Source organism: Chelmon rostratus, chromosome 4 (genome assembly GCF_017976325.1).
Source record: "Chelmon rostratus isolate fCheRos1 chromosome 4, fCheRos1.pri, whole genome shotgun sequence".
NCBI classification, from domain to species: domain Eukaryota; kingdom Metazoa; phylum Chordata; class Actinopteri; order Chaetodontiformes; family Chaetodontidae; genus Chelmon; species Chelmon rostratus.
In genome coordinates this window covers 19,238,923-19,306,588 of record NC_055661.1, presented here as the reverse complement: position 1 = coordinate 19,306,588, position 67,666 = coordinate 19,238,923, and the positions used below count along the sequence as shown (strand labels likewise).

Genomic DNA, 67,666 nt, shown 5'->3' with positions numbered 1-67,666 from the left:
CAGTCATGAGAGATATTAAAACCATTCTGCCATCAGACGTTAATGTTTGCGCATAATTACATCTCTTTGTGTCACGTTTCTGACAGCAATGGCAAATAAATCAACAATACAACACCAACGCAAACTCATATGCCCACACACAAACCAAATACTGCTGATATCAGGTGAAAATCTTGTAATGTAATGAGCCAAAACAGATAATAACCTAAAGATAGAAGCTTGTGCAGTTCTCTTGATATACAGCAGTTTCCCATAATGGCCTAATTTGTGGATGCCTGTTTTGTTTACAGTGGCTTTAAATTGCAGATCATTTTCCCATGTGGAAGAAATGCATGGGGTCTACTTCCCACACTCCTCTCCACTTAATATGACTCAGACATGTTTTTCATCTCTGTGCAGCAGGTCACCGGCTTTGCCATAAAGATACAGTCATGATCAGAGCTAATGTGTGCCGTCAGTCATAAATGCTGAGATAGTGAAATGTTATGAAAATGCGAGTTATAACTGGCTACGGTGCAAGTGGCTGCACTCTGAATGCATAATTCATTTACAAAGAGAGGCAAATGCACAGGGAGACTTTCCTCCTTCCAAGTTCTGTCTCTGATTAAAAGTGTGTGAGTTTTGTTCTGTTTAACTTTTCATAAAGTCTTTCCACACTCACATGCTTCCACCCTGCTTTTTCCTGCTCTCTCTGTAGCTTTAAATGTGACTATATCTTAGCTCAATTCCCTAGTGAGAAGAGTTTTGGGGAGTTTTTTACCTTAAAAGGCCATGTGGAGTGGAGCGCTGGTTTCCTGTGGGAGGGCTTTCCTCTCTCTGACTCTGGAGCTGGAGGCCGGGCCCATCCTCATCCTCTCTCGCCCAGACTGCTGCAGTCCCTCCCACTTACACACACACACACACACACTCATGAAGTGGTGAAATCCAGCTACAGCCAGATGTGTATGGGTGTGTGTTTACGTGTGTTTGTGTGCGATCCACACTGACCTCCTTACTCAACAGGAGGTGAACACACGGTCACACAGGAAAAGAAGGTAATGAGAGGAAGAAAAAGCAAGGACAGGGAAAGGGTGTCAGGAATAAAAGCATTGGAGTAGCCAGGAAGAGAAGAGGCATTACGAATGGGGAAGAAATGTGGTGCGGTGATAATGAACGCAACTTTATGAGACTGCAGATCACTTGAGGTTGAAGCTACTGAACGCCTCAGCTCCCCCCATCCTCCTGCTCAGCTCCGGGCTTGTCTGTCAGTTAGCTTGTCAGTCAGTCAGATAATAAATGAGTAAGAGGGACATTGTCCTTATAAGGTCAATGCTGAAGACCAAGCTGCACTGGTGAACTGTAGGCCACAGCAGCTGGTGTGTCACCACCATGTCAGCATGATGTCATAACTATCCCATAATCGACCTAGTCTGACTTTCTCTATCTCTTTCCTTTTCTTTGTGACTATAAACTCAGCTTCCTTAAGTGTTCAGAGGTGTTGATAGTGTGCTGTCGTTATGTTTTTATTTCTGTCAGTCAGTCTCAGTTCATTTTAGGGCCGTACCACCGCGGACACTAAGGTCCTGTGCTCAGTAATATTTCTGGGAATTTTAAAATTCAGATGACATGAAGACAAGTTTGCATCATATGATTACGCATGTATTAAACACGTTGGGCTGTTTTAATGCTGAAATTATAGAGAAGTCTTTGAAAGAACATTTACAGAACAGACTGTAGGGAGGTGGAATTTAAAGAAAATGTCACTGAACTGAAATTAAAGTTGGTGTGTGGTCAACAATTCTGGCTATGCCCCTGATTAAGCTTACCAAACAGTATCAACTCAAAGTCCGCTTCCTAGCCAATTCTGGAGCTTTTGACCAAATCACATGGTCTTTGATAGACTGTGTGATATGGTCGAAAGCTCCCGAGTATGAGCTTAACAGTTATGGGAAACAGTAATTGACAGAACAAACTTTCAACCATAAGGCACCGTGTTTATCAGCACATTGAATTCAGCTCCACAAGAAGCGAGTAAGTGGACTTTGAGCTGAGTTTTTTTGTTCACTGCTGTTTCTAAGATCAAGAATAAATTGTCAGGAAATACATTAACCTACAGGCTTTGAAAATGAATCTAAAATCTTGGTACCAGAATACTGGATTGATCCGACTGTGCAGATTTTTACTATACATTTTGATTGTTTTATTGTTTATAACAGTATACGTAGAAACCCTGGTGGGCTTCCTGGAGAGCAGCTTTGACACCCAGAGGATTATGCTGGTGAAATAATGGGAGAATACAAACAATGACACATATGCTATTTTTCCGGTGGAAAATAATTTGATGATTAATGTATGTGAGCAATAAATTTGGAATTTAATTACAAACTAACTACTCGTCTCTGTGTCCTCTCTGTCTGTCTCTGTCTCTGCTTGTTCTGAGCAGATATTTAATGTGTCATTCTTGAATGCTCCTGGAATGTTGACACCTGTTTGAGATAAAGAAAGTCGTTACGTAATCAGGCATTCACAGATAGTGGGGTCATAGTCTGTTGTGTAAAAACACTGTCATTCATCAAAATGATTGGGAAACTGTTACAAGACTAGACTAGATCATATATTTCACAAAACCCAATGTCCTGAACTGAAGCTTCAGGCTTCTTGAAAAAATAATTTGAAAATGTTCCGACTTGATCTAGATAATAGTGCATTTGTCAGCGAATACATGACACTCCCTGATCTCATCACTTCACATGTGAGCAGTCAGACTCCTGTTCATGCAGCTAATTTAATTCCACCATCTAAACCTGAGCTGCAGGTTTTTGTTTCCAGGTGGCCGTCATCAACACACTGACTTACCTGTGCGGCGATTATCAACTTATTGAGCTGTAAAGGTATTTTGTGGAGGTGGTGGAAATAATCGGCACCATTGTTCATTACATTCCAGTTGTGCACTAAAATACGTTCATCGGGTGGTTTGGTTCACATGCACATTTTCTGTTGGCATGAGTCAAATCACATTATGCAACTGTATGTGCATGTTTGTAATTTCACCTTCATCAGTTTAGCAGCATCTCTCAGCAATGACGTGCTGTACTTCGCCCCAAAGCAAAGTGAAGTTCAGACATGCATATCCACTTCTGATTGGTTCACTATGATCCAAACAACTGGGAAATGCCTGCAGAGGAGGAGTGTGTGTGTAAGTAGGTGAGTAACCAGGTGGTCATGACGTCATTGCAGACAGCACAGAAGCTCATACAGGAAACATGTGCTACTGCCTGTACAGACAGAATGTTACAGAGAAGATACACCTCATTGTCTGTGTGTAAGTGTGTGTGTGTGTGTGTCACCAGAGTCCAGGTGGTGTCCTATCTAGGTGAGTCATGAGACATGTTTCCACCCCAAGGCCAGAGGAGATCACACATACATGCACACAAGAGAGGCCCCTCTGTTTAGCTTTGCATTCTATGAAACAAGGCCAGTCCTCTCCAATATGCCCTGTTCTCCATCATAAATCTAAAACATACACTCTCATTGGCTACTCAGCTTGCATTTGCAAAATATCTTCATGTTTAGTCTGGGCCTGTCTGCAGCATTTCTGTGGCTGAGCAGCAGTAAGACAGAGCATACTTGGGACATCGGGAGAGAAAATTGAAAACACTAAATTACACTCTTGAATTACTCACTGAGGCTGGGTGGAGCATGGCAACATTAACACAGCCTCACAAATACGAGCAGAAGACTGCTGCTAGTGCTGTGTAGAGGAGACAGAGGGAATCATTTTAGTGCCAACAGATTCAAAGGATTTAATAGATTTCTAGTGGAAAACACAATAGAATCAGGATCCCTTTGTATTACAAAGAATCCCACGATTTAACATCCATGCTGTGAAATATGACATCAGGTCACTTTACTTGTGCTCATGTTATACAGCCATTTATAATCAATTTAGTTTGAGGTTTTAGCCACTCAGCTTGCATGGCTTTCAGGATGACAATGTAGGTCCTCTTGTTCACCACTTTGGTCCAGACTAAAGTCTCTCTGCAACTATTGAATGGACTGCAATTTTGTACAGACATTCATGGTCCCCAGAGGAGATGGTCTAAAGATTTTGCTGATCCCCTGACTTTTCCCCTAGTCCAACCATGAGGTGTACATCCTTGGTTCAGAATAAAAAATCACGACAAATGTAGGGTGGATTGCCATGATTTTTTTTCTACAGATATGAAAAGTCCCTAAAGGATAAATTCTAAATGACTTTGGTGATTCCTAGACTTTTGATGTAGCGGCATCATTGGGTAGATTTTTAATTTGTCCACCTCTTTGGTGAATGACAAATTATATTCCCATGAGCGTCAGCTGTCCTTGTGTTTAGTGCTTTAGCAAATATTAGTATGCTGACATGCGAAGACGGTGAAGCTGGTGAGTGTTACCTTGTCACTGTAAGCTTGTTAGCATGCTGATACTAGCATTTAGTAGCTTCACTGCAGTGCTTAAGCACAGTCTCACAAAGCCTCTAGCATTGCTGTAGATTGATAGTCTTCCATCCTAAAAACCACATCACAAAAGACATTAAACAGGCAGCAAAGAAGCTGCTTCAGCTGGCTGATCAAAATCCATATATCTGATTTTTTATGTGTCCTGCTAACCCAATGTCAAGAAGAGCAAAACAATGCAGTTTAACTAATTAATACTGTATTACCAGATGTGAAATAAGTATTCAGGTCCTTTACTTGAGTAAAAGTACTAATACAGCACTGTGACAATACTCCACTACAAATAAAAGTCTGTCCTGCATTCAAATCTTACTTAGTACTATGTATAGTACTAGTATAACATAAGGGTGGGTAAGGATGGAAAAAGTGTAATTTTCATAAGTAATTAAGTAAATGTAGGGGAGTGGAAGTATAAAGTAGCATAAAATGGAAATACTCCATGTATAAGTAATACAGGAATTACCTTGGGATTTGTACTTAAAGAACAGTACTTGAGTAGATGTATTTAATCCACCACTGTGTATTACCCAAGCTTGACAACATGAAGCTCAACCACAAGACATTCTGATTAATCCTCACAAAATTTAGCAGAACTCTTTTTTATGATTGTGGATCATTTCACCTTGAAGCCGTTGATCCTGTTTGCATAGTTAAACACAATGAAGCCACCACAGCCTCCAACAGTCAACCAACAACAACACAAAGCCCTTCCTTCTCACTTAACATTGTTGTTCAAGCTGCAGTCACCTTGAAATGCTGCCAGACACCAAGCAACAGCTGATTATAAACCAACAGATCATGTCCTTACAGATCATGTCTCTTACCAGAAAAGCGTAGCTGGATGGACGGTTTTTGTGATGTTTTTCTCTTTACCCGTTGTTTCCCCCCCTTGGCCGTCACTCCTGCTCCACAGAAGGATGGACAGTTTGGTTGTGGATCAGTTTCGCAGTTTGTCCACATCAACACCACAGACAGCTGTTGCTCACACCAGAGGCTGAAAACAGCAGAAGTGCAGAGTTTCAGCAGGGTTCTTTGCACTGTCAACACATTTTCTCCCAATAAAACCTGATTGAGCGATTTCTTCAGGATATTGCCTGTTAACTTCATTCTGGGTTTTGTTTCTGAGTGCTTTGAAGGCAAAGAGAGCAGATGCTTTGAATCAAAGTTTTATGATGGATCAAACCAGGGAGGTGGTGTGGTCAAAAGGTCTGCATTCCACCACTCATAACTGATCTGTGTAAATAATGCTATGTTATGTGAAATGGTCTTTAGATCTGTAGCACTAGCCTGTAATCTTCTTTGTTATAGAAGGCAATATGGATTTATTGGAGGTGTTTGATAATATAATACACTGTCGTTTGGATACCCCATAGCGCATTCCAGTAAGCTCCAGTGTTTATGTAACAGCTGCAGCTAAATTTGGACAGAAATATCATGACCTGCATTAATAATTATAAAAGCAAAAGCGAAAGGAATGAAGAGATAATGGAATAGCTGGCTTCCATTAGTGAGCAGAGCAACAAATAGAAGACTCAGGTGTAATTAGAGCTGATGTTAGAAAGTGTCCCATGACTGAAAATACCTGTTGCATACACCAGCAGTATTAGTATTACTTAGCCAAAGCTGCTATGTAGCATTACATTTCTGTAAAATTCAACACATTGACTTTTGGTTTTCTGTTTTCTATAATATACAGATAAATATAAAAATTGAGCTGCCACCTCCGATACTAAATGCTGACGCACAGTGGCTAAAAATGGTATGTCTTGGAGCACCTCCTGTTTGTAAGTCCAAATTTAGCCTTTTACATTGTACAATGGTAGTCTTAACAACATAGAAATTTATTCATGACAAAATTTAAAAGGGTTGTACCACATAAACTACTTATTAAACTGAGATTAGTTGTTACTAGCTAAATGCTAACGGCCATTAACCACCAGGTGTAACTGTTACTTAGCATAAATGAACCAACTGACAAAGCTAACTCAGCTAACATTAGCTTGCTAACAAATGACCTGTTTACTGAAGAGTAAAAGAAGCAATGAGAATATAGTTAACATAAACGCCTTAGATACATTATCAGAATGTTTAATAATGATTTAAACTCTGATTTAAATACATTTCTCAAAAATACACAATTCAATTCAAATAAAAACCATGTTATGATCAGAAAGCTTTCCTAGCTAACGTTGAATGACCAAATATAGCATTGGTTATGTTAGCAATCAGATATTTCCCACTCATTCTAAATGAATATCACTAACACTAACTAAGACATGTTTTCCCCATGCTTGTATATATTAATAAAAGAGTCAAATACCAACACTTACAAAAGATTTGTAAGTTATGCTACAGCTTGTGATGCTACCATGTACTTTATCTGTACATAGTTGATTGCAAATGATTTACGCATTGCTAAAGGCCACACTCATTTATTTAAAAAATACCTAGTTTGAAACTATTAGCAGTTCGGTTTGTATGGACTTTGCATACAAATTGAGTGATGAGTTTACAAGATGGCTCCATGCTGGAAATATGAGTCTGTGGGCGTATCTGTGTGTGTTGGCCCTTGTGTGCACACATTCATAACCATGGATCCCCTCCTTTAAGGGCCTTCCATCTTTCTACATCTCTCTCTCTCTCTCTATGAGCTGTGGACACTGGTCTCCATTGTTCACATAAACTCAGATTCTCAGTCTGGTTTCATCCCTCACTCGCCAAACTCAAATATCAGCTGCACAGAACTCAAAGCTCAAATTTCAGAAGTCTTTCATAACTTCTCACAACTTATGACACATTTTTTATGCACCCTCTGATAATGGCATGTGAAATAACCATACAGGAGCTGTCAGAATTACATCACATAGTCATAAAACCAAAGCAGCTCAGTGATGCCATGATAGAGGCACAAATTTGCAGGATACGAAGGCTGCACCTTAACACTACCCTGCAGAGTATTACAACTGTGTGATACAAAGTAATCCCTGAAAAAATATTGCGATGTTCATTTAATCGGTAATTATCTCTGCATCTGTTGTCCTTGTCAGTTTTGTGTTTATCTTTGAGACCACATCACAACCTCTGTTTGGCTATAAGTGTCCTTGATATAACAGTGGACTTGGGCAGGGTAACACCTTCTGTTTTAATGCCCGAATATTATAACAATGTGATTACAACATGTGAACTTTCTCTCTCTTTCTCTATACTTCTTTATCTCTGGAACGCTCCCTCCCTTTTACTTTGCAATTTACTCTCATCCTCTAATATACATACTCTTAATAGCTCTAAGTGTGAGATGTTGTGTGCCAGCCGAACTCGTTGTCCACTGACAGGAGGTTAAATGTGGAAACAGGACCTGCGCTTCTCTCTCTCCCGTCTGATCTCTCTGAAAACACAACAACCCAAATAAGGAGATCAGCCACGTTTGAAGAGTGAGTGAACAGAGTGGAGAAGCCAGACCTTGGATAGGTGGTTTGATAGGGTGGAGTATGTGTCTGAGAGAGCGATAGTCTGGGAGTCAGGATGAAGTGGACGCAGAGTGGTGAGTGAAGGAGCAATGGATGGAGAGGATGGAGTGACAGGATGAAAAGAAGGAGGGAGGGGTGAGAACATGGGAGGACGAGGAGGGGGTGATCAGAGACTGGAGGCAGGTTCTGTTGCTGTTTAAATAACTACCCATATAGGGCTCAAGTCTCCATCTCTGTTCACAACTCTGTCTGTCTCCTTCCTCCTTTCTCTCCCTTTCTGTCTCTCTCTTTCTCCATTTCTCTGCAGCTTTGTTGGACTCCAGCTCTCTTCAGTAACGCCAGACCGAATCTCCAACATCTCACCACAACGGGAAACTTTTGAAGCAGCATTTTCACATCTCAGAGAGAGGAAATCCAACCAAACAGCCACCATGGAGGCCATCAAGAAGAAGATGCAGATGCTGAAACTGGACAAGGAGAACGCCATTGACCGGGCAGAGCAGGCAGAGACGGACAAGAAGGCAGCGGAGGACAAATGCAAGCAGGTGGGAATGAGAGAGAGAGACAGAGGTGATGATGATGATGGTGATGATGAAGACAGTGTCAGAGTGTGTCCAGAATCAGAAAGAATACAGAAATGCTGTTTTTGATCAGATAAGAAACAGGGAAATAAAAAAGTATCATTGAATTCATGGATTAAGACAACTGGCAAACAAACAGGACAAAAACAGCCAAGGAACAATTTGAAACCTGGAGAAAATTCATTATTTGTTCATTTATTATTTACTATTTACAATTATTTGCTATTAACGTGCTGGAGGACAAAACCTTTTTTTTTTTTTTTCAAATTAATGCTGCAGGAAGAAATCCAGACCCAGCACAAGGCATACTTAAGATTTTCCTTTAAGGCTTTTCTCTTTATCCAGCTCTTAAGCTAATCAGAACATTGATACATACCAGACATACCTTTAAGGAATCAGTCTGTAAACACTTTCCACATTTATTTATACAACATCCCTCACAGATAATTTACTGCCTCACTGTGCCGTATCACAGCTAGAACAAGTTTTGAGGGATTTTTTATTTTTTTTATAGCCATCGCTCAGAGACTTAAATTCAACAAATGTTTGTGACGGTATGTGAAGCACAAACACCAGCCACTCCTTAAAAGGCCAGGCAACACTCTCGGGATAAGTCCTTGAAACTATATAGTCTCAGCTTTGTGTTAAGTAATCGTGTAGTTACTTTCAGTTCAAGCTAAAACTCACCATCTAAAAAGAAGGATGAATCCAGGCCTCTCAAAATGTAAACGTCAACTTTTGATCATCGCAGTTGGTTGCATCCCGTGTTAACACCACCTATAAACACCACAGAGGACACATACTTCAGGAAAAGTGGGAGCTGAATGAAGCAACAATGGGTCAGTGCTAATGCTACAGTGAGGCTCAAAGAAGGAGAACTCATCAAACCCTCTCAAGGTGGTTTTAGTCACTTCAGGTGAGGAGACCACACAGGATCAGGATTTGGTCTTTGGGGAGGAAAAAGTGGTTATGTCCCTCCCTCCAGAACCAGTTTGAAAAGGGTTAATGGTTAATGGGTATCTATCTATCTATCTGTCATAAGCCTAACCGACAGGTGTATCCAACACCAGGGCCAACGCACACACACACACACACACACACACACACACACACATAATAAGCATGCAAATAGACACATATAGATACACAAATGGGAGATTAAACAAACACACGAACACACACACACACACACACATTAGGCCCATGGTCCCTGGCGTCTGTGTGTTGTCACTGATAACAGCTGTATTTTTAAACGCCAGGAGAGAATGACCGTGTGGAATTCAGAGGGATTATCAGGAGTACTTCATGGGCTCAGAAGGGAACGCTGATTAGGGGGAACATTTAACCTTGTGTATGTGCGTGTGCATGTGTGTGCGCGCGTGTGTGCGTGCACGTGTGTGTGTGCTTGAGAGAGAGAGGATTAGGCTCTGAATACCAGGGTTCATATCATGAGAGACCCCAAACATCATAAACACAATTAGACTCCCAAATCAGCCACTGCTGCTTTGCCATTCATCTGAATTCAAACACATTGGTTTAACAATGTCCCATCAGACTGAATCGTTGTTGAAGTGCAATACATACACACTTAAAATAACAGATGTCATCTATCACCTTACTCATACCTGCAGGGATAACTTGTTGAAAGTTTTGAGGGTAAAAGTAATCAGAACAGAACAGAAGAAAACAGAACATGATAGAAAAAAATGGGCTTCTACTCCCTTAGTGGAGCTAGCAGTAAGAAGGGCAGCACTGAAAAGAACCTTTTCATAAAAACAGTGGGCAAAGGGCCGGGTAAAAAGACAGAATTTGGAAAAGAGGACACTGACCAGAGACAATATAGTAAACTGAACTAACAGTCTTTCCTGTTGTAGCTGGAGGAGGAGCTGGTGGACCTCCAGAAGAAGATGAAACAGACGGAGGATGAACTGGACAAATTCTCTGAGGGCCTGAAAGATGCTCAGGAGAAACTGGAACTGTCTGAGAAGAAAGCTGCAGATGTGAGTGAAGGGTCACACACTCTGTACATACTGTACATATGCACACACACGGGGGTCTGGGTCAACTGAGGTTCACTTCACTATCTTATACAGGAATAATAGTGCAGCACTGTGTCCTTAGCAAGATTAGCAAGAATATTGACAAGAGGCTTCTGCTCTTGCCGTTAATTACTTGCCTTTTCTTCCGCCTCTGACACACACTCATGTTACCATGGCACTACTGAAAACTTGAGCCCATTATTCCACAGCTGGACTGTTTCTAAGCCAGCACCAGCTGTGGGTTTACTTTGATCCACAGTGAATGGTTTGGAGCACTTCAGAGACTGTTACATTCCTGTGCAGCCACTCCTGAAAGATGAACACACGGATAAACTGTAACCCCCTAACCCACACACACACACACACACACACACACACACTCACACGCACACTTTCCATCTCAAATACTCTATTTGTACAATGTTGAGGTACTTTACTTTACTTGAGTGTTTTCATAGTTGTTCTCCACTGCATTTCAGAGAGAGATATTATACTTTCTACTCCACTACAATTATCTGAAAGTTACTAGCTACTTCAAAGTATTTTTTTTTTCATATAAAACGTGACAAGCTTGTGAAATATGATGCATTGTTATAGATTAATGGTACATAATGAAGTTAAATCAGCTCCAACTCCATCAGAAACAACAGGAAATGCTACTTAAGCATTAATCCACCAATAACATAATACATAATAACAGTCACATGAGCCATTATAATGCTTAACTAGCACATTTACTTTTGATACTTAAAGTATATTTAGCTTTTAAAACTTGTTTACTTTAAGTTAAAAGAGTACTCTACTGACTTAGCATTACACTGCTTTAACATTAAATTACTCAGGACGAACAATTATCTAAAAAGGATTAAAACTGATGAACCAGAAACAAAGGTATTATCTTTTTTATTTCATGCATTCTTCTTCCTTGTCAAAACCTGGCACCTACATTACCCAAAATGCAATTCGACCTTAGTCATAGATTCAGTTGTGTTATGCTAGTGCTAATGTAGCCTTGAGCTTTAGCCTCAAGCAGAGATTTCAGACATCTAGTAAGTTCCCTTCTTTCTATTTCCACAGCCACACTTTTTTTTCAAGCTTGTAGTTTTCTGCCTCAAGTGACATAACTTGAGGCAATTTATCAGATTTTGTGCTACTCCCTCTGACGGCACAAAATGCTTGAAACAGTACAGTGGAGTTCCCCTTTAAGTAAACTGTTTTATAACTTTTTAATGCAGGACTTGTATTTGTAATAGAGTATTTTTACACCTTAGTATTGCTAATCTTACTTTAATGAAAGATCTGAATACTGAGGAATTCTACATGAATCTTATACAACATAACCCTCTTATAACAGGATGACTGTGTCCCCTATCAGACCCAAATTAACTTGAGTTTGTGAGAGTATTTTTGTATACAAAAATAATGATTTAAGTAAATGTAGCGGAACATTGGAAAAGGCTGTTGTTCTGTAGCTAATCAGCTGCAATCTGGGAAAAAAGATCATATTCAAGGTTGTTGGCAACACCGCAAACCACAGCGCTGCATATCTGTCAGCGGTGGTTTCTCCAGCATTTTAGTGCATGTGTGCACAGCCTTGTGTGTTTACTTGTGTGTGTGTGAAAGAGAGAGAGAGAGAGAGTGAGAGAGAGAGAGAGAAAGAGGAACGCAAATCTAAGCAAAGTCCATATTAGGGAATCAATTATGTTCACGATAACGCTAAAATACTGATCATACCAATTTAATTAATACAGCTAAAAAGCCAATCATTCCAATACCATTACTGAGCAAACTGTGCAACAAGAAGCGTCATGAAAACAGAAGCCCTTCCAGCTTACCAAGATGTGGTATTGTTTGAGCCTTGTGGAGGATATCCCAAGGAAATGCAGTGTTGTACTACACACAAAGAGAAGGGAAGTGTCTGACAAACAGACAGAGAGACCGAGGCAGAGACACACTGGATTATCCTCACGCAGTGATTAAATAAACTCTGAACAGTTCTGAGAAGCCTCACGTGTAAAGTGGGTCAAGTGGGCCCCTGGAAAAAGTAGTGGCTGAAGTTGTGGTTTGAGCCTGGGGCTTCTACTCCTGGTTGTACGTGGAAGGAGAATTCGAGCAATGCAAGTTTACTTTGAAGTAAATGTGCACTGTAATATATTTACAGTTTAATCCTATAAACTGACACCAACATTTCCAGCTAGCGAAGCTCCATAAATTCCCCTCTGCCACTTATTAGAGGCAGCAGTCAAGTCATTATACCTATGAATTCGCATAGAGAGCCTGACCTGACTTGGGAACCTTGAGGGGGCTGGGAAAAGCTGAACAGTAAGCCCAAGACCCCCAACAGGCAAGCAGTTTTGATTCATAAAAAATAGTCCCTGCATCAGTGACTAGAATTGCTGATATTTAGGTCATCACAGTTCAGCATCAGCTCAAGCAACCAGTGGGGGAGTCAAAGAGGGGTGGGGCAGCATGGGGTCTTACTGCAGGTATTGATAACACTGTTCACAACAACAACAGTTACTGTTTTAGGGGGAAGCTTGAATGTGGGGGCGGCTGGGCAGAGAAAGCAGAGAGCAGGCAGGGGGGCTGTGGTATGTCAGGAATGCAGCTAAGGCAAACAGAAAGCCCCACACTCCTGTGTCTAATGAAATCAATGCTTTCAGCTTTTCCGGTGCAAGGGGCAAATCAGACAGAGAGGCCCAATCAACAGACGAGACTGATTGCGAGAGATCTTTCTCCTCCACGGCGAGTTCGAGCTGAACTTGAACCGAGCCGAGATCTGCTGGTCGGCTCGCTTGTCCAGCCGCCGCGTTTGCTCGCAGGCTGAGTGTATGAATGGGAGGCTGAGAGGGTAAACACAGGCAGGGCTGGCAGGCAGAGGAACATGAAAGATGCAGCAGAAATCTGACTCACAGCCACACAATGAACATCATATGAGCAGGCAGGTGGTGGATGATGTTTGTTTGCTTACTCCTTCAAGACAAATGCTCACACAGTTTCACAAGAATACAAAGATTTATGACGCATATTTGATGCTCTTGTTTGAAGTTCACTAAACAGATTTCCTGTGAGCTAAGAGGTCCATAAATAGCAGGGCAATGAAAGAATGTCAATCATGAATATCAGGATCAATACTTTATGGCCTGGAAGGCATGCCATCATCTGACAATATATTTCTAATATATGAAATCATACACAATTGTTTATGTTTATTCTACTAGTTTGGAGATAAAAGAAAATACAGACAATATTTTTAGCATTTCTGATAATTATTTAATAGTTTGTGCAGCTGGAAACCTCTTCAGCTCTCCCTTCCTTTCAAAAGCATGAAGCACAGATAATTATTGTGTGTTTTTCAGAAGCTTGATTTTAAAATATTAACTTTACATCAACAATGCCTAATACTGCCTGGCTGAACTTAAGTGTGGGCTGTAACATGGTGCACAGGGCATCTAGTGGAATGTAATGGTGCAGCCATAAACTTTGGTTTTAACGTTTCACCAAATGTGAGCCTCACATGAGATTATAATACATCATATCATTAAATGACAATAAAGTGATGCTATCAGTACCAATACTGATGTTTGAAATCTGAAACATGAACCTAATATATTAGCAGATAGTTGCTTTTTATATAAACACAAAACAAGCATTTTCTACAAGGATTCATTCAATTTGATTATTAAAGAACAAAGATTTCTATGAATCAGTGTCTTGCTACTTATTAACCAACATGTACGCTGTCACCAGTATATCTGTTATAAGCTAATATATTGGTTATTATCTTAGCACTGACTCTGATCAACTTGTGACTCTTTTTGCTCAATGCGATGCTAAATTGTGACCCCTTGTCACAGGTTGTGTGTATCCGTCAGCAGTTTAACGATGAAGTGATGTTCCCATCTGTTTAATTGTAAAGGCTTTTTGACTCTGTGGTCTAGTAATTCCCAAGAAAAAAGTGAAGAATTGAAAAAAATATGTATAGTGCATGTTGCACCTCAGATACAGATGCACGGATCCAACTTCTCTCCAAATACTGATTTTGATAATAATTCAGGGTATGAGTACAGATCCAATACCAGTGTAATACTTCACAGCCTCAAACTCATTTGAATAATTTTTATGTAAGGTCTGCAGTCCACCATGAATGAATTAATTTAACTATAAGAGGAAATACTATCTGCTTCATATCATCAGTATTGGTTCTGTTATTGATCTGGTGTATTGTGGCCAGTGATACAGCTTTAATGAAATGCTGGAAGTTGTTTCATCATACAAGTACACGTCATATATGATGTTACCATGCAGGATGGAGACTTCAGGCTCTAAACTTAAAGTGTGTAAAGTGGAAAGTTCAGTGAAATCAAATCAAGTTCGTTCGGAGTGTGTGTGTGTGGCTTCTAAAACTAAGGGCACTGCGCCTTTCCAGTAACTGAAAGTAATTCACGCTGCCTCTTCCCTTTTCTTCTCAAACGTTTCTTAGCAGTGATCGCATCGGTCACACGGGTTTTCACACGCGCACGCACGCACGCACGCGCACGCACGCCCCGCCCTCTCTGACCTCATCGTCCCCATCGTCTCTCTCCTCCTCCTCCTCCGGCACAGTCTGGCGCTCTCCGCTCTCCTCACCGCGCAGCTTTTCCAATCTTCCTCCGCAAACCCAAAGCGTCCGGACCAACACAGCTACATTCCCGAGGACAACTTTCTACACAGCCCATGAACTTCTCATTCCTACAGACCAGAAGGAACCTTCGGAGATCACCTGGACTCTGTGACTTCCTGGTTATATAACTTTTGTTGCACTTGAACGACTCCTTTAATTCCAAAGACTTTGGCCCCGGACGGACATTGATTATTTTCCTTCCAAATCAACGATCAGTCGTTTTTCTTCTTGTAATATTATTCTGAATAGACCAAGCAAGCAGGAGGCACTAGTCTACTTTTTTTTTCTTTTTTTGCACAACCCAGAAACAGTCTTAACTGTTTTTTTTTCTACGCGTAGTCTTAAATTAAGCAACGAAACACTCAACAATGGCAGGTGTTAACTCTCTGGATGCTGTGAAGAGGAAGATTCAGTTTTTGCAGCAGCAGGCCGACGACGCAGAGGATCGGGCTCAGATCCTGCAGAGAGAGCTGGACAGTGAACGGGAGCTCCGAGAGAAAGTGAGACAATCAAATCCTCTCTGTCCTCTCTCTCTCTCTTTCTGTTATAACCCCTTGTTTTACCGCTGCGCTCTGCTATCACACTGTCAGACTCATGAAATGGAGCTTTACAGGCTTTAAAATAAGTTCATGTCATTGATTCATTCGCGGGCGTGATGGTGGTGCCACAATGCAAGGCGTTGGTCCTCAATGAAAAAAGTTTGGATTCCTGCAGGTCTGTGCGCATGCTCAGTGCTGTCTGACTTGCAGGCCGCTGTGAAACTACTGTGAGTAATGTGGACCACGTAGACAGCAATGAATCTATTGCGCAAAACTGAATGAATCTATTAGACAGATCAGATTACTTCTTATGAATACAAAGCATTTAAATAATGATTTATATTATTATTGTCACTATGCATTAATGAGGTTGTAGCAGCTTTCAGAGCTGCCAGCATTTAGATGACAGGGATGTTTTTTGTGGCTCTCCAGGGAAATTCACTTTCACACTCTTAATGACTTGCTCAGTGACACTTCAGCAGGGTGGATGTGTGCCAGCAGCAGCTGTCTGGATGAATGCCTAACCATCATTCCACCCAGCCTCCACTGATGATAGGAAAATAAAGGGCATCCACTTCAAAGTATGCCTACTCTGTTATTAGGGATTCAAAGGAAAAGTGGGAAAGATGTGCCATTTTCAGCTACAGTTGAAGCTATTACTCGCTTAATTGATTAGTCAATCAGCATTAAATGAATCAGCAACCATCCTGATCTTTCATTAATCTTAAGGTTCACTGGTTCCAGCTTCCCAGATGCGACAATGTGATAATAAACTGAATATTCTGGGGTTTTGGACTGTTAGTCTGACAAAATAAGAGCTTTGAAGATGTCACTTTGGGCTTGGGGAACTTGTGATGGGCATTTTTTGCAGTTTGCTGACTTTCTACGGACGAAACTGCTAATCGGTAGATTAATCAATAATGAGAAAAGCCATTAATTGCAGCCTTATTTTCAAGACTTTCATGTGTTTACATTTCCACACACAGTGTGAGCAGCAGTTGCGCAACCTTGGCTGTAATTAGCACAAGTGATCGTTGAAGTTACACAAATGTCTTGTTTCTCAAACTAGATGCGTGAGTGTGTTGAAAGCCACTCGTCTGATTTTTTGTGAGTGTTTGCCCAGCTGTGTCACCTGCCTGTCTCTTGACTTGTCTCTTGGCATACACGGTGCTGTATCTTCATGCAGGGCAGGTAGGGATCGGTGAAAAAAAATGCTGAGCAGCACAGTTAGGTAACAGTCTTGACTTGTTTCACGTGCTGCTTTATGACATACGGTGCCATATCTTTTGCATAGGAGCTGGTTAATGACAGGACAAGTAGAAAGACTGAAGGAGAGTGGGCGGGGAAGGTGTGTCTGTAAAGATATGGGAGCTGGGAGGATGAAAGGAGCTGGCCTGCTGTAGGACTTACCCCTTTGTTACAGACTGCCTATTAGGTAACAGGGCACCTTTTTAATTTGACAATTGGGCGTCTGCTCAGCTTGTGGATAATTATTCTGATACGGACTTATTCTATATGTTGCACTGAATATTGACATCAGTGACGTTAGTCATTGTGATTTTAACGTAATTTTATCTGTTTGCTGCTACATGACTGGCACAGACAAACTGCTCTGACGTCACCAATAAGTATTACAGTGTTGTGATTGTTTTTTGTGGATGCTGTCTGCTCCTCTTCGCTCAAGTAATGGCCCATAAGTGTTTGTTTTGTTCAGTGAAATCTTTATGTCCGACCTGCAGGCATTCACTAAATCCAAAACATTTAAGTGGATATAAAAAGTGGATGGATGAATTATATAATATTTCTGGTGGTGCTTATTCATTTTCCATGACACACCTCCTATTAATTAAACTCGGCTACGGAGTGTTTCCTGTCACACGTAATGCGACAGGTATGAGTACAGTAACTGTTTCAGAGCCAAAAGTTGTGACAGAGTTTGTAGTCAAACATTAACTTTTTGAAGGATAACATGCATCTGAACTTGGCTGATGTATTGAAATTTGTATTTTAGAGATACTGAATCACAAATGGTCACACTGAACTTCAATTCCCCCATTATCCATTTGTAAGCAGTATACAAACAGTAACAAATGTATCTAACACTTTTTAATGTAGTTGTAAGCAGATATAAAAACATTTTTGGGCATTATTTTCAAAAATTAATTATAACTTTTCGTATAAAGAAATATTTTTCATAGGTACAGCTATGCCACTTAAAAACACCTTATATCTGCTTACAACTACATTATAATGTGTGTAAACAACGGATCAAATGTGCTTGTGCTGCTTATGAATGTTAAACGGGTTGAAATTGAGGATACGTTACATTTCTGGACAGATTCGTCCATTTCATCCCCGTCAGCCTTGATCAGACAGAGCAGTGCGTTTGTGTGGCGGAGCTGGTGTGGTCCCATATGTGAATAATTAGGGCAACCTGGAGTTATTCCTTGGCACAAAAACTCTTTCATCGGAGCACGGGGAGATCAAAACAGGAACCTCGCTGAGTGTGTTAGGGTAATGAATCACCGTTTGAAAATGTGGAGGCATCAGAAAAAATGCTTGGCCACATCTCTCACCAAAAAAAAAAAGAAAGTAATTGCTTTGTGTTATTTCTGGTGCAGTTTTGATGCCTCTGGAGACGTTACTCAACCGCTCAATAATGCTTTAAGGCTCTGTCAGATTACAGAGACATGACGTAGTCCTGAAACACTCATTTGACTTGCTTAGATGTGTTTTATGTACGGCTGTTATTCTCAATGAGCTGTTGATTTTTCATAGTTTTTCACAGCAGTCACACCTGCTGCTTGAAGGTTCAGAGTTGAGAGTCAGGCCAAAAATCAACATTTGTGCATTATTCATGACCCTGAGAGCTGTGTGAGCAATAAAGATGAACCAGATCGCAATTTTTGTGATAGAACTCTTTACTCTTTATGATGTTTCTGAGACTAAATAATTAATTTGTTTCTTACAAATCAATCAAATGATCCAAAACGACAAAAAAGACACAACAAGCATCAAATTAAAGCATCTGTTCCCTTTTTTGAAAGTTTTTGTAGCTTTGTTAAGCACATTGTCATCAGACGACATACCGTTGCCTTGGTGATAATTGGTGTTTCCTTTCAAAGAATGCAGAAATACAGTTTGTGGCATAGTCATCCGTGCCTAAACCAAGATAAAGGGGAAGTGGGGCAAGGACAGAACAATTCATTGATATATTATTGCATATTGTTCAGTCCTAAGTGGGACTCAAACCTCCAGTGTTGGGAAGCAGGTCATTCTCCCACCCACACCCCCCTCAGCTGCCCTTCCCAGGATGTCGTCTGCCGACTCTGGTCCAGCACTTCCTGTGCTTCTACTCCCAACACTTCCTGTCCCTGAGCTCCAGCCCTGATCAACGGGAAGATTAGTGTGTGTGGGGGACTGGCTGTACACAAGTTAATGTAGATTCCAGTTAGTGGGATAAAACTTTAGCGAAAGTTTAATGCTTAAAAACATCTTAAATGGCCACATCAGCCCATGTCAGTTTACTTAAAGTTAGGTTTCTTGCAGCGATGAGGGTTGGCTATTGATTTCAGACTATCTGTGTCTAAATATAGAATTGCCTGTATCTTCTGTACCATAATGACATTTACGTTGGATTTGGTAGACACATTAAAGTTGTCTCTAACATACATGACCACCATGCGCATTTTGCACCACTTAGATCTCAGATAATTGCAGGAAGTCATTTAGAAATAATCCTTATTAACTTCCCTCAGCTCATCAGTTTGTCACACTGAACCAGGGGTATCGTCTGTTTGCCGCCTGCCGTGGTCAGTGGGTTTGAAGGTTTTCTGTCCAGCCTCGTGCAGTCTCCAGCAGATTCTGTGGAAAGAATTACTTCCTGGTTTGACTGTTTTCTTTGGACTTTCTCCCTGGGAATAGCTCAACTTTCCAAATATAACTGCCACATGTTGATTTTTTTGGCAGTGTTGGCATTCTGGGGAAAACTCCCATGTTAGTGGTTTGTAGCTTAGCTGATTATGTAGGCCAAGGTTGCGGGTTCCAGTCCAGGCATGGAGTAGAATATATTTGTACAGTCTGAGCTAGCAAAGCTAAATTTGCTATAATGTCATTAAGTAGCATTTAGAGAGGGGAAATGATAGTATATTATGCAGCATTTATAGCATAAAATACTGTTTGAATCAATTCAAATCCACATTATGCTAGTCTTTTCATTTAAGGATGCAGGCGAGGTTCAGTGAGGTTTGGCTGCTGTCTTTGTCAAAGGAGGATCTCTGCATCTATTAGCATGTCAGTGCTAGTGGTACTGCACAGTGGAAGGGATATTCATATAAACAGCTTTATTGCTAGAGCAAACTGCTGTTAGGATTGTTAGTAGCTGAATCATCTGCTCTCTGTTCAGAGACCACACAATTAAAGAGCTATTCTGTTTTCCAAAAATGTAATTTAAATTTCTGTAAATTCCAACAAAACCAAGAAAAACAACTGTCTGAATCCTGTAAAGTCCCCTAAATAGTTTGCTTCAAAGTATATTTATGGATTCCTGAAGGGCCTTTTGCAAATGGCTTGCAATTCTTCTTGTTAGGATTAGACACTTCAGCATTATGCGGCAGAGAAACACTCAAGCCAGCTCAAGGTCTGTGTGAAAGTCTGAAACATACTGTAGAAAAATGTTGGAGAGAGCTCATTGTGATGCTTGTCTGGACGTTAAATGACCTTCTTTTACATATCATACCTCCTGACAGGCTGGGTTCTTCTGTATGCAGCTGTCTTTGCATGCCAGATCTTTATGGGAAAAGATTACACACTCACAGGAGCACATTCACATGGCGAGAAGCGAGCAGTAGAGTCAGGAATAACTTCCCCTGAAACCCAGCAGCATTGTGCAGCTCATTAGCCCACTGCCCTGGAATCAGCCAATAATTAGATTCCTCTTTCACTTGTCCTTGATCCTGGCTCTAATACACGTAATACACTCAGGTATTTCTTAAGTCACTCCCAGTAGAACTGTGCTGTATCTTCAGGTCAGGCTGAAGACTGTTTACCAAGTAGAGGCCAATGGACAATATAGAGTCAACCAGTGACAGAGAGGTGAATGGAAAAGCATGCAAGAGTCCTGTATTCCTACATACTGCTGAGAGCAGCCAGGCAACACTGGCAGCTAAATTAATAGTACGCTAACTGCTGTCTTGCTGAGCTGTAGATGAGACAATTGATACCACTCCCATGTCTTAGCATAAAGACTGGAAAAGGGGGGGGGGGGGGGGGGCAGCTAGCCTTGCTCTGTCCAAAAGTAACCAAATCTGACTACCAGCTCATGGTTTTATGGGCTCTTGTCGTCACTGTGCAGTTGACTCTGGGAGGTGACTGCACCCGGGCAAGAAATAGTCCAGCACACAGCCCTGTTTAAAACCGCAAAACATCCATTTTCCAGTCCAGTTTTTATGTGGATTCAAAAGACAGAGCCAGGCTAGCTGTTTCCCTCCGTTTTCAGTCTTTGTGCTAAGCTAAACGGCTGATGAGTGTAGCGTTGTATTGATCTTCTCATCTAACTCTCTGCAAAGTGCATCTTGAAGAATGCAACTAATGCAATTCAGGCTGATTGCCCTTCAGCAAGGTGCTAACTGGTCCAGGGAAGCTGTTAGGTAGTCAGAAAGCACTGGTGTCACATATTAAGCTACCTTGATGACCGAGCAGTTGCTTGTCATCCAGTATCTAACATATGTATGCATGCGTGTGTGCTCACTGCCACAATCTTCCTGATACTCCACCACAAACATTCTCCATAGTTTGTTTTACCATATAAGGCGGTGTGCGTCCCTGGCAGCCAAAGAATGCAAAGTGGGTGCTAAAGGAAGGGGCATGGCCAGAGACAGAGAGCGCACCAGCCCTGAAAGAAAGAACAATCAAAGGGAGGAAATGAAAGGATGTTGGGCAGCTGACTTCCTGTCACTTTTGTCAAGATCCTCATTTGTAAAGTGACTTCAGTATCTGTTCTTATAGTAAAGGTTTGTTGCTCAGTTTCTCAGTTCTTGTGACCTTTATCTTAACATTGCCGACACATATGTTTGTTCGTTTTTTTTGTGCAAAAGCTCTGAATAGTTTTCAACCTGTCCTTAAAGCGTTGGTTAAATGACTTTCTCAAGCTGCAGAAGCATTTTGAACAGAGCTGTCAGGATTTACAGTGAAAGCTCTTCTCTGCTCTCTTCATGGCTGAGTAAATTAAAGGCATGAGAGTGTGTGCTGTACACACATAACATGTTTTACTTGAGACAAGGCTGTCTCTGTCTATAAGGGGATTCCCCGCCGCCGTGATTGTGAAAATCCGATGACAGATAACAAACCAAGTTGCACATATTCGATTGTGAGCGTAGATATACTACCAGCGCAGTGTGTAGCATTGCTAAGAGACTGGTTTTTGTGTTTGTGTGTAGCTTGACAACAAACATTAAACTGGGCAGGAAGCTAGACGGTTGCTAGCAGGTGATTATGTTTGTTTGAGAGAGGCAGAGATGGGCAGAATGAGAGTGACTCCTTGCATTTTTGCAGAGTGTGTATGTGTGTGTGTGTGTGTCTGGAAGTGCGTTACAGCATCTGATGTGCCAGTGTAGCTGACCTGAAGCTCATGAATAGCATGTTTGTTTGTGTGCAGACGGTATTCTTCACAGCGCATTGCTTCACTCAGGACGGAGGAAGTCACAATATCTGTTATTTCAGGCTCCAGTGCAATTCTGTTCACCGGTTCTCACCGGCCAGACGTGGTGTCGACAGATTCAGACCTGTGTAAAGCCTGTTGATGATGAGATTTCAAGATGCTCCGACCGATTTATGACTTTTCATTCATTCCGTGTAGGGTTAGGTTTTGCTCTACCAAGTACTGGCTGTTTTAAGACATGTCAACGCTACCTCGGCAGACATTTCCTGTCTCGTATCAGCGGCCTCCCCTGGCGGCTCTGGGTGCAGTAGGGCAGGACCTGGGAGAGGACTAGAGAGAGAAAGAGAGGTGGAAAGACTGACTGGCTGGTCAGCAGTCTAAGATGACATGTAGACGAGAGGGAGAAAATCTTAAAGAATTAGAAAAGAGGGCTGTGCCAGCCGCCAGCGAGCAGGAAACCATGCTTTCATTTCCTGAAATATTGAGGCTATGACAGAATGGAAGACTACACTGGTTGGAGGTCTATTTATTCTCAGCACAAACAGACTTAATAACTCCTTCCCACCGAGCGCTCTGAGCTCGCTCATCTTCTCTCTGCAGTGCTACCGTTCTTCCTCATTGCTAATCCTCTCTCTTTGTCTCTCTTAATGACTGTATCTAAGCGAATTCACAGCACAGTGACTCACCTCACCTGTAAACTGAAGTTCAGACACTTTGACTGTTGAACTGACTGGCAGACTGACTTCTGGACTGAATGACTAGCTAATGAGTCACTGACCTACTAACTGCTGCCCTGCGACCGAGCACAGAGTCATGTCTGTTTGTCTAAGAAATCCCCAGCTGCTTCGTTTTAGGACCGGGGAGTAAACTTGTACGAGTACCCTGGGTTTGAATGAACAGTTCAGCGTTGAAGCAGTTCAAACATACAGTTGTGTAGTGCTGTTTGACCTGCCTGGTTGTAAACTTGCATTTTAACAGTGGGCAGTGGTAACGTGTGTATGAAAACTGGCTGGTTTTCAGTTTGAAAGCGTCTCCCTAGGAGGTGGCAGTTGGATAAACTCTCTGGCCAACAGAGAGGAAATGCCTGTATGGTTGTCTGTTTGCTTTCTTTTTCCTCTCTGTGCCTTTGTTTACCAAGGGCAGATGAGAAGCAGCCCATTTGTCCACCCTACGTGGCCCAGTTTTGCATTCACAGTCACCGGAAATTGAGTTTTTGTAAAGTTTTCATTCAAAACTAAAGTCCTGTGAGCTTCAGATATTACAAAGGATTAGGCTTTCCATCCAGACTCAGCAGTTAGTAGTTGACCGTTCATTACAGGTATGCCTCACTTCTACACGAGATACTCCAAGGACCTCCAGCTGTCTCCATTTCACTTATTATTCATCAGTTTGACTCAACTATTGATTTGTGAAAGACGAGCGGCCCCAGAGAGCACGAAGACTAGATAACAGTGTCTCACTTACTCATAGTACAGATGGAAGTGAATATGTTTTAGTTGACTTGCGGTTACACTTCTTCATGTGGATTCGGGAGATTTTTGAGTGTACAGAACACGGACACAGCACTGAGTGATAGCAGAATATCTCCCTATAATCATGGTCCCATGGTTATATTCAGTTGATCGTATTTGCACTTATTTATCAGAGGTATTTTCAGAATAAGAGCCTAATAGAGGCATTGCAGCAAGTGTTTGTGCGGCACCTTCCCCCCCCAGCATGGCTGCCTTGATCTAATGGTCACAGCTTTCAGAAGAAGATGCAGAGTTTCTTTACAAACATTAAGGTTAACTTAACTATTGTTTTTGTATGATTTCTTTTAAGAAAAACACACATACTGTCGCCCACTTACATCATGGACGAAACAGAGGGTTAAAAACCTCTGTTATACAAAAAATGACAGGATCATTCAGTATTTGTGATACAGTGAAGACACTTAGAAAATACCAAGAAAATGATGATACACTCATGAATAAAAGGTCTGATTTTAAACTTTCACATGGTCTTACAAACAACTTCGCAACCATAAAAAAATAAGAAATTAAATTTGAAAAGCTGTTGAACTGTGGACTTCTGCCCTCTTTGTGCCTTTTCCTTCTCTTCCTGAGAAGAGAGAGGAGCCCAGATGAACTTGGATCATTTAAAGTTGAATGAATGAATGACTAAAATATCGCTCTTCCCCCTGTTTTTCGCCTCTCAGGCGGAGGGTGATGTAGCAGCTCTGAACCGTAGGATCCAGCTGGTGGAGGAGGAGTTGGACCGAGCCCAGGAGAGGCTGGCCACGGCACTGCAGAAACTGGAGGAGGCTGAAAAGGCCGCAGATGAGAGCGAGAGGTCAGATTGAATGCTATGAAACAAGATTCAGCCTTGATATTCTTTAGGTGAAGTTGCCTGTGTGTGTTGAACCCATTTCATTGCAACACCAAGCTTTGACAGAGTAATTTAAAGGCTTGTTTGGATGTGTGTTTGGAATCATTGATCTCTGTCCTCCTCACGCATTGTTGTGTGTGTTGTGTCCAATCAGAGGAATGAAGGTGATTGAGAACCGAGCAATGAAGGACGAGGAGAAGATGGAGATTCAGGAGATGCAGCTGAAGGAGGCTAAACACATTGCTGAGGAGGCCGACCGTAAATACGAGGAGGTGAGACCTTGACAGCAGGAACTAATTTGGGCATTAGGCATTTTTAGTCTTTAATCTAACCAACTCTTGTCTTTTGGATCCTATTGTGCTTCGAGTCCAAACATTTTCCTCCTAAAGTTTTAATGTTTTCCATCCCAGGTGGCCCGTAAACTGGTGATCCTGGAGGGAGAGCTGGAGAGAGCCGAGGAGAGGGCCGAGCTCTCGGAATGGTAAAACCAGTGAAGGCACAAAAACACGCGCGCCCTCACCCGTCGTGCTTTCATTAAAACCAAGCACATGTCGGTCTCTCTCCGCAGTAAAGCCAGTGACCTGGAGGAGGAGCTGAAAAATGTGACCAACAACCTGAAGTCCTTAGAAGCCCAGTCTGAGAAGGTGAGACTGTCATGTGGCGTTGTGTGTGACAGTGACTGGACCCTGCAACAGAAGTACAGTTACACATTTTTATGAATAGTACTTCTTTTTTTTTTTGGCCTCCTGATATGTCAGATTAGTGGAGTTTTTCCACGCTGGAAAAAGTGCAGCAGACTTTAGCAAACCTTCTTTTTTGGTCCAGAAATGTTCAAAATAAGCATTATGTGTAAGGCTAGCTACAAACTGTGAGTAAACACTGCTTGTTTACCAAGCTGGGATGCATTCAATGACTGTGATAATGTTTTGGCCTGCTGAAGGCCAACATATCTATTCAGAATACATAAGTGGTAAAATATAATTTTCCAACCATATTGACATATATTATAGCAAAGTTGACTGATGGGTTATAAAGTTGCTTCCGTTCTCTTTCACAAATACACAGTCTAAATATACACAACAGTATACACTGAACACCAGGTCTGGCTCACAGCACATACTCCTCTCCACTTCCCTGTATCCTATCATTTGGGCTGCTCTCATGGCTCAGTGGACGGTAATTTGAGTGAGTAGGGAGGGATACCACACCACCAAAGTATTGTTTCATACTACCTCCATTATAATTGTGTATCACCAGGCCTTACTTATAGCGCAACCATTTATTTTGCCCTCAGGTTGTTTAGATGAAAACCTGAACTTATCAGCAGTGCAAGACTTGAACTCCTTTGTTATGAATCTGTTTAAATGTATGTTTGCACAATAACATGTCCACCACATGACAAATTAGCCTCTGAAGCAGTGTTTTGCATATGCAGGACTACTTTTGTCTCAGTATATGTGACCCAGCAGCCAGTAAAGACCTGCAGTACAGATATCCTGTTTGCTACATTACATTCCTCCCCAGGCACAGACAGGCAGGATGACGGCGTGCCAGCCTTTACCACATGACCCCTCTGCTTCAGCAACACATGCCTTTGCTTTGTTCAGTCAGGCCTGCCGTGGCTGGCATCGCAGCAAAACCTGCTCCCACGCGAACGCATCGCCTCTTTTGTGGCACTGCCTGCCCATTTACGAATCACTTTCCAGAGGGAGTGGTGCAATGATAATCCTTGGATGGTAGAGGGTGTGTGTGATCACATTGTGTGCGTCTGAAGGTGAAAGCGTATGACTTTGTGTTCTGCCACAGATTAGGTGATCTTATTTCTCTGTGTCTCTGTCAACAGTACTCAGAAAAAGAAGACAAGTACGAGGAGGAGATCAAAGTTCTGACTGACAAACTAAAGGAGGTGAGATCCTAATCCTAGTGATCCCACAGCAAAAGGGAAGATTTCACCAAAAAGAGCTTCCTCTGATGACACTAGTGTACACTATTTATCATACACTGTTATTACAGTGAAATAAATCACCTTTGTGATACTTTAAAAAAACCACCAGAAGGGGCAGATTGATAATTGGGTCATAGACTGCAACACACAAAATGTAATCGCAGCGTCTCTCGGGTGAATCAGGCTGGGACCTTTGTTGCATGTCATCCCTCATAGGCATCTCCCTTTCATCACACACTTAACATTGGCTGGCTACTAAATTGAGGATATTAGCTCTTGAAAACCTTTAGCGTCTCGTCTTTTACGTTGAACTCACTGCATTGTAGCTTTGTTCTTACCTTGTTGCTTGCTGTGTGTGTATAAAGGCTGAAACCCGTGCAGAGTTTGCAGAGAGGACCGTGGCCAAACTGGAAAAGTCCATTGATGACCTGGAAGGTATGAGATCAGCACTGCTCGCACGGCGTGCCACTACTTTGTTTGCACCAACATAAACTTTCATTTAAACACAACATACAGGCAAAGGCAGTTAAATCAGTCACTAACATGACTGGCTTTAAATGTAGAACCAGTCATCTGGACCTGAGGATGCAGGAAACATGTTTGTAGATGATCCACAGGCAGATACTTTAGTGGAGTTTCCTGTATGTCGGGGCCTAACTCTAATCCTAATCCATCTTAATGCACAAATACATTCAGTTTGACAGAGATCCCTGAAGGAGCGTCCCATTTTGGCAACACTGGCAATATTTTCTGTGGAAAAGAAAGAATTCCCCTGCCAAATGCATGGAAACTCTTTACCTAAGACAAGCTAATGAAAGACCCTTGTTTCTGAAGGACAACTTCCCCATGTCAGCCTCGCTGCAGAGAGGACAGAATGTGCTCAGATGTTTTTAGGTCAGCATTATTTAGTTGTCAAACCACAGGCAGCTGAGTTTATAGAGTTATTGGTGCAGTTTTATGAGACATTCAGAACAGACTTAAATGCTCAAAGCTCACCCAACTAAAGAGCTGGAAGCATAATTGGCAATGCATCATTCTTTCTTCCAAGCATTTCTGCATCTTTAAAAAGCCTGACCTATTTTTATTTTTTGTCTCCTCCTTCCTCTTTCTGCTCTTCGCCTCCATCTGTCTCTCATTCTTATCCTGCTTTTGGCTTGTTTGTGTCGCCGCTGTCCTTGGCACCTGCCTGCACTTCCTGTCGACCTCTGACCTCCAGATGAATTGTATGCTCAGAAGCTGAAGTACAAGGCCATTAGTGAGGAGCTGGACCATGCCCTCAATGACATGACCTCTCTGTAGATGCTCTCTGTCTCTTTCTCTGCCTCTCACTTCCCCTTTCCTCTCTTGTGTTTTGAATGTTCGGACACTCCATCTTCTGTCTCTGGATCATAAGTGCCTTCCGCCCATCTTACTATGCAGAAAATAATTAAAAATCTTTTTCTTTCCTACTTCACAGCTTTTTGTCTCTTGATTATTCATACAAGCTGTATATAGTAGTAAAACTATACACAATTTGACGCATAACCTCAGCTATATAGTTTATATTGCCATGCAGTCTCTGATTTTGGTAACCAGAAGTTTGCTCTTGTGAAATTTGTTGTTAACGTACATTGTATGTCTAAATATCAGCAAGCTTATGCGAGACAAGGTGAGAGATTTACTCTGGTTTTGATGTGAATTAATGCAGTTCCCCTTTGACCCTTTAAAACACTCTTTTGGTTGTTAGCCTAACTTATTTTTGATGCCATCTGAAATAATATATTCATGTGTGTCATTGAAGTGTGCACACATAAGAATGCTATTTACACAAGGTAGCATCTAATACAAGGAATGACCCCACATTGTAGCACGCTAGAAAGTCCCTCCTGGAATGTATTAACAGTCTTCAGACAGAAAATAGCAGTCAGCAGTTTTTGCTTGAAAGGCACAGTGTGGTTGATTTTTTTGCATGATGCACAACGTAACCAAAATAATTATATGCAAAACATCTGTTCGGTGAAACAGTGCTCTGAGCTGTTTTGCAAGGGATGCTGTTTGACAAACCTATAAAGGAGAATATGTCAGCATGACACGAGCAGTATTATTTGCTGATTTAGGCCTCACCATGTCACTTCTCTTCTTCTCTCCAGAGAAATTATCACATGCCAAAGAGGAGAATCTGGGCATGCATCAAGTCCTGGACCAGACCCTGCTGGAACTGAACAGCTTATAAACAAGCAGAGAGGAAACTGGAGAGGATGAGATCGTCGTGTAACATTCCTTCAATGTTCGACTCCATTCCACATTTCGAGCTGTAAAATCTTTATTCCCCGTGTGAAGGGGGATTAACTTAATGCTTGTCCCTTGATTTTTTTTTTTTTTTTTGCTAAGGCACAAATTTGTTTCTTTTATTTTTTTAAGATGGGAAGTAATTTTAACCACGTCATTTTATTTTGCTTTTTGAATCTCCAGCTGTGATTGCAGAAATTCTCCCCAGATATGATTTTTGACCACTTATTTAGAAAGAACTGGCAATTAATACACCCAAAGAAACCTCGGATTTGGTCACTGAACCACTTAAACTGGCTCAGCTTTACATTTTATGTGCACATACATTAAGTCTCTGTCTCATTATTTTAATACATATGCTCGATATGGCATTGGGTTTCCTTCAGTGTAGGTTAGAGTGGCTCTGAAGTGCCACCCAGTGGTGATATGAAGTTAGTTTAGTTTTTCAGATCATGCTGTACCTCCCTAAGAGGCTACACTTCAACAGACGTTGGACTTACTGTATGTGTGCCTGTCTTTACAGTATCCTCCTAAATCAGTTGGTGTTAAAACAGTGTGATGGTTAAATGGACAGGTGACCTTATGGAAAACTCTCTTTGATAAAATAACAGGTCAAAGCACATGCTGCTCAGTCACGGAAGGCTTCTTTATGTTTAATTCAAAAGCAACACTCTTCTGCCAATCCCCAATTTCCTCGAGGCGTCCATGTTTAAAATGCACGGAATATTTATGTGCATAAAATTTTTCTACTCTTTTTGGCGTGGGAATCTGTGCAGAACCTGGGAGCTGTGCATGTACAGTATCTAGCACTTGCATGCATATCTAAGAAGTACTACCTTCCCCTAAGCTTGACCTGACCATCAACATATTCTGCATCATTGCCAACAATATGCCGTAATGTAGCCAATATTAACTAGATTTACAATATATTGTATTACATGAGCGAGCTAAACCCCAAACCACTGGAAGCTCAGTCAAGTTTTATCAACCATGGATACTTATTGTATATAGTAGAATAATGTTAGGTATGTGAGAAATTGTATTGCTTTGATTTTTTTTTTTTTGTTTCATTTACACCACTTCTTTTTGCCAGGGGAACTCTCAAGACCAAAGAACACACATAACAGACAAGAAATTCTTCAATTGTTTTATTTTTGTTTGTGATGGTCGTCATGGTGTCATCTCATGCCAGGGCTACAGAAAGCACCTCACACATGATCGAGACCATTTTGAAATATTTCATTCACCACCACCCCCTCTATGTCAACCTAATAAATGTTTTACAGAAATCACGACTCATTGGACTTTTTGTGCATTTTGATGACTACAAAACGTTTTACTTACTCAATATTAAGTGCTTCAACATACCGATCTGATACACATAAAATTCTATGTGAGCATACAAAATTATCTGCATGTGCATGATTTGAGCTTATCTTCCATTCCATTCCATTCCATTAACTTCCATTGCACCTCTCCTGCTCTGTCCTATGAAACCCCAGAGGGAAGATGAAATTTCACTCCACATTATTAAGAAACTGGACAGATAGGGGGAATGTGTCCACTAAGGATTTTCCACATTTAAAATAACAGAGTGTGAGACTCTGATTTATTTTCCATGGTCCATTGTGCTGCATCTTGTGGGTGCTGAGGCAGATTCCTGCTCAGGTATATTTTCTTCTGAAGGCACAGCCTAGACAGACACAACATTAAACATTTCAACATGTGATCACAGGAAAGCCAGGAAGAACGATACAGTTGAAATTTTGAAAAACAAACAAAAGCAGTTTTCTCACCTGCAGTTAATCTGCATTTGCCCCCTTGCGGTTGGCAGAGGACCACTGAGCAGCCTGCACAGGGCACCACTGTCTGGGCATGACTGAAGACTGTGGTGATTCTGTAGCAGCCTGCGGGAGAATTTAAAGATATATTAAGCACATAACTACTAATAAAAAAAATCTACATTAGAACATTAGTGAGGAAAATGTGTGAAGCTGTCCTTACCCACGCATTTAACATCCATGAAGTAGGAGTTTGGACTCTGCACCAGCCTCTTCTTCTTGTGTCTCGTCCTCTCCTTTGTAAAACTGGGGTACATCAGATCCTTAGCCTGTTGCAACCAGACCAGAGCATGATTTCATTCGTTATTTCATAAAATTTTAATTAACGTTTTATGTTATTATTATTTTTATTTATTTCACTTATTCATCGAATGACTTGGCGATGGTCGTTTCATGTTTTGGTTATACTCTAATGCCCCCTACAGTCTGATGAATGAATTTCTACAAGTACACAGACATGTCCAGGCAAGCCCAGGCATCACTCTTTATAGTTAAAGCTCTACCTGCACACTGACTGCAGATGATGATTTATTAACATGTTTAGACATATTCACATCCCATGGATCATCCGATGAATAAATCTTTCTTACTCTGTTTCATATAATGTTATGTTTATAAATTGATAACAGAGTATCGGAGGACCTTTCTGTCAATCACAGCTGTTCTATGCTCTGACATTTCTAACCAGCAAAAAAAAGAATCGCAATAAAAATATTTTCACTTACAGACATTTTTGCTCAAATCGCTCGGGTTTCTCGTCCAATCCAAAAAAGATGGAAATTGATGTTAAGATCACGCGCGTCTCTCCCAGTAGAAGCAACTATGGCTACTTTGTTGCTGTTTCAATGAACGTTTATTATACCACAGTACCACAAGAGACGGAGCAGGCGGGGTCGTTCTCTGAAGGGGAGGCGCAACAGAGGTTTACTGGATGAACTGGTCCATGATGGGTTCATAAGAATGCTACTTTCCTTTTATAAACTGTACAAAACAAGAGTAAAAACAACCATGAATAGATAGTTACTGAACTTTTCAATTGTACAGGAGTGTTTCAACTAGACTGTTTGGTCTGATATAATAATAAAACACTTTTTTCCTAAGCCTTTCAACTGTCTTTAAGCTGTTCATGTTATATCAAGTATAGGTCTGATATTTTCAGTGATGTAATACCGCTAATCAATAAATTCCGCATAAGCTGGGAAAGGGAAATGAACTTCGGCAAGCTAATTAATGATAGAGCCCAAGTTATATCTCACAGATGTACGATATCACTCTTATTGTTAAATATTTTGTCTTATTTCGATAGACTATGCAACACCGCTCGCACTGGTGATAGACCGTTATAGAAAACATCCATTTCCACACGTCACTGTTATGACGGAAATGTTTGGTTTATGAAACTACCAATAGCAGTCCCAGTACGGGTGACCGTGTACATCAAAACGAGCAAACCCAACCGGATAACAACAGACTTCCGGAGCCACGACGACAGAGAAGAGTGACAGTTAATTTGACCAAAAGGCAGCGCACGAGCAGTGACGTCTCTGTCTGTACACCGGGCGGGATATCCGCAGTAGTAAGCTAACTAATAACATGGCGAAGACTTACGATTACTTGTTTAAACTTCTTTTAATCGGCGATTCAGGCGTCGGAAAGACCTGTGTGCTATTCAGATTTTCAGAGGACGCCTTCAACTCAACGTTTATCTCCACTATAGGTGGGTAAAAGTCGTGCTATCAGTATTGTCTTTGCCGAAAATGTGTACAGGATCAGCCCATCCCGTCATGCTAATTTCTTGCTAACTTTTTTGGCTAGCATTCATCTTGTACTGGCTAGTCAGGAAGCAGCCCAGCCGGCTTGTTCGAGAAGCTTTTATAGAAGCGACAGTGATATTTTAACCAGTTGTTATACTTAGAAATCCCCTGTTTAAGTGCGCCGAGGGTGGGCAGCGCAACCGAGCTGTAACAGTAGACATATATTAACTATGGCAGGCTGAGCTAGCAAGCAACAAAGCTGTCAGTGAGCTAGTTGGTAGTGTCATTTTTCAGATGACCAGCTGCTTGTACTTCGCACTTTGGTTGCCAACGTTACAGAAAGTATTAATGAACTCGGCATCCACCACCCAAAAACCAGCCTTTAATGTTACATTAAATAAGATGCCGAGTCAGTTTCGGTTCCGGATGATAGATGTGCTTTAATTGGCTGAATTATGTGACTTTTGTTTTTCTTCAGGTATTGACTTCAAGATCAGAACAATAGAATTAGATGGAAAGAAGATCAAGCTACAGATATGGTAAGGTAGTCATAAAAACCTAAATGGTTTCACATCACATCACAGCTTGACTAACGTGGTAGGGGAAGGATATAGAGATGAATGACAAAGACGTTCTTTCACTTTCTGGTTAATTAGTTAACTTACATCTAATTAAATGCCAATGCAATGTATAGCCTTCCAGTAAATGAGCTGTGTTTATATGAATGTTTTATGGTTATATGCTAGTAAATAAAATAATCAAAATAAGATATTTAAGGTAAATAACTGCAAACCTGAATAATATCTGGTCAAACTGTATAATCATTAGGGCTGCAACTAATCAATTAGTTGCTTGGTCTATAAAATGTCAGGAAGTTGTGTCCTCCCTTGACAACACTGCCAACTTAATGGTTTTCCTCGTATTTCATATAGAATAAATACCAGCTCTTGGCAAATGCTGAATTCATTGTATCTGCTGAGCACTTACCTGACAACTTTTGTGCCATTATGTAATCAGTAAATACTGATATAGTAAAGGAATATTTGGGGGAACTTCCTTAGTTGTGGTCTTGCCCAAGCATTAATGGAGAATATAGACATCTGCTTTATTTCTGATCTTATTATACAGAGGTAGCTTGTGATATTTTCATTCTTGCACCAGTATTGGAACCAAGAGAAAAACATTTAGCCTAGTGCTGTCTAAAGTGAATTCCAGCATCTTAAACCTGACATATCCATACTCTGTACGTGTCTTCTATACTTGTAGAAGGTAAAAGTGAGACGATGTGATTTTAAGAGCAGTTAACTTTGAAGCTAATGACCAACAACAGTTGTGCTTTGTGGCCCTGTGGTAGTGGCTTTTAGTAAGACATTTTCATATGTTTTACTAAATATCCTGAAATATTTTCTATAAAATTCTGAAAAAATGGTGCTTTGGGGTGGGTGGTCTGAATCACTTTGGCTACGTCCTGCAAGGCCAAATTTAAAAATAATGTTTTCTATGTAGGGATACAGCAGGACAGGAGAGATTCAGGACCATCACGACAGCCTACTACAGAGGAGCCATGGTAAGTTGCATTGTCAGCCTTACAACTCATGCTGCAGTATAGATTACCTCTGGGATCTGAATGGGTGAAGTGGTGGTCATCTCAGGTTTGTGCTGCAGCATAAACCTTTAACAGAACCACACTCAGCACTGTTGTCGTTAATTTTGTACACACCTGGGAAATCAGATGTGTGTGCATAATTGTGGTATTTTTTATTGGCCTCTCCTGTTGTTCAAGTTTTACTGGATGCCTGTGTTTGCATATTTTATTTCAGGAACTAAAGTGATCCTTGTTGTCTTGGGTACTCAGATGTCATGCTTTTACTTGAGGCTGCAAAGTCAAATGGTTCATCACTAATAAAGATTGAGATGGTTGCCGGAAAATCACATTAGACACTTAATTTCCAAGTCTGTCTCTATGACTAATGAGAATTACTAAGGAATGATTTTTTTTACATTTTTGACTGGCTACTCCATTTTCTAATGTCTTTTCCTCTGTGAACTCTCCAGGGTATCATGTTAGTGTATGACATTACCAATGAGAAGTCCTTTGACAACATCAAGAACTGGATACGAAATATAGAAGAGGTAAACTATATTTGGCATTAGTAAATGTGTCTATTTGTCTATTTGTCTGTTTGTGTTTTCTCAGTACTACTTGTACAACTAGTGATATCCACCTGCTCTGTATGCATGTACATGTACATGTTTGGTACTGATCTTCCACAAAGAGCTATAGCAGCCCTGTCTCCTAGAGATTACGTTTATATACAACTAATTAGCAACAGCAAATGTGCTTTGAAGGAAACATAATGCCGACTGAATTATGTTTTTTTTAACTTAAAGAAGAAATGTTAATTAATGTACGTGGGAAGTTGCAAAAATGTTGATATTGAACAGATGTTTACTGACAGTGTATTTAATTTGTTTTCCACCAAAATAGGCAGTCTAGTAATGCACAATCCAGTCACTATCTACCCCAGCCACACCCCTGCGACTCCAGCATGGTGCATATAATGTGGTGTCTTACAAAACTGACTCTGAACATCCAGGCAGCCGTTAAGTTTGTCAGCACAACCTAAAATAAATGCAAATGAGTTTTATACAAACAGAATTTCTGGGATACAGGGTTGTTTAAAGAGAATGCACAACTCTACACAGATGTTATTGCTGATTAATTTCCTGCCTGTGTGTCCATGTTGCCAACCTTCCTTTCACAGCATGCTTCAGCAGATGTGGAAAGGATGGTCCTTGGGAACAAATGTGATGTCAATGACAAGCGACAGGTGTCCAAAGACAGAGGAGAGAAGGTGATAACTTGACGATGCATGTTCTGAGATCTTGATTAGAAAAGTGCATGAGAATTTCACTTTCTTGGCCAACATACTTATTATCTTGGCTCATCATTCCTGAGTACTAACACTGATTCTGTTTGTTCTCTTCCTGCTGTCAGCTGGCACTGGAGTATGGTATCAAATTCATGGAAACCAGTGCAAAGGCAAATATCAATGTGGAGAATGTAAGTTGCCACTTCTTCTACTCTTAATTGTTCGTAGTTGCAAGTATCATTACTTTAGACCAAGCTCATATCTATGTGTTGCATCAGCTTAGCTTTGCATAACAACTGAAAGTGCGGTGAAAGCCTGCCTCTGTCCAGAGGTAAAAAAAATTCACCAACCAGCACCTTCAAAGCTTAATTAACACTTTATATCTCATTTGTTTAGTCCACACAAAAATCAAGGTGTGAAAGACAAGCTTTAGTTTCACTGGGGGTTATGTGTGTGACTGTTTCTTGACCAGCACAGGAACTTCCTCGAGTCTGCTTGGGGTAGCCCAGTTGTTGTGAACTTTGACACTACCCTTTTTTTATTGTGAGGGGTTGTGCCTCAGTGGCAGTGGCAGTGACAGTAATGGCCGGAGGAATCAATTTTGCCACTTAGTCTTCCTCAGGGGTCCTACTTATAAAACAGAGCTAAATTAAACATTCAGTGATGTAATGTTCTTTTGACTAATTGTGTATGTACTGCATACTGTAAAACTATAACACCTTTAGTTTTATGGTCTTAAACCACAATTAGAAATGAGAATAAGTCCTTTTTTTCTGGGGTTGCTAATGTTAACTAACCACAGTATCATCCTTGTCCAAAACTATTAACAACTACCTTATCTGTTACCTGTTACCTGTGTTTGTCTGCAGGCCTTCTTAACCCTTGCCAGAGACATCAAAGCAAAAATGGACAAGAAGTTGGTAAGAACACAGAAGAGTGGAAACTTAATTGCTGTGAAACTGTTGGATAGAGTGTGTGATTGTCTGTGTTGTGTCATGTGCTGGTGGTTTTGCTGTTCTCATTCTCATCTCTGTGTATTTTAGGAGGGCAACAACCCACAGGGTAGCAGCCAAGGAGTAAAGATTACAGAACAGCCCAAGAAGAGCAGTTTCTTCCGCTGTACGCTCCTGTAAGGAGACGGGAGCGTCGGCATCCACCGTCGCCTTAACTGTGTCCCCCACTGGACAGAACTGGACAGAGCACACTCTGATCTCTCTTTTATCTTCCTTCACTTGTCTGCTTCCCTCTTTCTGATTATCCTATGCTTATCTTGTAGGAAAAACAAAAGTTTAACGCTCCCTTGGTCTTCCTTTGACACCTGTGAAAACTACTGTGGCCTCTGTTACATGCTATATCTGATTTTCTTTTTTTCTTTTTTTTTTTTTTTTTTTTACAGTCGCTCATTAGTTTGACCAACTGTTTCACCTCGATTCCTTAGTTTTTATTGACTTTTAAAGACTTCCTCAAGAAACGATCAAAACTTTACTACTATTGATGCCTAGCCGGTTTCTGTCACCTGCTGTCAGTGTCGCTTGGCATCTTATTTATTCAATCCTTTTTCGCTGAAAGCAAATTATGCTTCCAGAATAGGTTTACTGGTCCAATGGGCATCCTAATTTCAAATATACCCCCATCTGTCGAATAATGTGACCTATGTTTCCAAGTTGAGTACAATCCCAGCAGATTACTGTTTTTTGGAACGATTATGCTACATTTGTGTCCTGACTGGGTGGCCTAGACTTATATATAGACTTTTATATATCCACATAAGGTAAACACAACATGTAAATATCTATCACTGGTTACGATTCCACATACGAAACAGTAGAGCCAGCACATTTTACTCATTATATCAACATTCAGGTTTACAGTTCCTCTTTTCACCTTTTCTTCAAGTGTCTTTCTGTTGATTTCTTAGCCTGAAACATTCCATTCCTCTTGTGAACAGTTTGTAATGTGTAAGTGGGGCCCAGATTTTGTCTATCTTAAGTATTCACATGGTTGCAGTAAGACTGGGTTCTCCACAAAGTATGCATGTTTTAAGGGCACACATTCCTTTTGTAGTTGCTTACCTCATTTTAGGCATTGCCGTTTCTATGGATGAGAAAGATGTGATTTGTGTGAGGTAGGCAGTTATATGATGCACTTCAACCGGTGGACTAGCAATACCTGACTCTGACACCTGGTGGCGATACAGTTACACATCAGCGGCACAGAAGGAATCACAGCGATGATGAAATCATTGTTTTATTCATTCATACTTCTTCCAGTTGTCGGTTCCAATGGGGGAACATGCACACAACTGTTTTTCTGGGCCTTGGATAGGGGCTGTGCTGTAGCAGTATTTATGGAGTGAAACAAAAACATAGCACCAAAATGACAAAGTGCCCTTTAATGTTCTTATTGATAATGCACTTTTCTTCTGTTCTTTCTGTAAAAAAAAAAAAGAAAAGAAAAAAAATTTATAACATTCATTGACTATGTTTGTTGCGAGTCTTAACTGAAAGCAAAGAATATTCATGCACGTTTTCCATGTACCCTGTCTGGGCTTCCTAAAGACATCTGAGCACTGAAACCTCATCTTTTTAGGCATATAATGAAAATATACAGAATGCCTATGATTTAGAGATGTTTTTCATTCTCATTCCCAACATTCCCTTTAATTGATATGTCACTTTTTCTAGCCTTTTATGCATTTGCATCCCCGTTGATGCTTTTGGGAACCCCAGATGCACCCACCCCCACCTAGTCTCTTCTTCCCCTCCTCTACCTCCTCTCCAGATATCCCCACGTCTCGTTTTGGCCCCGTATCATGGCCATCTGAACTATGCATTCAGGGTGCGTAGCAAACCTCAAAAAGCTTTGCACATTTGACTTGACAAGCTTTATTTGAGATTAGAAATGTGCAAAGGATCCTTGCTGTTTTATTCTCTGCTGTCACTCCAAATTCTGTTGTTTTTGCTCTGTTGAGCTGTTCAGATGTAAGAATAGGAAATTAACTGAAAGCTGATGAAATTTATCTCCAATGTTTCACAGGGAGAGCAGATCATTTCTTGCTACGCTGAAGGGTCATTAAATTGCATATGTTACTGCGTAGATGTTAACCTGTGGATGTAAATCATCTTGTTAACTGGCTCACAGATTAAACCAGTTCCTGTCTTGATAATAATGCAGGTTTTTAGACTTGACTTTGGCTCAAATTTGGTCTGTAAAATGAACTCTGTTCTTCTTTTGATTGAACTTATTTGTGATTCTAGCCAGTCGTAAATTTGCCAGTTCTGTGTTAACATATCTTCAGCAATCCCTTACTAAATTTGGAATTTGTCGCTGATATCATGGGAAATAAATAATTCAGCAATTGTAAATAAGATCTACAATGATTGTACTTCATAAATCTTATTGATCTACACCTTTTGTAGATATGTGTACTTTTGATGATTTATTAAAAATGAAATTCTTAAAAAATATGTTATCAGCTTTTTATATTAGTACGTTTTTATTTTTGGAGATTCTTGTGAACTATTGAATATGTTTAACAATTTTAGGAAGGTTCTGTTAAAATGTGTTTTCTGTTCGATATTTGAATGTGACATGTAATCAGGAAATGTAATCAACTGGAGACTCTTGAACTTGTGGCACTTTTAATCCAAAACCCATTTTATATGAAGGTGAAAAAAATCATATTTAATTTCCTAAAGGATTATATATATTTTTTCTCAACAAACCATAATATCAGCAGGACCAAACCTGTCTTTCTAAAATAAGCAGTTGAGTACATAAAATGAACACAAAAAAAACCCACACATTCGGGCGGTGAATCTAAAAACCGAATGTGAATCAAAACAGTGAAATTCTATTAATAATGTGGACTAATTTATTACAATATTTTTACTCATTTTTACCTAGAAAGTTATTTTCCTTCAGTTGGATTTTGGCCTGTTTTATTTTGCTTTCAATTTACCATAAAGACATACTGCAGCTAGAAAAGTATAATGCACTTGTTAATTAACATACAATACACACCCATCTGTGCCACTATGCTAGGTGTGCTGTATTCCTTAAATTAGGATTATATACTTAAATATAGAGTTGAGAAGTCATTAAAAACCTGTCCAATATAAGAACACTTCAGGGTCACTTTAAACCAAAAGCTCTTTAAATTACTGATTAAATTTGCTTATGTGTTTTTTAGATTTATACTTCATTTTATGTGTTTCATGTGTTACAAACGCATCTGCTAGTCTGTGCTCTACTACTCTCCTTATTTCTGGTCTGTAACAGGTGAATGTGCAGTGTTTGGCTCAAAAACGGTGTAAAGGTGATCAAGCGCTGCCAGGAATGCTGGGCTAACAGCCGCATCTCTGTACCTGAGAGAAGTAAGTGATTCTGGAGCAGTGGACATGCTGATAAGATGATTCTCTAACTTTACATATTCTCCTCACACACTGCCTCTCCAACCTTACAGCTGGAGTAAATGTGTGTTCTGAGCTGCTTCCTGTTCCAGTCACGTGACTACAGCCAACCAACCAGCTTCAGCACAATGTCAATACGCCCATTTTCCAGGATTTCCTGTGCCTGCAGTTGAGTGTATCTGCCTTCTAGAGCTGTACTACCAGCACGACCCAGAGCTCCGACGGTGGGGATGCTCTGGTGCAGCTCTCACCAGCAACTGATACTGTGATGTAGGAAAACGTTTCCCACGAATCAGTGTGTGTGATTCTCTACTTCTTAACATGAGAGAATGAAAATTTTAGGCCACCTACAGTATTTCTACTGTCCCTCATGCCTTTGTGTTGTCTGTCCCACTAAGTTTGATCAACAAGTGAAGTGAAAGCTTCAAAGCTGCTTGAAAGAACAGAAAAGAGAATTGTTTGCCTGAGGGGATGGAACTTGAGCAAAAGGTGACTCGTGAAACTGCACTAGTTGAAAATACAGTCATGTGATGGGGAGGTGGTGGAGTGTGTGTGTGGGCAAGTGGTAAAGAAGGACATCACAAAAACATTTGCAGTGGAGCTCATCACTTCTGCTTCGTGCACCATCGAGGCAGTAAGACTTTGACCTTTATTCAGGTTTTTCTTATTTAGATAATCAGCATATGGGAGGGGAACTTCCCACACTGGTTCTTTACTTTCCCTATTGGGGCTCTCCAGGCATTTTCACTGAGCCACTGGATTAAATAGTTAATATGTCACCAACAATAATTACACCCAAGACCATGACGTTTATTGTCAAGATACTTCCTGTCTGTGAGGGGTTCCTCTCGGGCCAGAACAGCAGATTATTTGTTAGAGGGCTGTTAGATTTCAATTGTACATGTGTCCATATGTATGTTTTTGACAATAAAAAGTGTATTTGCTGCACAGAGGTTGAGATAATCTCATTTCTCTTTATAGAATAATACATACCTGGAATAAAGCTGGACAGCTGGTAAACATCAATGAAATTACCTGAATGAAATGATAACTGAGCAGGGCCAGGACGCCCTTGGAAAAGAGATTTTTAATCTCAATGGGCCAATTTTCCTGGTAAAATAAAGGTTTAATAAATAATAAAATGTAACAACAGCTGAAGAGGTCAGGACAGAAGCCTCTCACCTGTGGCTTCATGGTACACTTATCTCGGCTGCATTCCTACAGAATGCAGATATACTGTCATTTGTTTCCTGCAGTTTATGTGAAAATATTTTGTCTTGTATGATTACCTTAGCTAATGCTCTTTCTAAATGCGCATGACTGACAAACAGCTGCTCACAAGGATGTGAGCTTTGTCTCCGCCCCCACGCAGGTGTTGTCAGGTGAGCGGGCTCTGCTGTGTCATTTTATCACCGAGCTGCCGGACAAGGTGAGTAACCTGAGCTGTGAGTTGCATTTTGAAAATCTCTGAGGCACTATGAGTGAGTTTTACTGACAACACCAGAAACATTTTTAACTATTTGAGTGGTAGACTATCCTGTCTAGGCTACTTTTTGTACTGTAAAATGTCTTTATTTAATGTATTATGTAGTTTCTGTTAATGTAAAACTGAGGAGCAGTGCTGACATCACATCACACCATCGACCTCACCTGACAGCACATTTACTGACATGATCATTAAAAGAGGAACATTAAACATGGACAGGGATCAAGAAGCAGAATGATGCAGTATTGTTGTGAGACATTAAATCCAGGGCATTTGAGCGTATAGTCTGCTAGTTATCCAGAACATCTGTTTGCTGACAGCTCATATGTCTGTATGTGGTCTGTGGTGTCTGTACAGTATGTACTTTATGTAGTTCCTTATGTATGGACTCAGTGAGCTGTATGACATTACAACGAAACCTCTCTGCTCAGTGAATTTCCCATCAGACACAACAGAGGATTAAATGAGCTGCTTCCCAGGATGATGGAGTGGAGTCACACGTTGCAAGGACAGCACAATGCTTTCGTCTGGTTCACAGAGTCCCAGCTCCGGTCTGTGATCAGGAACGGTGTAGTCCCAGAATGGTTTCATGGGATCATTTCCAGGAAGTAAGTTCACAAGGCCTATCACCGTCCGCCATCTGAAGCAGTGGAGTCAGACAGGGAGGAATGTGGAGAGCCATGTTTTATAAATTGTACACAGCGTTGGGTCCCAGCATGCAGTCATTGTTTTCATAACATGCAGCCACACAACAAGAATAATGAGTAAAAAAATACAAAAGTCTAAAAAAAATCTAAATGGGGCAAATTCTGAATCACCAAAATGTCAAATATTCAGGAAGTAATAAAAATCTTTCAGGAAGCTCTCTCTTTTAATTGATGGTAAAACATTAAACCACAAAATCTTAACAGTGATATCCTCCAACAAGCAAAACTAGATCACTGCAGGTTTACTTCAACAAACACAGAATATACACACATATACGTATTATACACATTAATCACATTGTCAGTGAAGTAGTCTCTTGAGTGGTGGACTGTGCCAGTGTACTATTTTCTAGTTCCTAATTCCTTCTTATAATGAGTGAATGCTTCCTCCACAGCCAGTGTACACATTCAATACCTTGTATAATGGATGATATGTGTGGATTATTACTAGGAATGTTGTACTTTATCCAGTTTACTTACAACACTATAATGCACAGCATTCATCGGGCCTCTCTATTTAACTAAGCTCATGCATGATAAGAACATTTTGTTACGTGCTCACATGCAGTGCAACTCCGTACATTCGTCAGATCAATTACAGATTAAAGAGCGCGTGTGACAGGTGTTTTTGTCTGTGGTAATTAAACTGCATGCTAATTATCTGTGCAGGACGGCGGAGGAACTGCTGATGTCCAAGCCTCCGGGCTACTTCCTCATCAGAGTCAGCGAGAGCAGGATTGGCTACACTCTCTCGCACCGGTGAATGTTTGCAGGATTGAAAGAAGCTTTATTTTACACTCAGTTTACACTCACACACTCAGTCCTACAGCTCAAAGTCCAGCTCTGTTCACTCTGTTCTTAATGCATCCTCTTTGATCCTTAGTGCTGAGGACCGCTGCAGACATTTCATGATTGATGCACTGGAGGATGGCCAATACATCATAGTAGGGGAGAACAGGCGTCACCGGTTTCTGCAGGACCTGGTGGACTTTCATCGTAGAACTCCCATCATGCCTTTCAGTGACGTGCTGACTGTCGCTTGTGGACAGGTGAGGAAATGTTTTATAATCCTACAGTCGGTCCATACATCATTAATGTGTGGTTTGCAGCTTATATGAAATGAACTCAGCAACACTACATTTTTGCTTTCAGGCATTACAATGAGTTCTTTTAGAGTTAAAACTGGGTCACGATCACCATTCAAAACCACAATGTTTGCGTGTTTGCTTGCCACCTGTGCACCATGCAAAAAGAGAACAAATCACAAATTGTTCTGTTTTTCTCTCTCTCTCTTTTTCTGATCCTACGTAAGACCTCGAATGACAACACCGACTATGCAGAACTGCTGTTCCCCCAAAGACATCCGCACAGTAACGCCAGTTTGCTGGCAAACAACTTCCAGCTTCCCAGCGAAAGTCAACCGACTTCACAGAAAGATATCCCACCTGCCCTTCCTCATCGACCAAACAACCTGAGGAACTCTGCAATCCTGTCTCCAAACAGCCAGCCAAACAGACTCTACCCTAGTTTGGAAGAGGAATACCCACATGCCACCTCCCCTCTTTCAGCCACGGTAACGGTGATCATAGTTGTTTTAGATATTGTCTAGTGCTAAAACAGTTAACCGATTGTTTTAATTCTTTAAATTCTTAGATTCTTAAATGTTGTGAGACCAAAAGGATTCTCAAGACTTTAAAATGTTTTTATTGGAAGCAGCTTCCTGTTGGTAACAAACAGGATGCTGGTGATGGGCTCCCATATGAACACATCATTTTTTCCCAAGCTTTTAAGAGGTTTGGTTGTTTCACATGAGAGATTTTAGTGTCCCTGTTGATACTTTTTTCACTGGTTTTAGGAGGACAGGGGAAACCTTAAAGGGAAATCTTTAAAACAAACTCTAATGGCAGCTGCGGGGGCTGTTTCCAAATCACATCCACACAGTTGTATGTTTTTGACTCTTAAAAATACATTTAACCTTAAAGTGTTGCTTATTCAATCATGATGACTTAATGCTTTCGAGATATACCAAAGATTTGTATGGTGCAGGTTTTCAGTGGTTTAAACATTAAGGATTAGTTTTAATTTCTAACAAATCTCCATGCTGTATGTTTCACGTTCGTGATCTCCAGCCTCTGCCAATGACCAGAAACAAATACACAGCCGACAACCCTCCGTCTAACCAGGCTCCTGAAGTCCCTGCCCGGACCTCGGTTCCTCCACTGAAGCAGAACCAGACTTGCATCAGAACAGTCTCTGCGCCTGAGAATCCCTCCACGCCCACAGCCTCTGAAAACTCATCTGGGGCCAATATCCAGTCTGCAAAGAACCAGGAAGCCAAGCTGTCAGTCGTCAGCAACCTAAAGAACCTCAAGAAGAAATTCCAAAAGAAGAGAAGCACATCTCAGGAGCTTATGTACACAGAGATTAACGTGGAGGCGACTGACAGGAGTGGAAACACTGACAATGAGTACCAGGAGATCGCAGGGGAGCAAACCGGTCCACAGTTTTCCAACAGCAGAAGTGATGTGAGGTCGACTGGTGGAGGGTTACCTCAGGAGTACCACCAGCCTCCACCTTTTGCCCCAGGCTACTGATACACAACTGTTCCCATAGAAAACAACGTACAGATGGATTGATCAGTGGATTGTGGAATGACTGGAACATGACTGAATCGAGACAAAGAAGGTGGAGAGTCATTCAACTGAACATGAACATCCAACCCCGAGAGGGTGCAGGTGCAGGACGAAAGCAGCATACAAAGAAAATTGTAACCTTAAAAAAGTTTAATAATGTTCTGTTTCGACATTGAAGATATGTGTTTGTGTGAATGTTTGTCTGCGCCATTGACATTGTAGGACCTTTATTTGCTTTCTTTCTGATAAATATGCGGCTCCACCCAGCAGCCAATTAGCTTATCCTAACACAAAGACTGGAAATGGGGAAAACAGCACAGGAAACAAATCTGCCCACGAGCACCTGTAAAATTCAATAATTACCACATGATTACTCGGCTGTTTATTCCATCCAAAAACCGAAGCATAAAAACCCTGACCCTGACCCTGAACCGAACCTTAACCCTAGCCCAAGCAAGCTGTTTCACCCTGTTTCCCAGACTCCCACCAGCAGCCTGAAGATTCTCATTTTCCATTTCCCAAATGTCGAACTATTCCTTTATCATTTTGGGAGCTTGCAATATACAATGTGCAAACTACTTCTCCCTTTCCTTTACACAACTGAATCAAAGGTGCAGAATTTGCTTTGTTTAGGACTCGGCTACAGTTGTTCCTCAGTTGTTAATAGCGCAAAACAGAGTAATCTGCTCTCTTCGTGTGGCTGTAACTAGTGCCAGCGCCTGGTAAATGCTTTTATTTATTGGTCCGTTTATTCACCAGAGATAACGAAGATCAACATTGTTACACAAGAAGAAGTAATCTACGCAGGCTTCTTCCCTGGCTCGGATTTTAAAGGTTACATGTTTTCTATGCCTCTTTGGTCATGTAACAAAGTATGACAAGGCAGTAGGAGGAAGTATTATGCAGCATATGTAAATCAGAAATGAAATTGTTAGCTGCTTTGAATACACAAGTCATACTGTCCTGTAGCATCAGATGCTGATCTGCTATCAGCGTTATGATTAGGGAAGCTGGAAGAAGCAGACGCTGATATTGGTCAAACTTGTTTCAAAGGTAGAAGCATACAGGTGAGTACAATTCACCTTTACGTATTTCCCCAAACACATCATTTCATTTTTACTGTAAATGGCTTGGTCAGAACTTTGTTTTGTAGTCATAACAGCTAGAGATAAGAATTATAAAGCATGTGAGCTCAATAATATTTCACATTTATGTCTATGATTACATAATATGTCGAAGGCTTCTAATTTCGTGACATGGCTGAGCTAACAAATCAACTTTCTTGTTTAGTCTATATTGGCTTCCAGTTATAGCTGTTTGCAATCCCTTGCTTCATGGCACATACTTAATATTACTCTACCATCTGTCTGCAGTTTAAAACAGGGGACTTATGCGATTTTGACTATGACAAATCAGGGACGCCCCAGTTTATTCACCAATAATTTAGATTTGCATAGCTTCTGTTTCTGCTCTGTGCAGTTCCTCATGTCCCCTGTCCTCTTCTTCCTCATTTCCTTCATTACTCACTCTGGTCTTTGAATGGTAGGGCTTTTGTTACATCCTCTTCACTCAGTGTTGGGGTGCATGCTGTGGTGTTGTGATGGCCTGGGATTTTGATTTGACCAGGAACCTGTATGACATTGCAGTCCCTTCCTATCCCATACTTTTCTCATTTTACTGTAAATGTTCTCACGAAGTGCCAACAAAAATGTCATCTGCATAACGACCTCAGTGTTTTTTATAAGCAGTTTATATGCTTTATTGTTTCCAATAATTAGATAGATTGAGACATTCTTAAGTTATTCCTTATATATTTGACTAGATAAAAACAACATTCAAATATTTTAAGTTTTGACAATGGCAGTGGTCAATGAGGATTATAAGGTGTATGGTAGTCACATCAGTTCTGTCTTATTATAGACTACCACCTAGTGGAAGTAAATGGCATCAGGTGCTCAAAGAATATACAGTGAGTACACCTTGGTGGTATTTAGATCGTTCCATGAAATACTGCATGCAATGTAAAAGTCAGATTTTACATTATTAACTAAAGCTAATGCAGCAAATTTCACAAACTGATCTTATGTTTTGTTGACTGTTGACTACAATAACTTGTAGCTGTAGATGTTAAAAACTGAAGTGGAGTCAAAACTTCATTTTTTGGCTCTGAAGTAAAGTATAAATACAAAGTAGCCTACAATGACTCAAGTAGGCTGCATCAACTCCATTTAAATGCAGTTAATGCCCTTAGTTACTTTCCCCCACTGTGCACTACAGTGTCCTACTCATGCAGAATTGCCTCTCACATTTTACTTAAATAGAAGCACAAATAGGCTTATTATGAAGCCCCATTGCTGACAGGAAAATAAACCCAATACATAATCATTTAAGAATGATAAAAAAAACCCTTTTCATAATTATAGAAATAAACAAAATATTAGGAACATGATCAAAACTAGTTATTTTGCAAAATTAGAACAGCTACATAGCTTACTAGTGCACCTGGTCGACTGTTTTTCCCTCATAACTTAAAGAAGGGTCTCAAGCCTTTGCAGCTGCGGTGGTACCTCAGAATATTCCTCAAGTAGATTGGCTGGACTGTCTGTGCAGGTTCACACATGAGGTCGCTATTTGCCGACTCCTTTTAAGGAAAACACCCAGCCGTTTGGCGGACCTCTCACAGGACCAACAATCCTTCGGAAAGTTTGATTTGTAACGCATGTCTTCACAGAGTCAGTGGGGCGACGGGCAGCTGTTAAACACCGCCCTCCCTGGCTACCCCGTGCTGCTAAACACGTAGCGCTGATAAGCCAGGAGGCCGGGTGACGTCATCTGGGAAGCCGTTGGTTTCCATCCAGGGATCAGCCTGCTGGACTCATGTAGTCATCTAGGAACTTGTCCCATCGTTGAAACCTCTGTTTTTCTTCGACTTTTAAGACAACAGTCGTTTAAAGTCTCTACGCTTCCAAGCTTAAACTTCCGAGCGACACCATGTCTTTCGTCCCAGGACAGCCGGTGACTGCTGTTGTGGTAAGTTTGGGAGCGGGGCTGTTCCCATTCAGCGGGACTCTATTGTTCAGTTTCTGGTCCGACGTTAACGTAAAACCGTATCAGCGCTTAACTCTGATTGAACTGTTGTGAGTTAGCAGCGGTGCTCTCAGTAACGTTTGCTAGCTGTATTATCTATAACATTACTTTCTTTGTTTAGCTGAAGTGTACACCGTGGAAGCAGCTGACCCCGTCAGTAGCCATTTAATAGCATTTTCCACGTTGAAAAATGTCCTCAGTGGTGAATTTAACCAAATAACTCGTGAAATCACTGCAACAGGAACTGGGCCATCGAAGAGGGATAGAAACTACAGCTAACATGTTGCTGTCGACTGTAAATTAAAAGGCATGTGAACGTCTTGAGAGCTCTCTACTCTCACAGATGGGCGTCACCATCGGTGCGTTTCGGTCTTCCTGGTCGACTTGAATAAAAAGTCACCGAATATAAAGTACGGTTGGGTTGTATTGTTATGTGCGCTGCATTCAAATGCTATAGGAATTCTCAAGGTTGCAAATGGATCTTTATTATTTAGCCTAACAAGTGTGAGAGAGACATGATTGAGATGGCAGGGATTTTGGGTTGCAAAGATGTCACATGTGAGGGGGGTTGGAAGCAGGTAAGTTTTAAGGAAGTATGGAGGCTAACTTCTTACTGTTTGTCGTAATGTGGCCTCCACTATCAGTAACAGACCCTTCAAATTAGTATATCATTGATGTCTAACTGAAAACTTGCCAAGTTCTTGGACAAATGAAGAAGCACATTGCTGCTCGATTCTTTAGTAAACCATTTCAGAAGCCAGCGATGACTGACTGTCATCCTGTGACAGTGATATTTATTATACCCTAACTAATGCTGTATTCCTGCGGCAGACTCTTAAATTGATATGGGAGAGTTACATCAGCCTTTATATTACAATATATCAGCCAGTATGCTTTTTTCTTCATTTTTTACTAAACACATAACGTGAACAACATTTTTCATTAAGGATCACTTATATTTAGTAACCAAAGAGTTCTGATGGAGATATGTACTGAGTGGGACACTTAAACAGTTGAAACAGGGACTTGTCAGAGCTTGAAAAACACTCTCTAAATGATGTCGAATGTATTTTTTGCCATGTTTTTTTAGAGTATCTACTTGTTACTTGTCAGGTGACATGTACGCAAAAAATGCCAAATCTGCAGTGAGCTGATTTCAGCCAGTGTATTGGCATGCCCAATTTATTGGTTTTACTTTAATTTAAATTTCATCTTAATTATGCTAATAAATCTAATAAATCTAATAATCTGCATTGCGAGTACGCATAGTCTCCTCTCAGTCCAGATATACAAATGAGCCTGTTTGTGTACAAGTAGTCTCCCATTTATAGTTTGACTATTTTTTTTTTTTTTGAACCAGTCAGGCTTAGAAATCTCTTTTTACTAGGAGAGAGAAATATGTAATCGTGCCTGCAATTCCTGACTGACTGACAGACACTTACTCAGTATTGTCAAAGTTCCAGACATCCTCAGACTTCATTGTATCGGCCACAACACTTCAGTGAATGTCTGGTTATTCATCACCACACACACACACAGGCAGTCTTTGTGTTGTGAGGAGGCCTACTGTCAGAGTCATCTGTCCGTCTGGTTAGTGAGCCTGCAGCTGCTTGTCAGTGTCAAGGGCAGGGCTCCACGAATAAAGTCTCTGTTCCGCTATGGACTTCAATTACGAGGCAACAGCCTCTGAAATCCACCATGTGTCATGCTGTGAAACCTGTCTGTGGTGGATAAATCACTGCTGCATTTTTACATGTCGATGACAAGCTGAATGTCACTGAGAGTTGATATCAAACCTTTTCTTTTCCTTTTGCAGTATTTTCAATAATGTACCTGTTGCAGTTGTGGTTAATGACAGTTACCAGAAAATAACATCCAGAGTGCCCCATTTCATTGAAAAAACATGTATGACTTTTTAGCTTAAGTCTTTATTAGCCAGATAAATGATTTCAGGAACTTTCAAGGAGTGTTTTAGGAGTGATGGTTTTTAGTTGGACTATTACATCTAAAGAAAAACAGTTGTTCCTCTCACACAGTAAGAACTGGAGTGTCTTTAATCAACAAGAACTGATGTAGAGACAGTATTGCCACAGCTCTGAGAGAGCGGTGGTTCAGATCTCTGACACATGAGGACACTGCCACTATCCAGTGTCCACTGTTTTCCTGATCAAGGACTTGTTGCTGTGTAACAATAGTTATAAACAAAATGTGTTATGTGTGTCATGGTTTTGAATCAGGTTGTGTAATGCCCTATGAAGATTAATCTGATTTTGGTTTTATGCTCCCACTTCGCCGACAGCCATGTCTGAAGGCATCATGTGTTCGGGTTGTCCATCCATCTGTCCGTACTTCTGTACATAGAGTACTTCCGCCTGTCACATTCTCGTGAATGAATGTGAGGGAATTGCATGTCAAGTTTTGCACAAAAGTTCATTTTGGACTCAAAGATGAACTGATTAGATTTCGGTGGTCAAAGGTCACTGTGAGCTCACAGAACCCATTTTTGACCATAACTCAAGAATTCATATTCTAATTGTAGCAAAAGTTCACTGTGCACTGTGACATCATATTGTTCTGCAAAAACACTTTTCTGACCATTATTCAGCACTATAACTCAGGAACAGAAGGGGAGACAAGATAAGATAACCATATTTCACATTTGGTCAGATGCTGAATTGGTGACACTAATCTTGGGCTTCTACCTTGAAACTGTGCTGATTATATAGATCTTCTGTGCTTTTGGGTTGAAGATGTGTGTGAAACATCTCCCTTTTACAGTTTATAGCTTCTTTGCATCAACATCCATATTTGAAGTATTGTCATCCAGCACAAGCTAATTAGTTTAGCTGATATCGGACTTCAGGTGACTGTTGTTGCACCATGTGACGAAGCGCTCTATCAGTCCTCTGTGCTCCTCTGGAAAAGTAGCCTCTAAGTGAAGACAACATGTTTCTCACTAGAAATGATTGGAATCAAACGTGTCATGGCTGGCAGAGGCATACAAGCTACTGCAAGGTGGTGATTCTATTTTTTTTCTTCTGTCGAACAGCAACGAATTGAGATCCAGAAGTTGCGGCAGGGAGATAATCTGATCTTGGGCTTCAGTATTGGAGGAGGGATAGACCAGGACCCTGGGCAGAACCCCTTCTCTGAGGACAAGACTGACAAAGTAAGTCTATTTGTGTTTGTGTGTGCATGTGTGTGTGTCCATCAGCTCTTTATGTATTGCAATTGTATACAGTTGTAATTGCATATAATTGTATTGTAGTTCTATAAATGATGCAGCCAGGTGTAAGTCATCAGGACAAAATTTCTATTTCTAACAATTTTGTGCTCAATTACTCAAAAAACAAATGGTAGTAAGTTAAACTTAAGTAATCTCATTAAGTAAAATACATTTTAATTATTTTGCTTAAACAAAAATCCTATAATTATCATTGACTTAGAGATTGTTATGCATAGTTGGGGGTTCAATACTACACATGGACAATTCAAAACACACCAAGATAATACAGCAGAGACAATTCATAAAAACACTAAAAGCATAAAGTAGAGAAAATATCTGACGATCACTCCTGTTGTAGTTTTCTAATTCACATCAGGCAGAGACAGCAGTGAAGTTCATTCTATGATGTGATCTTTCAGTCTTTCCTTGGAATGCAGGGTCTTTTTGGAACACAAAACTATAATAGTCTATAATATGGTACGAAGCTGACTTTTCTTCTCTTCCTGATCACATCCCTGTCCTGCTGCAGCACACTGCACACTACTAGAGCAGTGCTTTGGCGAGCTATATATGAGGGGCAGGCCTGAACACATCGCCTGCAGCCTCAGGTGGGAACAAACCAGACTCCGCTCACTGTCATAGAAAGGAAAACTGTGGGTTTACACAATGTCGTATCTTACCTGCTGAATGTGTTTATGCAGTGTGAGCTGGAGAGAAGGAAATGACCCAACAGATCCTGGGCACAGATACCCTTTTACAGAGGAATAATCACTTTCCTTCAGGATTAGATATTAGCTTTTACCTTTTGACCCTTCAGGCTTTCCTTTCGATATTCTTGACATGTTTATGAGCATTACTAGAGCTTTCCCACAGAGCTGTGCAAGGGATCTTGTCTCATCCATACTTCTGAACACTTATTCTTAAAAGAACAATGGGCCTTTGACTTGAAGTATGTGCTGGGAGTGGTGCTAGGGCGATCAGTCAACTAGTCAATCGACAGAGAACAAACTATTTTTAAAATCAATTGATCACTCAAGCAACCATGTCAAAAATGTGTTGGCCCCAGCTTCTCAAATGTGAGGAATTTCTGCTTTTCTCTGTGTTATTTCATTGTTGATTGAACAACACAATCCATGTGTGATGGGCATTTTTCACTATTTTCTTACATTTTCTAGACAAAATGATCAATTGATTAATCAAATTATGAGCATCAAGTTAACAAAATAATGGTAGTTGCAGTCTTAGCTCTGGAGTTATTCTTGGTTAATGTGCTGGATATAAGAAGCCATGTTTTTGACCGTAGTCGTGAATATTAATCATCATTAGACCGATCGAACTCTAGGGCTGAGTATTCCCCCTTTAAAGTTATGAATCTCAACATGCTTTAATGTCATATTGTCATCATAATGAAGAGATTTGAATCAAGATAATTAAATGAAAATTGAAATTGTTTTACTTTCACAATGTGGATAATATTGAGGATTTTCCTTTTTAGCAATTCACCCACCCCAGTTTGTAGATAGAGTTCATTAATAATGATACTTGAACAGTGAAATAAGAATAATCCAAGGATTTCAATCAAACTAGAGAGACTGTATTATATTACTGTATTTGTTGAACATCTACATGTTAATTTGTTTTAGGTTTTTAGATTGTCTGTATGAGTAATGAATGTGTTCGCGTTGTCCACAGGGCATCTACGTGACCAGGATAACACCAGGAGGACCGGCAGACGAGGCAGGCTTGAGGATGGGCGACAAAATAATGCAGGTGTGCAGTGAAACAGAGCTTTGGTCTGACTCCACAAGATGGCACCATGTGTACACTAGAGAGTCAGACGAGCTGTGCATCAGGAGCAGACCTCGCCGCACTCCTCCTGTTAATCAACTTACTGCTAGCTTAAATTTGAGAGAATGGCGACACCTTTTTTCAAACACATTTCTTTTCTTCCTCCCAGGTGAATGGCTGGGACATGACCATGGTGACCCACGACCGGGCTCGTAAAAGACTGACAAAGAAGAATGAGGGCGTAGTTCGGCTACTGGTAACCAGAAAGTCTTTGGAAGAAGCTGTCAAACAATCTATGGGTGGCTGCCCCAGACAGTAACATAGTGGCACTATTTACAACCACAAACTAAATGCAATAACTAAGGACTGAACACTCTCATATACTGAGACTCCCACAAATTCAGATGACGGTGGCCTTTATAACTAAATCAATGTATTAAAATATTATGCAGACCACATGAGATTGTTTAATATGTAGTCTGCACAAGTCAATTCTTACTCATTCTGACCAATCATTGGACTGTGAGACGGTGCTCTTTCTCTCCACACACACTCAAACTCATCTCAAGTTGCTTTTCATACACCTTTGTAGCATATCCACCTTCTGACATATATAGCAAGCCAGAACTTTATCAGCTCTACAGTGCTCAAATACATTTAATCTGAATCTGTGCTGGAATTGAATGAAGAATTCACTCTGAGATTTCAGTAGTGGGTATTTGGAGTCCACTTTTGGCCTCCAGTTGCTGTCGATCATTTCACATAAAGATGTTAATCTTGCGAGTTTAAAGGACCCAAAATGCCACACTCAGACAGAGAAGACAGGAGACCAAAACGAGTTAATTGTTTTGATGGAGACTAGCAGGATATACCAGAACTTGGAGACGGCTCGAGGAGGAGTAGGCCTGATGAGTGTTGGATCCTGTCCTTTCTGAGGACGCAGACAGACAGGGCATGGATGGAGACAGGTGAGGTCAGCCTCGCCCTGCAGTGAAACACACTCACGCCGGACAGACGAGGAAGAGATGTACGGGAGACAGAGGGAGAAGGAAAACACAAGGAGGAAAAGGAGGGGAAACATGATCCATTTTGACTGGAGTAAAATCAACATTTAAAAATGTTGTTACGGATTATAAAGGGGAACAGTTTATGCAGATATTCAGAATAATTGCTGTAGTTTTGATTTTTGAATAACAGCAGGCTGAAATTGGTTTTTGGAAGAGTTTTCATCGTGCTTGCATATCTCTCTCCATCATTTGTAAATTGAGTACAACATTCTTGATTCATTCCCACTGAGGAGATTCAGTATTTGCCAAAAATCCTCGCTTGATAAGAGTTCTTTGGGAGTTATCGTAGTCTCTCCTCATGCAAGCTTTAGGACATCTTGGTCAAAAACATGTTTGATCCTTTTTGCCTGCAGCTGAGTTGGTCTTGATGGTTTTGATACATCAAGAATGTCCATTGCTGTTGTATCATCAATGATCAGCGTTTCATCTCATCTCAATAAAGAACAATGGTCTGCTGTCGTCCTGCTGTTGTCAAGGTTACAGCATCAAATGCCAAAGTAAAAGCCAAGGCACTGTAAAGTGATCAAAATATGAAAAGCAGTGTTTGTAATTTTCTTTTTTTAATGCACAACAAACCATGTACCTGCATGCTCAGTGTTTTAATGCACACTAATGTCTTTTCATGAATTATCCTTTTACTGATGCATCTCTTTGATCTGTCTCTGTCTTTTTTGTTAATGTCTATTACGTGTGTGCGGAACTAACTCTCTTTCGGAGTCTATGTAACAAAATTCACATTTTCTTCTAAGTAATAGGAATAATGTCTCATGCAAACAGACCTACCACCATATAATTTTCAAGACATTCACTCTCAAGTATTACCTTTGTCAGATTCTGGTATTTCGCTGTGTAGATGCAAACAAACCCACGAGTTTCACACTGGAGTCAGCTACGTTCACATTGTCTCAACCTGTAAAATGTTTTTTAACTGTTTATTGTCAATGACCAAAAATCCAAGTTGACACTGAGTGAATGTTTTTGATAATGGGAATGTGCACAGTAGCCTTAAATGAATACCTAATACCACTAAGTTTGATTTGTTTCTGTTTCCCATTTATCCATTCCACTGTGGATTGCACAGCACAGCAGTGATTTATTGCCTCTCATAGAATACAGTACATAGCATTGTAGATGAGCCATAAACCATACAACCACAAACAAGATTCTGGCTTTGAAATGTTACAATCCTGAAAATGTTATTACAATAATAATCTTTCAACTTTGGGTGATTGTATTGCCTCTTTTTGCTATGCTAGTGGTATATATAATAACATGTTTTGTATGTGTTACATAGAACCATTTGTATAATTACCATCTAATCTAGTTCTAAAAAGGAGGAGGATGCTGTGTAAAACATAAATAAAACAATGTGATCTGATCATCTGCTAATCATTTTTGACATATATTCAATTAAGAACAGCACAAAGACAATGTATTTAATGTCTCACCTCATCAGCTTCATTGATTTTTATAAATATTTGCTTATTCTGAATTTGATGCAGCAACACGTTTCAAACAAGTTGGCACAGGAGCAACAAAAGACTGGGAAAGTTGTGGAATGCTCCAAAAACACCTGTTTGGATCATTCCACAGGTAAACAGGTTGATTGGTAACAGGTGATAGTATCATGATTGGGTATGAAAGGAGCATCCTGGAAAGGCTCAGTCGTTCACAAGCAGGGATGGAGGAGGTTCACCACTTTGTGAACACAGGATGTACAGGAGGTATGCAGGAGGGCTCAGGAACACTTTGTAACACTGTTGTCAGACAGTTTGTTTGCAGATGATTGCATTCTGTTTTTATTTAACTTTTACATAGTCTCCGGTTTGCCAGCATAAAATAATAATGCAAACGGGAGTCAGCACCATGCTGATATAACTGTAAATGAATGTTAAAGGTACAGTCTGTCTCATAAAGAGTCAAAATGCTAAATCAAGTCTCGCTTCAAGTCAGTTTAACACTTATTCAATTCACTTTTTTGGGCTGAAACCTTTCGATGCTTTACAGCGCTGGTTCCCAACCTTTCTGACAGAAAGCCATTGTGACCACTCCTCATAGATCACAGCCTTAGTGGTAATATCAGTTATGAACAGTTCAAATGAAGGGTCTCATCCATTTAAAGGATTGTTAGCGGCCCACTGAGATGAAAGTATGAAGTATTTTGCAGGAATGAAGCAACTATTTGAGAAAAGCCATATCAGGGATTTTCTGCACAACTTCACCTACTTCCAAGATGCATGTAGAAGGAAAAAGTTGTTCTTTATGCGACAGGTGCTGGTGGAGTTTTGACCTCTTCAGAAAAGCCAAAATGAACATGTTGTTGTTAACAGAAATATATAGTATTTATATACTAGTAGCTGCTGCTGTGTGTGTGTGTGTGTGTGTGCTGCCTCCTTCAGGACCCAAGCTCACGCTTTGATTAGCACGATGGGTGCCGCCATCACCATGTAGATAATTAATTGGCTTATCGTGAGATTGCTGTTTGGTTTAGTTGGTTATCTAATTATGAAATCCATTAAGAACCACTGCTTCACAGTATTTCTGTACAGTGGTACATTTAGAAATGAGTGTCATGTAAGACAAATCATTTGCAGTATTTGCTATTTGAAGTAAATCTACCTATCTCCACGCTGACTGCAAAGCCTTTTCTTTTTACTTACAGGCCCTTCAAATAGCTTCATGTCACATGTTATAAAGTAATCAGCTGACATTCAAAGCAAAGAATCTATTCCCTGACCTTTCTGTGTTCGCCAAGGCATTTTGATACAGAGAGCTTTCTCGACTTTCATCTCTTTAATATGTGAGCCTGGAACCAATCACTTGCCTTTGAACTGAGGACTCGGGGAAACAAAAAGGCCACAATGCAGCAAAATGAGAAAAACTATTGGCAGAAAGTGACTCGCCATTGAAAAAGCTTGTGAGAGAAATTTGATTTTGATGTTTAGCAGCACTTCATTTTGATTTGGGCTTTTCGAAGCACACATTCCTCCATTTTCGAAGCTGAGCAATTGCAGCTAGAACCTGAAGAAGTAGCAAATAAGATCAATTTCCAGTTCTTTCAGGCTTAATCACCCAATTGCAATTCATTTGCTTTCTCAATGTGTTTCATCATCATTGTTTTAAAAGAGGCAACTGCAGTTTGTAATTGCTGTCTGGTGGCCAAACTTAGCTGAGCTGAATTTGCTGTGTAATTCTTTTTTTAAGTCTTAAAATGACACCTGGTCACATCATGGGAGAAGGTCGATTTAGGGCAACGCTGAGCTAATATCCCCCCTTTGAGAAATAATTGATGAGCGAACCGTGTGTGTGTGTGTGTGCGTGTGTGTGTGTGTGTGCGTGTGTGTGTGTGTTATTTTGTTCCAGGGACAGAAGGAAGCATGCTCCATTCCACTTGCCTGAGCATCGTAATACTATTATACCATGTTATGACACAATGAAGTGGATGCACAAACATCTCAGCCAGTGCTCAGACTCACAATGTGAGTTTACTCACCCAATATGACAACATTAACCCGTTGCATGTTGCTTGGCAACTAATGGACAACTTTAAGTGGGGGCAATGACCACCCAGCTTCATTACAGGAGCTGCTGTGTGCCATAATTCAATCAGCTTTTACAAATTACGTTTACTCTTCATAATTTTGTTGCCATGGTCCTCAAACGGATCCATTTAAATATATTTAATATATTCATTTACACACTTTTACTGTCACATTTTACACAGAATCCCTTCACACCTAAAGATAACACAGAAGAGATAAATGTTTCTTCCTGCAGGCGGGTGAATAATTACTCTATCCAACCGTGGATCATACATGATCCTTGCCACCCACGTTATGGCAGGATAATTGTGTTGCCATGGCGATGCAATCTGCTGCTATCGCTTTGGTCCTGCACCAGATTGGAACCAGAGGGAAGTCCAGAGCCTCACATTCACATGCTGCATGTTAGGTGTAATAAACGGCTGGAGAGGTGGTCTGCTCAGTGTGTGCAGTAAACGTATGGGCACGCAGAGGTTATCTGTGTGTTCTGTTAATTAACAGCAGAGAAGCGTGAGACTGTTGTTGTTCATTAACATCTTTTTCTACAGGACCACTTGGTGGGTCCATCTTTACAAACACATGCTGTGTGGCGAAGCAGTGTGCAAATCCACAGAGCTTTATTTTAATATCCAAACATGCCAGATACGTTATAATTTGGAAAAACAATGAATACAATAATGTAAAGAACATTTAAGTATTTCCATATGAAGAAACATGTACTGGGTTTGAAGGTTTCACTTAATATAGGCATCATCTGCAATAAAGTTAAGAAGAAAAACACAAGCTGTTTTGAAGCTTTCACAGTCTGTAGCACATGGAGTTTCCCACTTGTCACTGAAATGTAGATTTTCAAATCTCCATATTTTTCTGAGCATGTTTCTGAGGACTTCATATCCATCATGGCCGACAATGTCAGTACAGCAATCTCATCACAAGTTGAGCAGCTGTTCTGGAGCTTTCAGTCTTATCACATGATCTTCTTCTCAGCAAATGTAATTGAGCAAGTTGTCTTTCCAGCCGGGATGGACAAGAAGTCCTTGAAGACCTCATAAAGAATGAAAACCGGGGCAGCTTCATCTGCTGAGGAAGATCTTGTGACTCGGCGGGAAGCTCGGGACCAGTTTCAAGGTGGCACTTTCACTCTCAGGTGCGCTGAGGCTTTGCAATAAGAAGACGCACTATGTTTTAATGAATCTCACGTTGAATTGACGACACTTGAGAGGAAATTTAAGTGTAAATATCTGCTGTGTTCAAGGTACAACTGTAAAATCTGTAAACATGACAATTCATGCTTTTGTTATATTCAGTTAGGATTCTTTATTCCCAAATGTACATTTTTAAAGAGTTTATTTTATTATGTTAAACTCCTGCAAAGTTTGCCACTGCATTTTGTCTTCAAACCCTCTACTAAGCTCCTGTGCTTTTGCACTTGTGGTATAATTCTCGACATGACAGATAAAATTGCACAAATATGGTGCAGTTTTCCCCCCAGCGTGTGGTAGGCTTCATGCATATCAATGCAACTTTTGTGAACGTGAATACGGTGAGTGGGTGTGAGAGTGGAAAGCTGGGCAGCTGCGTGCCAAAGGGTTACAAACACACCAGTTCCCCAGAGTGGCTCAGAGCAGCGAGCGGATGCGCGTTGTAGTAGCTGCTGCTGTGTGTGTGTCTGTGTGTGTGTGTGTGTGTGTGTGTGTGCTGCCTTCTTCAGGACCCAAGCTCATGCTTTGATAAGCACGATGGGTGCCGCCATCACCATGTAGATAATTAATTGGCTTATCGTGAGATTGCTGTTGGTTTAGTTGGTTATCTAATTATGAAATCCATTAAGAAGCCACTTCATTAGCGCGTTTCACACTGGCTTCATTGTTGTGGACGGGCAGCAGGTGGCTCATCTTTATTATTTATTTCTCATCCTCAAGCATCCTTCACCTCTCCTCCGCCCACGCGGACCTCCCGGGCGCTCCTCTCCGCCGGAGGCTCCGTGCACGAAGCGCGAGCCGCTCGGTAGTAAAGCGGCAGATATCAGTGAGGATGATGAGGGGAGATACAGCGCGTGGGCATCGCTGGTTCATTAGCGGCTGCGTGGAGGAGTGAGAGAGAGAGAGGCATCCGCATGACGCTGTGAGGAGCGACTCGGACAGACAGAGGTGTGTGAGATTTTTGGAAAAGACTTTGTCACTTTCTGGGTGAGTGTGGCCGGTTTGAGTGAAACTTGTATGGAAGGATGTGAAGTTTTAATCCCTGTTTTTGTTTTTTGCAGCGTCTGCAGGGAGACAACCAGCTGAAGACGGAAGGATCTGTCTCCACAAGACGGCTTCACTCGACTAAAAGGCAGAATCAGGGTATCTATCTATCTATCTGTCTGTCTGTCTGTCTGTCTGTCTGTCTGTCTGCAAATTAAAGGGCTATTCCAGCAGTTTGGTGTTGCACTTTCATGAAGTTGGGAGTCTTGTGAGGTGGAGATTTAATCAGGAATGGTCTGATTTAAAGCTGCAGTGTGTGAAATATCTGGACTTTTACATATCTTCCTCTTGCCCCCAGTGAGTGGTGATGCTGGCAGGCGGTGTTTAGGTTGGAGTAATTCACGTTGAATTTACATACTCAGGTGTGATTGGTTGGTATGTCCTGTTGCTGCTACTGAACTGGCATTTCCTGTATGATGTGTTTCCATCTGTTCCTGATGGTTTTCTGACTGAATTCCCAGGAGCATGTTAAAGTTAGATCATAGAGAACTGGGAAGCCAGGAACTGCGACAAATGAGCCTTTCCTCTGTCGTTTTTAACGTACCTTTACAGCTTGTTTGAGAAAAAGCAAACTTTTCACTCTTCTGTTGCTTCATAATCTAAATGAGAGTTCTGTTGACTTGATCCTCTGCTCTGGGATTTATGTATATGGTAACCGTAGTGTTTTCTGACATCAAGCGGTCTGTGTTTTGCTGTTATTGATTATTCCAGTCATGACCGTAAAATTCTAAAAAAACAAAGCACAGTTGAGTGACATAGAAAACATGTTTGTGCTTCTGTTCAAGGGAAATCAAAATTAGCCAAATTAACAGGAATCCCGCTGTACAGTGTAGGTTGGACACTGGTAGTATGGACCTAGTCTCCGTGACGTCACCCATAGGTTTCTGAAGAGCCTCCGTGAAGCTCAGCGTCAGCGGCTCAACTTGGTAGTGGCTGACTCCGCCATGGCTAATCCAGACATGGGCAGAGAGGTGGAGCGTGGGCAAAGCTGAGGCGGGCTGAGTGAAGCCTGGTTGCTGAAACGTCGAGGCCAGCTGTCACTCAAAGCAGCAACGCTCATAATTATGCATAATTTTAAGTCTTGAAATAATAAAGTCAGTTATTTAAAATTTTACCCCTGTACAGTCAACATGAACATGGAAATAAGCTATAGAGACCAAAACAGTTTTTTGTACCAGGCAGTAAACACATTTATGTTGCCTGTAAAGTTTGGCATTTTAACATGGGCACTGACTCGCTTTTGGAGCCAGCCTCCAGTGGCAATTCGAGGAACTGCAGTTTTTGGCACTTCAGCGTTAGCTTCATTTCCCATCCTCAGAAGTGGCCAATCACAGCTGTTGCGTTCCACACATGGTATCTCCATAGCTGCTGTAGCCCCGACGTGTAGCTGCAACTTTGAGGAGTCGCACTCAAACCTTCCTTTTGTTTTATTGTGTGTTTTTGTTATGCATGCATGTGTATTGCTTTTTGTTTTTTGCTTTGTGTCTGCGTTTGTTTTTTCGCTTTCTTACTTGCGTCTTGGATTTGCTGGATTGACTGTCTGCGCAAGATATGAGGTAGCGTTGCTGTCAGATTTTTGCTGTGTGCTGAAAATCAAATAGAGAGAAAAAAGTAGTCTGTAGCTCAACCCTTTAATGCGCAGTATGGCTCAAGCTCCAAAAACACTGAATCCTGCGACATCTGTTCAGATGGTGGTTGGTGGAGTGCTGCTCAGAATCCAAAGGTTTTGGTCTGGATGTTCAGATGCTGTACAAAATGTTGTCACAGGAACATGTTTCTGTGTGTTCAGGGCAGCAGATCTGGTGTGTAAAGACGCTGTGTTGAGGGTGCAGAGTCCGATTAGATGGGTGGAAACTAGATGGACGGATTTGACTTTGATGGACTTGTCATGGACTGCAAAAGGTTGGCTGTTCAGTGTGTGTGCGTGTGTGTGTGTGTATGTGTGTGTGTGTATGTGTGTGTGTGTGTGGAGGTGTGAGAAGGTCAGGCCATATGAGAGGCCTTTTCATGTCTGTGTGCTTATGAGAGCAGAGCAGTGAGACGTCGCGTCACTGTGCCGCTCAGCTCCGGACACTCTCACTCCGCCGTCCTGACCTTCTGTCTACAGCTGAGAAACTGAGAGCTGTTGCCTGACTTTGATCGGACTGTTTGACACAGACTCTAAACCATGAGTGGTGAGTAACGAATGGACAGTTCATCGACGTTTGCAACCCTGAGAAGCTTCTTCCAGCTCTGTATTTTGTGTGGTTATATGGAGAAAACTGCATATTAGAATTTACGTTGACAGAAATAATGCAATTCTATTTAGAAACTTTAGAGACTGTAACATCAGTTCTGTGGGATCAGTGAGAAAATGCTTTTTTGCATAAAATAAATCAACAAAGTACATGTAATCCTGAATTTAAACTGTGTTTACAACAGCTTGAGAGGAGATTCCTGTGCGCTAGTATAGTCTAACATGTCAGCCTGAAGTGGCTTTAGTTGAGGTGTGAAATGTGCTCTGCTTTACAAGCTGCATGCCCTTCACCAACAATACGGATCACATTGACTTCAATTTTACAATAGCTGGTAGTGTTTGGTGCTGCAGTGGTTTTGGGTTTAATGGTAAGATATTATTTTGTCATCTGGATAAAATAGTACCTCGTCATTATTTTAGTTATTTATGCTTTCCATTACTATTATAGACCTTCATTTCCTTGCTGTGAGCTGAATGTTTGCATGGTCTGTGCTCATCCATTATTGGATATTTGGGTTGTCAGACAGAGGAGCGCTGCCTGCAGCCCGACCAGGACCAAGCAGTTTGAGCCAGAGCTGGTGGCTTCAGACTGGAAGTCAGGACACAGCTCTGGCACGACACTGGTGACACAGCAGCTCAAAGGAAACATATTAAAAGAGTGTAGTACAGTAAAGGGACAGTTAGAAGTGCAGCTCTTTACTCAAGCTGTAAAATAAGAATATGTGGTTTATTGCAGTGTTTGTGTTCATGCTCTCATTACACGTGATTAATGATTGTAAAAATTACATTGCCCAAACACATGTTTACCCAAGGGTGGCGTAATCCTATTGCATGCAGCTGATTTAAGAAAAGTGGTACAACCAAAAAACATGGGGCACTGTCTAAAGCATATATAAAATCGAATATGATAATTTGCCTATCCTTTTTGACTCACACACAATTGAAACAGTACAAAAACAATATACTTAATGTTTTGCCTCATCAACTTCATTGATAAATATATTCAGATTCGGAATTCGATGCAGCAACACGTTTCAAACAAGTTGGGACAGCAGCAACAAAAGACTGGGAAAGTTGTGGGATGATCCAAAAACACCTGTTTGGATCATTCCACAGGTAAACAGGTTGATTGGTAACAGGTGATAGTATCATTATTGGGTATGAAAGGAGCATCCTGGAAAGGCTCAGTCAATCACAAGCAAGGTTGGAGCGAGGTTCACCACTTTGGTATAAAGGATGTTACTGCATGGACTCAGGAACACTTTGTAAAACTGTTGTTACTAAACACGGTTTAATACAACTTTTTTGGAAATGGGGTTTTACTTACAGAATAGCAATAATGCATACAGAGTTGGAAACAAAGTAAACATTTTAAAATGCCATGTATCTCAGAGTTGTTTGCCTGATTGCCTCCAGTTGGCTCATGCAGCTTTAATACATCACTGAGGTGTGACAGAAAGTTCATTCCTTTGAATTGAACTAAGTGATAAAGGGAAATTTTCATCCCATCGTTTTAAAAGAAATTCCATAAACAATATTTTTCCCATTAAAACCACTAAAGCACATGTTTGTATCACACTCAGTAGATGTTTTTTAACAGCTGTGTGATGTTTCATCTGAAATTTGGCTGTGGAGGAATGACAGGAAACGGAGTGAGAGATAGAGAATGACATGCAACAAAGGCGAACTCAAACTGGGCATGCTGCGTTTCTTTGCCTTAACTCTTAGGTCATGAGCCCAATGACACCAGAATGTTAATGTTATATTTATGCATCAACAAATCTTTGCATTGAATGACTGATTTCAAAGCTGCTTTTACTTGTTGGCATGATTAAAATTGTCTACTGAGAATCAGAAACGCTTGGTGTTGTTGTTTCCATCAGCCCTTCACACTGCAGGGTGCAGTAATACTTGCAGAAGGATTTCTTAGATGCAGAGAACTTGCAGATGAAGGCTCTGACTGCATATCATAAGCTATAACCACTGAAATCTTTGAGGTGACTGTGTGATATGTATAAGCACAGCGGTGTCTGGTTTAGCAGCTGATGTTGAGGCTTCATTGTTCCTTCATTGTCTTCTCTGCGACATTGATTCGCACTGAACATGCACAGAGCGCGACATTACATTTTGTAGTCATAAGTGGTCCATTTCAATGCTAATGAAGAGGTGTATGATTTAATCTGCCTTTTCATCCGCTCTCATCCATTCAGCACTCTGTGGTGAAACGGGACCATCAGAGCTCTCTTGAGTCCTCCAGTCTTGTTGTAAAACACTGTGGCTGCGTTGCGTATTTTAATCAGATGCTTCAGTTACACACACACACTCATAGGCAGTATGTGTGAACAGTGCAGCGCGAGATCTGATTTCCATCTGACGCCGAGCTACAGTAAATAATGGGCTCGGATTATCGGGGGTCATTCCACACAGCCTGCTCGACAATGGGTCTCTAACACTGTGTGTAGGATGTGAAGATAAATGTGAACCTCAGAACAATGGACAAAAGAAAATCAATAGACGTGAATGATGCAAACAGAATAGATGAAGTCATATGGCATATAAGTGTTTATCCCTCAGGGAAGAATCAGCATATAAAGGTGCTGGAGGGACTGTATTGGATGTACAGGACAAGCTGACGAAGAGGCTGGCTGTTCACTCCTTTGTTCTTTAAGTGCAGGGCTTCAAGTCTGTTTGCGGAGGGCGATTCAGAGGAAGCATTGTAGCCTAGATAGATAAGGAACAGCCACGTGCTACACACAGAGCGCTTTGTGTAGTCCGACAGAGAGAAACACGGTAAGACCACTGCTAAGACGCTGAGTGTTTTTAACTTTTACATTGTTGTTCCAGCTCTTATTTAAACTCAATCATCAGAAACAACAAGCTGATATTTAATGACTGTACAAAAAAGGCAGTTAATGCACCTTTTGTTGTGTTATTAAGGAGCCAGAAGTACACTGGAAGCTCGCCTCATATTGAAGGTCGTGCAGTGTAAATGACAGGTGAACATGTTTCAGTAGTGTAGCCAGCTGGAGGGAACCAACAGGAGGACTGAGCTCTACGTAGTGTGTAGTATGTATTGATACACTCACGAAATGATGTCATTGTGCATTGTCTTTACAAAATAAGATCAAGTTTCGGTCATAATCTTAACAACTCAAAATGACATCAGTACTGTACAATATGAGGTCCAGAGCAGGTGCTTTTACTTGTGATACTTCTTTACAGTGGAAGGTAAAATTGAGAAATGAGATGTTTTTACTGATGAGTTTTTTCCCTCCGTTTCTGACTGGCAGTTGTTGTTGAGTGATGTCTTGCTACAGCAGACTGTCACATGTTGGTTTAGATGATTTCAGACTGGGGTCGAGCTGCAACTAATTAGTTTTGTTGCTGATGAATCTGTCTTCTGTTCAGTGAGCGGTCCCAAATCCCAAATGTATTTAACATACAATTTTTTGCTGTTTTTGCTGTTGTGGTATGTTTTGTCCATCTACTAATCGCTTTACCACTAGAGTGTAGCAGCTTGCAGGAAAAGGTGGCATTTTCTCTTTGGGCATTAGGAAGCAATTAAATAAAGTATCTTAGCCAGCTTGTATCTGCCAGCACATGTTGCCTAGCCACCAGGGTTAGATGGTGCACAGCTTCTGTTTCATGGTGTCACGGCCAGGCTTGGTTTTGTTTTGCTGTCTGAAACAATCTTAAACACACACAGCAGCTCTGGTTCTGGTTTCACGTGACTTTCCTGTTTACACGTTTCCGTCATCTGTTTCTAGGAGCTCATGCTTTCATGCCTGTTGGTCAATGTCATGAAAATGTCATCCAGCCTACGGTTCCTGCCAAAAAAAATCACACATGATAAAAACTTAATATGTGACCAGTTATTTCTCCCCGCGGCCAGTTTCCCACGAGACCTGCCTCCTGGACCAGGTGCTGGAGCTGATTATGAACGAGAAGCCCCCAACCAGCGCTAGCCTTTTCCTGAACGAGGACTCAGACAAACCCCCCCTGCCAGAGAGAGGAGACTTGAGGAGGCGCCTACGCAGGGCCATGGAGAGGAGAGCCAGCAGCATGAAGGAGAGGATGAGCTCCATCAGCAAGGACGCCGTCAAAGGTTTCCTCAAGAGGAACCTGTTTGTTCTGTTCACCGTCGCCGCTGTGGCTCTGGGTGAGTGAGGAGGGGGCTTAACACCATTTTCTCTGCAGTCAGTTGGCTTCATTTGACTTCCTGTAATTTTGTGCTTTTGTGTGCATGCGCGCAAATGTGTCCAGGTGTAATCCTGGGCTTTACTTTACGCCCCCACAACCTGTCCCTGAGGGAGATCAAGTACTTCGCCTTTCCTGGGGAGCTACTAATGAGAATGCTGCAGATGCTGGTGCTGCCTCTCATCGTCTCCAGTCTGGTCACAGGTTCAACAAACACACTTAATGCTCCCAACATGTTTCAGTAGACGACTGGTCAGCGAGGGAATGTTACAACTACACAAGTTTAAATACTGACAACTCACAGCAAAAACCAGGAAAAACCAAAACCAAATACAGATAGCAGGATCTGAACTCACAGTAAGCTGACACTCCGCAATGAATTTCCTCTCAGGTATTTCCTCCTTGGACAGCAAAGCCTCCGGTAAGATGGGCATGCGAGCAGTGGTCTACTACATGGTGACCACCCTGATTGCCGTATTCATCGGCATTGTCATCGTGATAATCATCCGGCCGGGGAAAGGCAGCAGGGACAGTCCTGTGGCCAACAGTGGAAACATAGAACCAGTTCAGGCGGCGGATGCTTTCCTGGATCTCATCAGGTAACAGCTCAGAAACGCTATGTGACTCACACTGCACTGTGACCACATACAGTCACATCGATCACATTTAAATTAATAGTTCATAATAGTCCGACTTTTTTCAGGAGATGCTGAGAATCAAATGAGAACATTGATCTCACTCTCAGATCTACGTCTAATGTGACGTTACAGCCAGTTATCTTAGCTTAGCAGCTGCCAAAAACAAATTCAGCACATAACACCACAAACCACACGTACTCCTTTTTTAAACTTCAGAAATGAGAGTGGTTTCTTCTCATGTAACTCTCTGCAAGAATTCAAATGCAATTCCCAAAAAATCAAACTGTCCCTTCAACGGCCTTTTATGCTTAAGAGACATTCCGACATAAAAACAATGGTTGTTGAAATGCACCCTCTCTTGCACCCATTGTACCTGATCAAACAAATGACTCATTCTGTTCTCTTATTATCACCTGGTTATTGTTTAACATATTCCACTATTACAACATGTACATCCTGCTGTGACTCATGTAGTGTTGTTTTATAGAAACATGTTGGTATAAACATAATAAACTCTCCTTTTCATCTCAGGAACATGTTTCCGCCCAATCTGGTTGAAGCCTGTTTCAAGCAGGTGAGGTCGTCTGTTCTCATCATATTATTTTATTTGCATTTTTTTAGAGACATAAAACATAAATTTCATATTAGACTTCCACCAGTCACAAAGAGAATGCATGAAAGACAAAAAAGCTTGTAAAAAGGACACATCATTTCTCTGTGAAATCACATTTATTCGCTCTCAAAAACTTAAACACCCAGACATAATTAATGCAGTATTTTCTTATGCTCTCTCTTACAGTATAAAACTGTGTACAAGAAGACTGTGCGCACAAGGAACGTGACAGTGACCCTCAACCTCACCGACTCTCTGAACATGACAGAGTCTAAGCTGAACCTCAGCAGTGTGCTGCACACCGTACAGGTGGGTGGCAGT

General features: G+C 41.0%; 6 protein-coding genes across 9 annotated transcripts in view; 5 read left to right on the top strand and 1 right to left on the bottom strand.

Moving 5' to 3' along the window:
* Positions 1–8,179: 8,179 nt before the first annotated feature.
* Positions 8,180–30,288, top strand: tpm4a (tropomyosin 4a). 4 transcript variants are annotated; one of them, XM_041935609.1, is made up of 9 exons: positions 8,180–8,484; positions 10,395–10,520; positions 24,617–24,750; positions 24,941–25,058; positions 25,197–25,267; positions 25,355–25,430; positions 26,630–26,692; positions 27,097–27,166; positions 27,948–28,841. In XM_041935609.1, the coding sequence occupies exons 1-9, from the start codon at positions 8,371–8,373 to the stop codon at positions 28,028–28,030; spliced, it is 855 nt and encodes a 284-aa protein (XP_041791543.1). In that variant the 5' UTR covers positions 8,180–8,370; the 3' UTR covers positions 28,031–28,841. The 4 variants fall into 4 exon arrangements, with proteins under 4 accessions (XP_041791543.1, XP_041791541.1, XP_041791544.1 ...); XM_041935607.1 differs by lacking the exon at positions 27,948–28,841 and adding an exon at positions 28,861–30,288 and having other exon boundaries at positions 8,181–8,484; XM_041935610.1 differs by lacking the exons at positions 8,180–8,484; positions 10,395–10,520 and adding an exon at positions 15,151–15,722 and having other exon boundaries at positions 27,948–28,834.
* LOC121605620 (40S ribosomal protein S27-like) lies at positions 29,478–31,701 on the bottom strand. Its single transcript, XM_041935612.1, has 4 exons — positions 31,566–31,701; positions 31,004–31,109; positions 30,796–30,906; positions 29,478–30,692 (listed from the first exon to the last, which is right to left on the bottom strand). The coding sequence occupies exons 1-4, from the start codon at positions 31,569–31,571 to the stop codon at positions 30,664–30,666; spliced, it is 252 nt and encodes an 83-aa protein (XP_041791546.1). The 5' UTR covers positions 31,572–31,701; the 3' UTR covers positions 29,478–30,663.
* Positions 31,702–32,399: 698 nt separating this feature from the next.
* LOC121605073 (ras-related protein Rab-8A) lies at positions 32,400–37,956 on the top strand. The gene is made up of 8 exons (XM_041934832.1): positions 32,400–32,557; positions 33,073–33,133; positions 34,101–34,161; positions 34,650–34,727; positions 35,360–35,449; positions 35,593–35,658; positions 36,337–36,387; positions 36,511–37,956. Exons 1-8 carry the CDS (start codon positions 32,434–32,436, stop codon positions 36,598–36,600), a joined length of 621 nt encoding a protein of 206 aa, XP_041790766.1. The 5' UTR covers positions 32,400–32,433; the 3' UTR covers positions 36,601–37,956.
* Positions 37,957–41,307: 3,351 nt separating this feature from the next.
* On the top strand, positions 41,308–46,772 carry hsh2d (hematopoietic SH2 domain containing). The gene is made up of 5 exons (XM_041935440.1): positions 41,308–41,973; positions 42,742–42,831; positions 42,956–43,121; positions 43,385–43,645; positions 44,202–46,772. Exons 1-5 carry the CDS (start codon positions 41,846–41,848, stop codon positions 44,664–44,666), a joined length of 1,110 nt encoding a protein of 369 aa, XP_041791374.1. The 5' UTR covers positions 41,308–41,845; the 3' UTR covers positions 44,667–46,772.
* A 751-nt stretch (positions 46,773–47,523) lies between these two features.
* On the top strand, positions 47,524–54,519 carry tax1bp3 (Tax1 (human T-cell leukemia virus type I) binding protein 3). The gene is made up of 4 exons (XM_041935598.1): positions 47,524–47,735; positions 50,842–50,961; positions 52,711–52,788; positions 52,976–54,519. Exons 1-4 carry the CDS (start codon positions 47,697–47,699, stop codon positions 53,123–53,125), a joined length of 387 nt encoding a protein of 128 aa, XP_041791532.1. The 5' UTR covers positions 47,524–47,696; the 3' UTR covers positions 53,126–54,519.
* An 11,275-nt stretch (positions 54,520–65,794) lies between these two features.
* slc1a6 (solute carrier family 1 member 6) overlaps positions 65,795–67,666 on the top strand; it is a 5,830-nt gene continuing 3,958 nt past the window's right edge. Inside the window, exons 1-5 of the mRNA XM_041934859.1 lie at positions 65,795–66,056; positions 66,161–66,298; positions 66,486–66,693; positions 67,264–67,306; positions 67,532–67,654. Of these exons, the coding sequence (XP_041790793.1) occupies positions 65,834–66,056; positions 66,161–66,298; positions 66,486–66,693; positions 67,264–67,306; positions 67,532–67,654 (735 nt within the window). The 5' untranslated portion in view covers positions 65,795–65,833. The remainder of the gene's footprint in view (positions 66,057–66,160; positions 66,299–66,485; positions 66,694–67,263; positions 67,307–67,531; positions 67,655–67,666) is intronic.

What these genes read in the sequence shown, in the direction of transcription:
- tpm4a (XM_041935607.1), top strand. Translation starts at nt 8,371, where the DNA reads ATGGAGGCCATCAAGAAGAAGATGCAGATGCTGAAACTGGACAAGGAG. An exon ending in AGGGCCGAGCTCTCGGAATG is followed by an intron (nt 25,268 to 25,354) that starts GTAAAACCAGTG and finishes CTCTCTCCGCAG; the next exon opens with TAAAGCCAGTGACCTGGAGG. An exon ending in TGACTGACAAACTAAAGGAG is followed by an intron (nt 26,693 to 27,096) that starts GTGAGATCCTAA and finishes GTGTGTATAAAG; the next exon opens with GCTGAAACCCGTGCAGAGTT.
- tax1bp3 (XM_041935598.1), top strand. Translation starts at nt 47,697, where the DNA reads ATGTCTTTCGTCCCAGGACAGCCGGTGACTGCTGTTGTG. An exon ending in AGCCGGTGACTGCTGTTGTG is followed by an intron (nt 47,736 to 50,841) that starts GTAAGTTTGGGA and finishes TCTGTCGAACAG; the next exon opens with CAACGAATTGAGATCCAGAA. An exon ending in TGGGCGACAAAATAATGCAG is followed by an intron (nt 52,789 to 52,975) that starts GTGTGCAGTGAA and finishes TCTTCCTCCCAG; the next exon opens with GTGAATGGCTGGGACATGAC.
- LOC121605073 (XM_041934832.1), top strand. Translation starts at nt 32,434, where the DNA reads ATGGCGAAGACTTACGATTACTTGTTTAAACTTCTTTTAATCGGCGAT. An exon ending in GGATACGAAATATAGAAGAG is followed by an intron (nt 34,728 to 35,359) that starts GTAAACTATATT and finishes TTCCTTTCACAG; the next exon opens with CATGCTTCAGCAGATGTGGA. An exon ending in CCAAAGACAGAGGAGAGAAG is followed by an intron (nt 35,450 to 35,592) that starts GTGATAACTTGA and finishes TCCTGCTGTCAG; the next exon opens with CTGGCACTGGAGTATGGTAT.
- LOC121605620 (XM_041935612.1), bottom strand. An exon ending in CATGGATGTTAAATGCGTGG is followed by an intron (nt 30,907 to 31,003) that starts GTAAGGACAGCT and finishes ATTCTCCCGCAG; the next exon opens with GCTGCTACAGAATCACCACA. An exon ending in CAAATGCAGATTAACTGCAG is followed by an intron (nt 30,693 to 30,795) that starts GTGAGAAAACTG and finishes GTGTCTGTCTAG; the next exon opens with GCTGTGCCTTCAGAAGAAAA.
- hsh2d (XM_041935440.1), top strand. Translation starts at nt 41,846, where the DNA reads ATGATGGAGTGGAGTCACACGTTGCAAGGACAGCACAATGCTTTCGTC. An exon ending in GGCTACACTCTCTCGCACCG is followed by an intron (nt 42,832 to 42,955) that starts GTGAATGTTTGC and finishes TTTGATCCTTAG; the next exon opens with TGCTGAGGACCGCTGCAGAC. An exon ending in CCTCCCCTCTTTCAGCCACG is followed by an intron (nt 43,646 to 44,201) that starts GTAACGGTGATC and finishes CGTGATCTCCAG; the next exon opens with CCTCTGCCAATGACCAGAAA.